General features: G+C 38.2%; 1 protein-coding gene and 1 non-coding gene across 2 annotated transcripts; both read right to left on the bottom strand.

Moving 5' to 3' along the window:
* Nucleotides 1-45683: 45683 nt before the first annotated feature.
* Nucleotides 45684-48032, bottom strand: LOC131161584 (zinc finger protein ZAT10). Its single transcript, XM_058117430.1, has one exon. It carries the CDS (start codon nucleotides 46625-46627, stop codon nucleotides 45914-45916), a length of 714 nt encoding a protein of 237 aa, XP_057973413.1. The 5' UTR covers nucleotides 46628-48032; the 3' UTR covers nucleotides 45684-45913.
* Nucleotides 48033-67779: 19747 nt separating this feature from the next.
* LOC131163266 (small nucleolar RNA R71) lies at nucleotides 67780-67886 on the bottom strand. The gene has a single exon (XR_009139037.1). It is a non-coding gene; the product is annotated as a small nucleolar RNA R71 (small nucleolar RNA).
* Nucleotides 67887-72089: the final 4203 nt, after the last annotated feature.

The following is a 72089-nucleotide window of genomic DNA, read 5'->3' as shown; positions in this document are numbered from 1 at the left end:
TATTATTAGTTTTCTTATTCTTATTGTTATTTATTATTTAGTATTATTATTAGCATTATTATTATTATTTAGTATTATGAAAAGAAAAAACAATAAAAAAAAAACAAAAAGGGGCTCTCTAGGGTTTTGGATTTTTTTTTATATAAAAAGAGCCGGGGGGGCGCAGGCCAAGAGAGCCAAAGCGCAGAACAGCCATACACCTTTCTCCCATCGCCGGCAGACACCAGCGTCCTCACCAACTCCGGCCACCCTTTGCGCCTCTGCCTTTGCTTCCTACACTCTCCTACGGCCGCGACGAACCAGCAGGCACTACAACACGCCAGAACCACTGCCATAGCTGCTCCATCTCCACGGCACCCCCAACTTAGCCTCCGACCACCGCCGGCATCTCTACCATCAAGCATCCACCTTTCACCCACGCTCCGTGCGGCCAACCATGCTGTGATCTCGCAGCCCCGTCGTCCTCGCTGTGAGCCACCTAACAGCAGCAAACGACAGACCCAACCCATCCTCCAACCTTTGCTGCCAACCTCCAGCCGCCAACCTGCTTCCATCCAAAAAGAACAGCCGAGAAGACCAGTCCCTGCTGAACTCTCTGCTCCGGCCGGCTGTGCTCGCTGCCGCGGCAACACTCGGCCATCCATCACCGCCGCTCCCTGCAGATCCAAGACCTCCCAGTTCCCCCTGCTCTATTCTCCGGCAAGCCCCCTTGGTAAGCCTCCCTGCTCTCACACACACACACGCACTCACTCACACACACTCGCACACACACACTGACCTTTATTTATTATTATTTAGTTAAGTTTTTTTTATATTATTATTTATTCTTGTTATTTTACTTGTTATTATTATACTTGTTATATAATATATTACTATTATCTTTACTGTTTAATACCTTTTTTTTTTTATTCTTATAATGGTAAATATTAATAGATTTATTTTTCTTAGGTGCAGGATTTTGGTTCATATTTATGTTTTTATTATTTTTGTTTAGGCATATTAAATATTAATTGATTTATTCTTTTTAGGTGCAGGATTTTTGTTCATATTTTAATTTTTATTGTTTTATTAAATACTAAATGATTTATTTTTCTTGGGCATATTAAATACTAATTGGTTTATGTTTCTTTGGTGCAGGATTTTTGTTCATATTGGATGTTTGCTTGATGTTTAAAGATTATTATTGAATTTGTATTATTAAGTCATAGCTCTTAATGCTATGTTGCAATATTATTGTTTATTGGTATTTTTGTCATGTATGTATTTAGGTAATGTGGTAATATATTATTTCATACTATTTTTATTATTATGGTCTATTAGGTTATAAGGTTGTTATGCACATATAATTTAGGTATATTAAGGTTTATTATATTGTTTCTATTATCATGTATATGATATAATTCATTATTTTGTATTGTATGTAATGTAAATTATCATGTTAACTATTTAGGGTTGTATATCGAATTTGATTTGATTTATTACTATAAGTCTAGAAGTTACCATACTCATTGTTTATATATTGGTAATGGCTTGCATAGGTTTCCATAAGTTCTTTATTTGTTTGTCTTTAATTTGATTTGTTTCATTAATTAATTGCCAATATACGTGTGTATTGAATCTTTAACCGGGTGTCAATATTAAAGAAAATAAAATATGTATATTATTATTACCATAAATATTGTTATTATTCCTATCATTATTTATTATTATCCTTATCATTTATTACTTACTATTATTATCATATTTATTATTCACTATTATTATTTATTCGTTGTTATTACTATTATATTTACTATGTATATTAGTATGGTATTATTATTATACTATATACTACTATTATAGTGTAGCGTCGCAACATTAATATAATATTATTAGTATAGGACTATTATAGTAATATGTTTTTATTATTGTCAATACTGTCATCACTTCTAATTAGTACTAATGTTAAATATTTTTGGTATTTTTATTCCTTGGGTATATTTATATTTTGTATCACGTATTATGATATTTATTTTTATTATTTTATAGTATTATTTATTTTCATGTATATTTATCCCTATGATTTTATTGCGGGGGTATGAGCCTTCGGGCATCACTTACCTTAAGCTCTGAGGGAATATATATGTATATATTATATTTATTTATTTATTTATTTATTTATTTTTCATGTGTATTTATAAATTCATAAAAGGAGTAATTTAAAGACTTATTAGATTAATTTAGGGACAATTTCAAATTAATTAGGTACCGTTCGTAAGAACGGGCGCGTAGGGGGTGCTTGTACCTTCCCCTCACGTAACTGAACTCCCGAACCTAACTCTGGTAACGTAGACTGATTCTACCCCTAACGGGGTAGTAATCATGTGTTCTAATCACACTAAAAGGTTAGTGGTGACTCCGATATTCCGTATTTTTCTTGAAAATTAAAATTGATTTTTAATTTCGCCGCCCAGGGCACATGCGCTTTCGGGACGTCACGACAATAGCTATTTTAAACAAGATCATTATTTGATTTAAGTGTGTGTTTTCTAAAAGATTTATATTTTAGATATATTAAAGCTTGATTAAATATCCTTGGTACTTATAACCGTACAATTAATTGAAGGATAATTTCCGAAAATTAATATACTCAAATTGTGATTGAATACATCAACTAAAACTTTGTGATTTTGATTGAGTTTGTATTCAAGACAATGTTTTTTTTTTTGTTAACTAGCTCACATCAAACATACTTGTGCATCTTTACAAAGTGAATCAAGAACCCTAATTGACTCTAAGGCATTTCAAATATCTCTTTACTTGGAAGTTGTGGTTAAATAGGGATTTGTGTGTTGAAGCATATCATACATAAAACGATTGTATCGTTTTTCATACATTCAAGAGCTTCAAGTTATATCATATGTTAATGTGCTAGGAAATTGAATTGTACTCACAAGCTTTTGTTAGAAGCATTGTTTTGAGTGTTGTTTTCGAGATTCTATTGTATACACGGTTCGGTGTGTGAACCGGTGTGTGAGGAGAGAGCTATATCTTTTGTAAGCAATGGAGTAGGAGGAAGTTGTGTCTCTTGTAAGCAATGGATTGTAAGGGAAGCTCCGTCCCACTTTAAGGAGCAAGGTTTTAGTGAATCCTTGAGTGGTTGCTCAAGGTGAGGACGTAGGCCAAGTCGGCTGAACCTCGTAAAACTGCGTTTGTCCTCTCTCTTCCCTTCACTCTTTATTTTCAACATTGCATTAAAGTTGTGTATATTGCATGCATAGATTGATTAGCCATACACATACATAATTGAGTAAAAAGAAGTTGTTGGTAAATTTATAAGAAGAGTTTAAAAGGTAACTAAGTGCCTTAGAATTTTTTAAATACCCAATTCAGCCCCCCCCCCCCCTTCTTGGGATTACACCTAATTCAACAAATATGATTTCAAAATAGATTATATGTTTTACCAAAATTTTATTTAGAACATGATTTTATACAGATTATAGATTTTGTTTAGTATGTTTTAAATTACTGTGTGGCATGAGAATGTGAATTTAGAACAGAATCATGATTTATAGTATGAAAACAGAAACAAGTTTACAGTATTTTCAGGATCATGTCTTCAGAATATAAAGATAAGGAAATGTAATTACAGTTTACTTAATACCATGACTATATAGTTTTCCAGTACCATGATATACAGATTTACAATTTAGCTCAAAAAATACAGTGATACAGTTACAGTTTATTTCAGCGTCATGGTTAATACATTTGTTACAAAATCATGGTAAAAACAGTATTTTAGAGATAACAGTTATTTATATAGTATCAGACCTTGATGGACCATATTCAGATAGTAGAGCTTGGTACCGTAACTATATTCAGTTCAAAGTGCAACCACACTATTAAGATAATATGTGGCATTTAGAAGTCGATTATGCCTATGTTGTGGACAAGCTCCCCATTAGATATGGGTTGAGGGGGCCGATCTGACTATCAGAGTTCAGTTGACTTACCCTGGTCGACCAGCCAGGTTAGGTCTCGCCTTCGGGCCGCACAACCCTGTCATGAGGGGTTAATTTATGACTTCAATTATCCATCTAGGGAATTTTCACAGTTATTATTATTATATATATATATATATATATATATATTATGATCAGATTTACAGAAAACAGATATATTTATGGATATTAGAAGTATTATGAATAGAACACCTTGAAAAATCAGTTTATGTTAAGCTACGTAAGCATATTTTATATGATAGCAAGTATATAGGTTTTCTCAGCTTTTGTTATTTATGGTATTTTCTAAATTAGATTTTACAAGCATATGACTCATTTGTCACACACTAGTAATAACATATTTCGTCTTACTAAGCGTCGTCTCGTCCCATTTTAATTAATATTTTTCAGGTGATCCAACTAGGCGAGCAGATCTAGCTCGCAGGTAGAGGGGCTACAGTACTGCCCTGTCAATAGAGTGAGTATTTTTGGGAGGTTACTTTTGTATAGCCCTAGTTTCAGTTGAAGGTGTTGAGGAACAGCTTTACATGGATATTTTGGGAGCTTTTTAGCACTCTAGTATTGTATTGTATATGTATATGGTTGTGGATATATGATTTCAGCTTCTCGTTGCTTAGGTTGATAGTAGAATTAATAATAAAAGGTATCAGAGCAGTGTAAATTTTAGTGTGTTTAAATTTATATATATATGGAAAGTATAGCAGGTTGTTACAAAAAGTCAAAGATATTCCAGTAGTGAGGGAATTCTTGGATGTTTTTCCAGAGGATTTACCTGGGTTGCCTCCCAACTGTGAAATTGAATTTGCTATCGACTTATTTCCAGGAATGGCACCAATCTCTAAGGCTCTTTATAGAATGGCTCTGGCAGAGTCACAGGAATTAAAAGAGTAATTACAGGAATTACTAGATAAGGGGTTCATTAGACCCAGTGTGTCACCTTGGGGCGCAACAGTTTTTTTTGTTAAAAAGAAGGATAGGTCGATGAGGATGTGTATCGACTATCAGGAAATAAATAAAGTGACAATTAAAAATAAATACCTGCTACCCCGAATTGAAGATCTGTTTGACCAACCCCAAGGAACACAGGTCTATTCTAAGATCCATCTTCGATTTGGGTATCATCAAGTGAAAGTCAAATCAGAGGATGTTCCAAAGACTGCTTTCCGAACCAAGCATGACCACTATGATTTTTTGGTAATGCTATTCGGATTAACTAATGCTCCTGCTACATTTATGGACCTGATGAACAAGGTCTTCCATGAATATTTGGATCAATTTGTGGTAGTATTCATAAATGATATTCTGGTTTATTCGAGGAGTCCCAAGGAGCACGAAAATCATTTAAGGTTGGTACTGCAGTTGCTAAGGGAAAAGAAGTTTTGTACTAAATTCAGAAAATATGAATTCTGGTTGGAGAAAGTTGCATTCCTTGGACACGTGATATCCAGGGACGGTGTTTCTGTAGACCTGAGTAAGATAGAGGCGGTAATGGAGTGGGCAAGACCGAAGACTGTTCAGGAGGTTAGGAGTTTCTTGGGTTTGGTAGGATACTATAGTCGGTTTGTGGAAGGATTTTCTAAACTAGCGGGTCCTCTGACACGGTTGACAAGGAAAAATGTATAGTATGAGTGGACAGATGATTATGAGCAGAGTTTTCAATAATTGAAGCAATGACTCGTCACTGCTCTGGTTTTGACTATCCCATCAGGAGATGATGTGTTTGTGATTTATAGTGATGTGTCTCAGAAAGGGCTTGGGTGTGTTATGATGCAATAGGGAAAAGTGGTGGCTTATGCTTCTTGGAAACTCAAGGAGTGCGAGAAGAACTACCCCATGCATGATTTGGAGTTGGCGGAAGTGGTATATGCGTTGAAAATCTGGAGGCACTACCTACACGGTGGAAAGTGCAAAATCTTTACAGACCAAAAAAGACTGAAGTACTTTTTCACATAGAAGGAACTGAATATGAGGCAGAGGAGATGGTTGGAATTGATAAAGGATTACGATTGTACCATCAGTTACCACCCAGGGAAAGCTAATGTGGTAGCCGATGCCTTGAGGCGAAAGTTAGGGAGTGCATCAGTGTCAGCAATGGTAACCCAACATCTGATCATGATGGATCTAGAAAGGCTTAGTGTGGAACTAGTAGAGGGAAGTCATCAAGCATTCATTGCGAGTCTAGTAATTCAGCCCACTTTACTAGAGAGGATTAAGACTGCTCAGATGAAAGACGCAGAATTGGTAAAAATTATGGGTACGGTACGAAGTGGATTGAGGGCAGATTTTAATATCTCAAATGATGGAGTTTTTGAGGTTTCGTACTATATTTTGTCTACCCAATGATGCTGAGATTAAAAGAACCATTTTGGAAGAGGCACATCGCTCCCTTTACACAGTACACTTAGGAAGAGATCTACGAGAATCCTTCTCATGGAGTAATATGAAAAGAGAAATTACCCGATACGTAGAGCAGTGTTTGACATGTTAGTAGGTAAAGGCTGAGCATCAGAGACCGACAGGACTATTGTAACCACTTCACATTCCCAAATTGAAGTGAGAGCACATTTCCATGGACTTCGTCATGGGGTTGCCACCAGCACTACATGGGCAAAATGCCATTTGGGTAGTAGTAGTGTAATGCCCCGAAAATCTTGCTATATGTATATATTTATAATAATAGTAATTCTTCTTTGATACCATACAACATTATCAAAGTCAACCCGGGCCCAAAGGGGTACCAGGGATTAACCTGTCTGTACGTACATACCAACTATGTAGCGGAAACCATGATGTACTTAACCTTATATACAATACCAAAGTTTTACTGTAACCAAAATACATATACATCCCAAAAAGGACCATAAATATCCTAGGGCCATACCCCAAAAATCCATCCTAATCTCAACCCAATTACTTACCCTTCAGCCAGGGTAGCACTAACAGCCTCCTCTATCTCGGAGCTCACCCTGCTTGTCTATCTGGATTTTCTAAAATATTTGTATTGCTGGGGTGAGACACCTCTCAGTAAGGGAGATAGACTAATATCAGTGTGTGACAACATGAGTATTATTGTGTTATAAACATATAATGTACATGATAAACTGTATCTGATAAGTGAGGAAAATATGTACATAATTTAACTACATTTGACAAGTTAGGTAAAACTGTTCTGCATAAATTTGAATAAATCGTAATCAACATAACATACTGTATCATACTAAATTTTTGTATACATATAAATCATCTATTATATCTGTATATTACTGAAATTATACCCTGGATGGAAGGCTAAATCATGAATTAACCCCACATGATTCAGGTTGTGTGGCTCGAGGGCTGGACTTAACCATGGCTGGCCTACCAGGCTAAGTCAAACATGACATAACTACACACAATTGCCCACCCAACCTAGTCCGCCGAACATACTCTCTGCAACACTTTTCGGGTTGGCACACAGTGGGTATCCTGCTCTCCACAACACTTCGAGCCTAATCGACCTTCAACCCAACACTTTCTGAATAGTGTGGTTGCACTATCGGCTATCACCAAGCTGGTCCATCCATCCTACTCTCCGCAACACTTCTTGGGTCGACACACAGGGGTTACACTGTCTGATCTAACTAGCTAGCTACGGTACCGTGCTCATAACATACTTAGTCCATCAGGGTTTTACTACAATATAATATATTTCATTAATAACTGTAATAATACTGTTTCATGATTCTACGTAAAATCTATCATAATAATAATATTTCTAAATATCTGTTACAAATATATCTAGTCACGGAATCTGCACCAACTGAATATCACAGCATCTGCGCTGGCTGAATATCATAATATACTGAAAATATAATATTTGTACTATTTATAATTTTTCTAAAAATTGGTGTCAAATCATGCTTATACCGTGAATTCATAAAATATTCTAACATACTATTATTTACAGTAAAATTTATATTCATGCCACACACAAGTGAGTACTACTCTGTAATACATTATCTAACCTGGGAAAACATATTTTGCTGTCAAAATAATATTAAATCTATTTTCAAAGTTTCCTCAGTTCAATATATGTATTCCCAAAAACTATACTAATTCATATATATACATTTCTAAATCAAATACTGTATATTCAATGATTAATTTACTGAAAATACCTGACTTAATTTATCCCCTTACCTGTTACCTGAGAAGCCTACTGAAACCCTAAATCCACGCCCACGGTGTTTAGAACTCCAAGGCCAAAAATCGCATTATTCTCAGTCCAATCAACTCAGCCCCAGTATAATTATCATCTAACACATTTCCTGGATCCACATGTTCGAAATAATCATTTAAACCCTAAAATAGCTCACTTACCTTGATTTTGGAGTGGTACCCAAGGACCCCAAATCAACAATCCATTCCAGTCAACTTGTAAAGAATCACCCCTAGATCATCATGTTGATTTCTGATTGTTGAAACAGGCTAAAACGGAGCTGCAATTGAAGAGAGAAGGGGAAGGAGTCGTGACCAAGAGAGAGAGAGAATGAAGGAGAGTGAAAATTCTCTCTAAAAATCTAATTTTAACATAAATATAGATAGTTATCCACGTGTTCTCGTCGACGAGACACGTATACTTGTCGTCGAGTCACAGAAGGGTGTCCGTCGATGAAAATAATGGGTTCGTCGTTGAACCCTTAATGGCCTAAAATTATCTGTTCTTGATATCTCCTCATCGATGAGACACGTGTACTCGTCAACGAGACCAAGAAAGACATTCGTCGATAAATACAATGGGTTTGTCAACGAGTCCCTGCTAATGCCCCTTTTTAAATTTCTTTTCCCCTTATTTTTATTTTTCTTTCTCTTTCCTTTCCTTTTTCCTTTTTCCTTTATTATTTTCATAATTTAAATTTTTTGGGTCTCTACAAGTAGACCGATCGACAAATGCTGCCCATTTTCTTCCAATTAATGCTAACTACTCCATGAATAGGTTGGCAAAATTGTATATTCAGGAGATAGTTAGACTTCATGGTGTGCCAGTGTCCATCGTATCAGATCAAGACCCATGGTTCACATCCTAGTTTTGGAAGAGCTTGTAGAGGGCTTTGGGATCCCAGCTAACATTTAGCATAACATTTCACCCCCCAAGCTAATGGATAGCCAGAAAGGACTATTCAGATACTAGAGGATATGTTGCGAGCTTGTGTGCTGAATTTTAGGGGAAATTGGATTCAATGCCTGTCACTGGAGGAATTTGCTTATAATAATAGTTATCAGACCAATATTGGGATGGTACCGTATGAAGCATTATACGGTCAGAGATACCAAACTCCACTATATTGGATGAAGTTGGTGCAATGCAAATTTTGGGACCAGAAATTGTACAAAAGACTTATAAGAAAATCAAACTTATGGAGGAAAGAATTAAAATAGCTTAGAGTCGACAGAAAAGTTATGCAGATAGCCGCCGACGGAGTTGGAGTTTGGTGTAGGAGATAATGTATTCTTTAGAATTGCACCAATGAAGGGAGTTATGAGATTTGGGAAGAAGGGTAAGTTAAGCCCTAGGTATATTGGGTCATTCAAAATACTAGAAAGAATTAGTCCAATTGCCTACAGGTTATCATTACCTCCAACACTGTCTAGGATCCATGACGTGTTTCATGTATCCATGCCGAAGAAGTGCATTCCAAATCTGTTGTATGTGATAAAGTATGAGTCACTTGAACTTGGAGATACCTTATCATATGAAGAGGTTCCAATTCGGATCCTAGGCCAAAAAGAGCAATAACTACGCACCAAGAAAATCCCATTAGTGAAAGTACTCAGGCGTAATCATGCAGTTGAGGAAACTTCATGTGAACTAGAGGAGGAAATAAGCCAAAGGCCACACCTTTTCAGGGAGGCCCAATATTAATCAAATAATTGTGATGATTCAAGTAAATATTTGATTAGTGTAGGTTGCATAGTTAACTTGTTTAGTTGTAACCTCTTTGTTTTTGGTTTTTAATCTTGGGTGTATTTGGGAGAGTTTTGATTTGGCTATTTGTAATCTCCCAGAGTCGTTTATGTAACCACGGTATTCCTCCACCATAAGTGAGGGTTATTAATAAAATTTGGGATAGGACTGCTATGTGGGTGGCCGCTGGCTCTTCCTAGAGTCAAGTAAACATTTCAGTGATTCCCAGAAGAGGTTATGATAAGTGTAAGTTAGCAAATTTCGAGGACAAAATTTTTATAGAGGGGAGGATGTAGTGATCCTAAAAAAAAGAATTATATTAAAATAAATAAATAAATAAATAAAATAATTAATGATATAAAACTTATTTGTGTATATGTGTGTGTGTGTCTATATATACATACATATATATATATATATATATATATATATATATATATATATATATATATATATAGGTAAGAAGCATTTAGATGCTTATAGAAGAAATTTTGGATTCAATTGGAAATTTAACATTTCATTCCAATTGCCATGGTTGTACGGTTCTCACTTTCTCTCTCCTCAAACTCACTTTCTCTCTCTAGATTTTCTCTCCGTCTATAAGCTAAATCGAAAAATGAACATCATATCCAGGTCCCAGCTTCACTCATGAACATTTTAACTAGAGTGGATTCGTCGTTGGGACGTCGTAGGCACTACTCTAAGGCTAAGGTAAGGGGAATAGATTATATCAGTTATTTTCAGAAAAATTTAACCAATTAAATTATAGTATTTGATTACAAGAATAATATATATGATTTTCTGAATATTTAGGCATATGGGAATGGTAATTTTGAATTATTATATGTATGTTTTGGGAGAAAAACCTGTAATTTGAGTCAGAGTAAACCCTGGAGAGGATTATACCATTATTTACAATAGAATAATATACTTTTCCCAAGAAGATTATTATATTATGAAATATTTGCTCAAATTGTGTGGCATGAGAAATGAAATTATTACTGTATAAATAAACTTGGTAGTATATTTTAGAAGGATATAAAACATAATATAGATTTATACGTAATTCATGATATGACAAAATCATACAGATCATGATATGACAGAATTACACAGATCATGATATGACAGATTCATACAAATCATGATAAGATACTATTATTCAAAATTATGAACATGACAGGTTTTGTATGGATTATGAATATGACCAGATTTATATGAAACTGTGAAAATGAAAACATGCTATTGTTTATCCTCTAAATAGCACTATATGGTATAAGAACCCTAATGGACCAATTATGTTTAGAGTATGGTACCATAGCTATTATGTTATATCAATGCAACCACACTATAGCAAGAATATCGGTCAATGGATAATCGATTGAGTCCAGAGGAGTGTAAAGTACCCCCTTGGCAGTCCGGATTAGGTTGGGTAGGCCATTTGTACTTACAGACACGTATAGTTTGACTTAACTTGGTAGGTCAACCAATGTTAAGTCCCACCTTCGGGCCGCACAACTCGATCATGTGGGGTTATTACACGATATTATATGGTTATCCATTTAGGGAAATTCTCTTACCTATATATTTATATGATAATTTACGTACAAAGAGAAATTTATTATGATAGAACTTGCTTTGAGAAAAATATGTATTTTCTAAATATATAGGTGTGAGTATAAATTTACATGATTTCTCAGTCAAAGTTGATAAATTGATAGATATGTATATTACACTAAAACTCATGTTGCCACACACTGATAATAATCTATTCCGTCTTACTAAGAAGTGTCTCACTCCAATAACTTTAATATTTCAGGAAATCCAGGAAGTCGAGCTTAGTGAGCTTTGAGAGAGAGGAGGCTTAGATAATGCAGTTCAGGGTAAGTATTTGTGAGACAGGGTTATGCTTTGTGTATCTTGGGATATATTATGGATCTTTGGGGGAGTATGTATGTATTTATGGTGATATTGGAACTCTGATATTGTATATGGGGATTATGTATATTATGCTTCCGCAATTTGGTTTATAGTTTGGATCATGGATAGGTGTACCCGGTATCCTACTTGGGGGACGGGTGGTTTTTGTTATGGTGTCAGAGCATATTTATATAGTGAAAAATTTACGGGTCATTACACAAACCCACATTCCATCACAACATCACACCATGCATATACTTATCCATTTATCCATAACATTCATTTGAAAAGCTTTTCCACAAGTAAAACATACATACAACAATTATTCATATTTACAAGTAGAACATCATGGAGTAATCTAAGAGACCATTAAATTCATATTTGGGATAATTCAAAATAACTTAATGACTTGACTTTCTAGTGCCCCAATGGAGTCGCCAAATTGTTGCAACATCTCGGAGAAGAGTCTGAAATGGCAAGGAGGGATAATAATAATGGTGGTTCGATCGAGTAAACACTAACCTATTATTTTCCTAGATATGGTTAGTTCACCTAATTGCTACACATTGATTAATCTCTAGACTAATTCTAAGGTCAAGGAACCAGTAGTCTCGGCTTATTTTTACCAAAGCTGGGATATGGGGTACAATTATGTGTGGGAAAGGTATTAGCACCCCCTACACATATGTTCTATGTGACCTAATTAACTATGAATTATCTCAACTTGAATCATATGGTCCTTAATTAACTCCTTAATAAACCAATAAACATTAAAATTTCAAAATAAAATGTGAAATTAAGCGTAATTTAGGAATGTCTAATAAGACCTCTAAAGGAAGGGATCTTATTAGATAAACTCCCTTAGAACCGATGCAGATGAGGTCTAAAACACCTCTTTATCCTTTGTTTTATCATCAGGACACGCACACACAAAAAATAAGATATATAAAGATAAAATTATCATATAAATTCATCAAATTTAAGAAAAAAGGATCTTCAAAACATTACCAAATTTTAGAAATTTTTGCAAGAATTTTCTAGAAATTTCTATAATTTTTCTATAATTTTCTGGGATTTTTAAAGAATTTTTTCATTTTATTTATTTTTCCATTTTTTTGGGTTCCCTGAGTCAAAAATGATTTAGATAATTTTATTTATTTTTTAAAAAAAAAATTTAATATAATTTTTCCTAATTTGTTCTAACTTTTCATTTGTTGTGAAACAATTCTTCATAAGTCATTGAAATAGGTTAAATCTCTATCCTCCTTATCTCCTTTGGAAAGCTTCTTTCCAAGGTCTGAACATTCTGTTACCTAGAAGTTGACAATGAACCCAAAGAGACCATCAGTTACCATGCATTCTGCTGAACTACACTGTTTACTGTGGGGTTGAATGCTGTGCTATCATTTGTCCATTTGGTACTATTTTCTCTATAGGGTGATCCTAAATTACTTGCACTTCTCCATCCTTCTCTTTGCCTATTCCTTTCTTCGCAACCCCCTGTTCAGTACTAGAGTTGCCCATCCTTCCCATCTTGAATACTCCTTCAATTCTTTCCCCAGTAATTACCAAGTTTGAAAATCTTTGGGGAGTACTTCCAACGAGATAATTAAAATATGGATCCTTGATTGTGTTGACAAATAAAGAGATCGTCCTTTATCCCCACGGATGATACACTTGTGTTGTTGTTTCCCTTCATCGATAGACGTACTCTTTGAATAACTCGCTTGTTTTCTTCTTTATGTTTTGTAAAGTTAACTAATTCAGTTATGTTGTGGATTTATAATGGTTCGAATCCGATAATCTATGACGGATGGTGGATAATCCAACTCATTTCCATCTGTAATATATATATATATATATATATCTTATCATATGATGAACAATTTATTTTGTAAGATAATTATCAAAGTTATTTTTAAAATTATAATTTGGTAATTGTTAAACATTTTATAATTAACAAATCACAAAATTTTATATTTTTTTTAAAAATTTTCAAACATGGACTTAGAAGCTTTTGTTTTTATCATGAGAAAAGTGAGTGTTTATTCTTGAGTTTTTGAATGTGGGCATGGAGGTAGACTTAGAGGCACAAACAATAGTGCAAGAGTTGGTAGTGTAGGATTAGGCCTTGATCAATAGAACTTATGCTAATTGAATTGATGTCTAATAAGCATGGGCATATGATTTTATCAATGAATTTAAGCATTAGTTATTAGTGGATAGACAAATATCCATTAGATAAAATCCTAAATCCGCCAACCAATTCATTTAGAGGCGGATAAAATGTTTAAACAATACTCGACTTATTTAATGTGTGGATCGATTTTGAATTGATTTAAGCAGATCAGATTTGGTTTAGATTAATAGATTTTTTTTTTTTTTGCCCCCATTTTTCCAGGTCTATGGGAGATTAAGGAGATGACAAGAGGTGGTTAAAGTACGTAGGGAGGGTGATTGGTGACTAAGAAAGGTCGTGAGGAAGGTTGTCACCGGAGAAAATGGTGGAAATGGGTGATCCGAAGTGGTGTCACATAGACAAGGGGAAAGAAGATCAAGAAACATGCCAAAATGACTCTATTTTGACTTGTTTACCTTTTTTTTTTTAACTTTTTTTTTTTAAACCACTCAAGATGGCACCGTTTGGTTTAATGAGACATGCATGTGCATGTATACGCATGCACTCCTCATGTGTGTGTTAATGACCAATTTATTTTAATTTTTTAATTAATTAATTTTTTGAATAAAATTTGACCAAATAGAATATTCAAAAATTTAAAAAAAGTCAAGAAAGGGGAAAAAATGGAGGAAAAAGGGAAAAAATTTCCATTTTTATTTGATACGATTTATCTTGATTTTTGTGCCTAAATCCCAGAATTTTTTTAGATCACTTTTAATAGTTTTTTTTTTTTTTTTTTGATGTAAAAGTCCCTTATTTGCACAGCGTAATATATATTTGTATGCAAAGGATCAAACACATGATGCAACACTTTAATGATGAAAATATAAAATAATCCACAACCACATCAAATTAATGAAAATAATAACAATCACAAAAATACAAGTAATTACGTGGTTCAACAATGCCTATATCCACGGGAGCAAACGACAAGGATTTACTATCTTTTTGCCCAAATTACAAGAGAAATACAAGAACCTTCTCAACTCTTACAATCATTATCAACCAACACTCTAAATATATCATATATGATATATATATATATATATAGAGTTCTCGGAAGTTTTCCCTCCAAACCCCAACAAAGTTAACATTCATTATTCAAAATTTGAAATCTGCGCTGAATTTCCTGAGCAAAACCATCAACGGCTTCCCCTACTAAATCCAGCATTTTTGATTTCCTGCCATGTTTTCTTTCTTGTACGTGTATACCACTTAGTATATGAGTCACATATCATTACAATCTCCACCTTGGTGAATATACTCCCTTTAGGAGAAACTGAAAACATAAACCTGCTGCTCCACCTTGAACTTGGGACATTAGGCTGGGACCGCCTCCCGTCTATCAACTAGAAATAAACACCAAGTCCAAGAAATGCCGCTTAAACTTTTTGATGGCAGCTTTGACTTCTACCATCAACCCCTGATTCAATTGTAGATGCAACAACCTGAAACTACGCCCTAGCCTTCCAACAAGGCCTTCTCACAACAATAAACACAAAACCTGCTGTAAGCCTTCTATCACCAAAGCCCCTTGCATAGTCTTCAACAAATCTCACAACTGACAGTCCACTCTATAGCCTGCTGAAACACTTTATTGCACAATCATGGGGTACCTTTGACATATCCTGGACATCATAGTCCGTCTTTAGGTACTGAGCGGTAGACATTTCACATTGATTCTCCACAGAACCTGTTTGAGGTGGCAAACAAAGTCTCCCTACGGTTCCATCCACAAAGCCACTCTAAAATAACACCAATCTCCCCAGAGCTTTGTTCACAAAGCCACCCTGAGATAACACTAATCTCCTTACAACTTTGTCTATGCGAATCTTCAAACCAAGACCCTTCTTGGTCATACCCAACACATTCATGCCAAAACCTTTCAACAAAGTTCCCAATTAATCAACCTCAGTCAAAGCCTTCCCACCCAATAACATGTCAATCACACACAACAGATACATCACTCCCTTACATTCTATTACCCTCTTCCACACTGGAAGCCTCACAAACTCCCACACCTAGTTCATATGCAATACCTCCATTTCCTCCACCATAATACTTATCCATTTATTTTTTCCTTTGCTATGCACAACAACTTGAAAAATAGTAGGAACTTTGCTGCTGGTAGTAGTAAATGCATAAAACACCAGAATTCCAAATTCATACTGTAGTGGTGGTCTGATAGTACACCTAGGCCCACTGTGATCCTACTGGTCTCCTGAGCTGAAACTCCCTACAATATGAACAATGTCATCTCTGCTCCGAGTATGTAGCTTCTCCTACATCACATGCCCATTTATAATGTGATACTATTGGCTCGAGATAGAACTCCTTGCATTTCTGCCCTGAGTTTCTAACTCCACTTTAATTACATGTTTGCTGCCGCCACAATTTTCTGGCATTTGTTTCTCTTCCTTTGCTTGAGTACGCTGCCCATAGCTTTATCACCAAAAGTCATGTCCTCGATCACCCCTTCGTTTGTCACAGGATTACCCAACTTGCACCGACCTTTCTTATACCCTAGAAAGATGTACTGTCCGAACATAACACCAAGCTTAGATCCTCCATCACTAGAATAGTGTACCAGTGGACATCCACTCACACACGAGTAGTCTATCGCAAACCCTCAATTCACCTACAACTTTTCCATCTAGCGATACCTTTGACAATCGATCACACGAGAAACGCGCCATACTCACTAGCTTCACCAAGAAGTGTTGAATTTTTGAGTTTGATCCCTATTTTGATGCTGACAAAGCACAGATATCTTATGTAAGAACCCGAACCGTGATATACGGAATAATTAATAAAGAGAAGGGTAAAATGGTAATTGAGCAAGCTTCATTGATGAAGCCAGAATTTGTCAACAAAGGCCTTATGTTGTTTAACGATGAAATGTAGGAGCTCATCGATGAGGAGAAGTTGAGAGGTTTCAGGAATCCGAAAATCTCAAGCTTGTCGACGAAGCTACCGTCTCATCGACGAATTGTCTTTAGTGACTCGTTGACGAAGATGCCATCTCGTCGACGAGGTTGTCCGAGTCAAAGGGCTATAAATATCCATTTCTCATTACTTCTCAACTAAGAAATCTAAATCCTCTCTCTCTCTCTCTCTAGGAACTCAAAAATCACTCTCTCTCTTTAGATTCCTTCACCGTACGTTGCGGGAATCGACGATCTGACGTTACTACAAGGATCAGGGAAGGATTTTCTTCAAGATTTGTGGAACGGATCTTCGTTCCGAGCATTTTTGGGTTTTGGTTCGAAATCGAGGCAAGGCTCGATTTTCAATTCTACTTTGGTAATTTAGTAGAGAATGGAATTGTGAGTATATTGTGTACTGTGGTTTATAGGTTTTGGGAACTCGATTCACTATTTAGGGGCCGTAGAGTTCGGGATTAATTGTTTGGGGAAAGGTAAGGGGATTCTGTTTATGTCGGTTTTTTTTGAAATCGAACTCGATAGAACTATGATTCATGGTACTGTGTGTGTTTTGGTCACTCATTTGGAGAAATCTAACAAGTAAAATTATGGGTTTTTCATGTTACAGTTTTGGGAAAAAGGGGGCATTGGGTTGCATCTCTAGTTTTGTTGGAAAACCGTAAATATATTGTGATATATATTATGTTATAGGGATGGTCGTGCCTTGACTTGTTTAAACTGTATATTTTTGAAAAATCATGATTTTAGATTACCAAATGGGTGTGGATTGTTTGGTTATATGTACATGTATGAGTTGAGTTTTGCTTAAATGAGATATAGAAACAGGGTTCTGAATTGCTTCACATTGTGAAAGAGTGCCCGACTCTATATCCGAGGGTGTAAAATATCACCTGCTATGTTTGGCAAGAGTGTCCAGCTCTATACCTGAGGGCGTGAGCCTTACCAGCTAATCACTGAAGGGTGTGGATCCACCAGTTGTATCGGTACGATGCCATGGGAGCCGGGGCTATGCCATATGCCAGGGATGCCATGTAATTTGGGTCGACTTTGGGTCGAAGGGTGTGACGACACCGGGTTACTTGACCATGTGTGTGTGCGTGAATGCACTATACTGGAACTGTTTGTGAAATATTGGAATTGTATTGTACTATGCATGTTTTATGTCATGATAACACTCATATGCCACACACCGATATAACCTGGATCTGCCTTACTGAGAGATGTCTTACCCTTATCGTACGTACATATTTTTTTTTCAGGTCCTTTGAGTAACCGGAACTAGCGTCCTTGTGTTGGGAGCATAGTGGTCGGTGTACTGCGGGAAGTACCTGGGTAAGCATTAGGATTCTGTTGGGTTGTCAATTTGGGATATCTAGCTGACTACCGAGTTTATGTTTTGTGTTATGGAGCCTAGACTCCTTTTATATAGACTCTAGTATGGTACAAGGTATGTATTGAAAGAGTATTTTCCGCTATGTATCTATTTTGTATGTGAATGTGTATAGGGTGCTTGTGAACCCCATGGGGTCAAACCCTCATTCATAGGTGTATCATTGGTATTTTGTATGATATAGGGATAGGTTAAATTACTCATTCACCCCTGGGTCCCAATACCGGGTTCGGGGCATGACATCTTGGTATCAGAGTTAACCAGGTTGTTAGGTCTTGTATACTTGGTTAGGTGTAGCTGTGTGTACATACCAGAGTATAGGATGTAGGAAATGGGTAGAGTAGGTCCAGGGTTGTTTTGTTGCTAGACAGGGACTCGTTGGCAGTGTTCTGTTTTTTTCCTAGAATGACAATTTTAGTAAAATCACGGCAAACCATTGATAATTTTCGTGTTGGTGTGATAGGACAAACCTGGACCCGTGAGGTGGTAGTTAATGTGATTAGTTGTAGATAATTGTGTTAATTGTACATGTTGTAGGAGTATTAATAGATTCCTATTGTGTTTTTATAATGGAGCCCAAGGATAACAACCTGGGAAGTGGCTCTGAGGAGACAACAAGTGATGAGTCTCCTACTGTGCCTCAAAGATTGACGAGGCAAGTCATGCGGGAGATCAGGCGGAGTGTTAGGAGATATGAACGTTCTCCTACAGCTGTGGGGTGCACCATCGAGAGGTTCACACGCATGCACTCTCCGACGTTCACAGGAGGACATGACCCGATGATAGGAGAGGACTAAATTGAGAAGACTAAGAGGATCTTGGAGGTCTTACACTGCACAGATAGGTAGAGAGTCCTCTACGCTACCTTTCAGCTGTCTAAGGAGGCAGGGCAATGGTAGACTATGGTGAGTCTGCTGGAGAATCAGAGAGCAGGTCCTATGGAGATGACATGGAGCCATTTCAAGGAGGTGTTCTTTGAAAAAAACTTCCCATCTTCTACATGTAATGCTAAAGCAGATGAGTTTTCTGCTCAGTCTCAGGGAAGTATAATGGTGCAGGGGTATGCTGCTCGATATATAGAGCTATCTTGTTTCGCGCCGTGCTTTAGATCTAAGAATTTTCGATTTTGGTGGATAAGGTCACTGTGATCAAGATCGGTATCTAGGAGGATGAGGTGTATCAGGAGCCGAAGAAGAGGCCAGTATGTAATAACCCAAGAGAAATTAATCAGGGCCTCATCGACGAACACACGGGATTCGTCGACGAGGGTACAAGAGGATCTCGTCGAGGAGGTGCATTTCGTCAACGAGAAGATACCGAAGGACTGTTTTCCAAGTTTTGAATTTTTTCGACGAGGAGAAGACATTCATCGACGAAACCCCTTCTTGACCTCATCGACGAGATGACGTGGCTCGTCGACGAAGCCCATGGTATAAATAGTGTGGAACTTGGATTTTTTATGCAGAAAAATCGACAGAAATACTCTCTCTCTCTCTCTCTCTCCCTCTCTCTCTCTCTCTCTCTCTGTCCTCCCTACGGTTTCCCTCTCCTCTTTCTTTGATTTTGGCTCCGTCATTCACCGGATCGACGATCTGAGGCCACCACGACACTCCTGGGGAAGTTCTCTCCAAATCTACCGGAGCGGGTCGTTGGTGGGATTGAGTTGAAATTCATCCCTAAGTTAAGGTAAGGCTTTTAATGCAAAATTTCGTCTTTCTGTAGTTATAGGAAATATTGTACACAAGAAAATACTTAAGTTTAGTTCTGGGAATTGTTGGATTTAGGGTGTTGAACGGGGAACCCTACGGGTGCAAGACGAACTTATTTTAGGGGGTTTCTTTTTAGTATCAGGTAAAGGAATAAACTAAAGCAGTTATTTTCCATGCAAATTATTATTATTGATCAGCAAATTAATTTTCAAGAAAGCATGTATTATATTCGAATATTATTGAGAAAATGCATATTGGGAAAAATACTGCTGTTATAAAGGAAATACGATTTTAGAATGAAATGTATGATTTTACTCAGCATTGTGTGGCATGAATACTATTTTATGTGGTAAGTATTATGTTATGGCAATTTTATGAATGAAGTATGTTTTTCAGAAGTTATGAAATATTGCAGTACATTATAGTTTTAAAATACATGATAAATGAATTATTTATTTAGAATGATATGTATGAAATATTCGGCGCAAGACCATGATTCATAGCCGGTGCAAGGCCGTGTATGATGTATGATTTCAACGCAAAGCCGTATATATGTATGATTTCGATGCAAGGTTGTAGATATGAAAGTAAACGGTGTAAGTATATATTTATTAAATTATAAAAAATGCTATCAATCCATTTATGTTAAACGCTATATTATCATGTATTATATGTTATAAGAACCCAGATGTTAGTTTAGTTTAGTTTCATGAGCACGGTACCGTAGCTATACAGATTAGATGATTATGTTCAGATTTGTACTAACCGCCCCTACAAGTAGAGGCGGTAAGAGATGGATAGTTGATGTGGCTTTTAGTGTAGAGTTGTAGACGTCCACCTGGCAGTCTGGACCAAGGTGTGGCGGACCCATTGTACTTACAGACATTTTTGACTCGATAGTGGTCGGCCAGCCATTGTCGAGTCCTGCCTTACGGCTGCACAACCCGTCATGGGGGGTAATACATGACATCAGTTAGCTATTCATTCTATGTAAATTTTCAGTATTATTAGCTATACCAGATAGTTTATGAACAGTATGATTTACTAGAAAATATGAAAGTATATGACTATTCAGTATGTTATGATGAATGTTTCCAAGTATATGAAATGTACTATATATGTATAATTGCATTAAATATTCATGTTGCCACACAACTGTATTTAGTTTATTTTTTCTTACTGAAAAGTGTCTTACCCTCGAACATTAAATAATTTTCAGGAAACCCAGAAAGACTTGTGGATCGAGGCTACCGTTGAGTTAGTTTGTGCTACCCCATTAGGAGGGTAAGTTTTGTACTAGAATCAGGGGATTTTTGTTGTGGGATCCTAGGTATATTTTTGATACTTTGAGGTTGTATATGAGTACAGTATCACTGTAGATTGTAGTTGGCTCTGGTATTATGTATTTTTATGGTTATGAGAATGATGATTTACATTTATTGCTACCTAGGTTCCGCTGTGTATGACAGGTGTCCCCGTTACCCACGATTTCGGGTTAATTATTTTACTTATAATGTTTTATTATATGATTAAATAAGTAGGTTGTTACACAATATTTTCTGGTTCTCAATCTGGATCGCGCCATAGATCATGGAAGAAGAAGAACAAGGGCTCGGGTTACTACCAGAATACCGAGCATCAGAGTTCTCAGATGAGTCAGTTGAGTGATCATTGTATCAGGTGCCACAGATGGCATAGCAGTGAATGTCAGCCATTTGGGGGTAACTGCTACAACTATGGCTAGTCAGGTCACATGGCTAGGGATTGTCATGCACCAAAGAGGGGTACGCCTTCTTCGAGTCAGAATCGAGGAGGTAATTAGGTATCCCAGGGAACCTATTAGGTGAACACAGCTCCGACAAGGGTGTACTCACTTACTCCAGCAGATGCTGAGTATGCAAGGAATGTGGTGACAGGTACTATGATGTTGTTTTTAAATAGAGCTGTGGTTTTATTTAATTCGGGTGCTACCCACTCCTTTATAACTGCTAATTTTGTAAAACTGTATGGTGTGGAAACCCAGGTCATGAAAGAAGAGTTGTCTGTAGCTACACCATCTGGGAGTGCATCATTTTGTAGGAGAATGTTAGGAAACTGTCCAGTGGTAATTCAGGGAAAGTTGCTACCAACGAATCTTGTGGTATACGATATGTCGGGGTTTGATTTCAAACTAGGGATGGATTGGTTATTCTCCAGTTATGTTGTGATCAACTATCGTAGAAAGGTGGTAGTGTTCAGACCTCCTAGGGAGCAGGAGTGTGAGTTTGTAGGATCATGTGTGCGTTCAACGCCACAGGTTCTATCAGCACTACAAGCGAGGAGGTTACTTTTGGACATATGTCAGGGGTACTTGATTCGTGTGAGGGAACCGCCGTGGGATGAGTTGAGGCTCGAGGATATTTGAGTGGTTAGTGAGTTCTCGGATGTGTTTCCAGAAGATTTACTCAGTTTACCTCCGGAACGTAAGGTGGAGTTTGCGATAGAGTTGCTGCCTAACAAGGCACCAATTTTTAACGTTTTGTACCGGATGGCTCTAATAAAACTTCAGGAGTTGAAGGAGCAATTGTAGGAATTACTAGACAGGGGCTTCATTCAACCTAGTGTTTCACCTTGGGGAGCTTCAGTTTTGTTTGTGAAGAAGAAGGAAGGGTCGATGCACATGTGCATTGATTACTGTGAGATCAACAAGGTGACTATGAAGAATCGTTACCCATTGCCTCGTATTAATGATCTCTTTGACCAGTTACATGAGACGCAGGTCTTTTTGAAGATTGACCTATGGTCAAGGTATCATCAGGTGAGGGTCAGATCCGAGGATGTGGCAAAGACTTCTTTCCGAACTAGATACGGCCACTATGAGTTCTTGGTCATGCCTTTTGGGTTGACAAATGCTTTGGCGGTGTTCATGGATCTTATGAACAGGGTTTTCCCTGAGTACTTGAGCCAGTTTGTAGTGGTGTTTATCGATGATATTCTGGTATACTCAAGGAGTTCGAAAAAGCATGAAAATCATCTAAGGTTGGTGCTACAGATCCTGCGGGAGAAGAAGTTGTATGCTAAATTGAAGAAATGTGAGTTCTGGTTGAATCAAGTTACATTCTTAGGTCATGTGGTGTCTAGGGACAGTATCTAAGTTGATCCTAGCAAGATCGAAGCTGTGGTCGACTAGGTGAGGCCGAAGAGTGTGCAAGAGGTTCGGAGTTTTCTAGGACTAGCGGGTTATTATCATCGGTTCGTAGAGGGATTCTCTAAGTTTTCTGGGCCTCTGACTCAATTGAACAGGAAGGGGGTGAAGTTTAAATGGGCCAGTGATTGTGAGCGGTGTCTTCAAGAGTTAAAGTATCGGCTGGTTACTGCTCCAGTTTTGACCATTCCTTTTGGGGATGGCAGTTTTGTGATCTATAGCGACGCGTCTCTGAAAGGTTTGGGGTGTGTTCATATGCATTAAAGTAAGGTAATAGTGTATGCTTCTCGGAAACTCAAGGAATACGAGAAGAATTACCCTACGCATGATTTGGAATTAGCTGCTATTGTATATGCATTGAAGATCTAGCAACACTACTTGTATGGTGTGCAGTGCAAGATTTTCACTGATCACAAAGCCTCAGGTACTTTTTTACGTAGAAGGAGTTGAACATGAGGCAGAGATGGTGGCTTGAGTTGAGTCGGAAGTCGGAACATGTAGTTGTATCTGCAGTTGTGGCTCAGTATCACATCATACGGGATCTGGAGAGCCTAGGTATAGAGTTGGTTGCCAGTGACCATTAGGCTTTCATTGCTAGCTTGGTGATCCAACCGACTTTGTTTGAGCGTATTAAAGTCGCGTAGGCTAGTGATACGGAGTTAATTGAGATTGTGGAGAAGGCACGGCGGGGGTTGACTACAGAATTTAACATCTCTGAGAGAGGTGTGTTAAGGTTTGGAACCAGGCTATGTGTTCCAAACAAAGACGAGATCAAAAGGAAGATTCTGGAGGAAGTGCGTCGTTCTTTGTATACGGTACATCTGGGTAGTATGAAAATGTATCGGGATTTGCGCGAGACCTTTTGGTGGAGTGGTATGAAAAGGCAAATTACTCAGTTCGTGGAGTAGTGTCTGACGTGTCAGCACGTGAAAGATGAACATCAGAGGCCGGTAGGGCCATTATAGCCCTTAGCTATTCTGAAATAGAAATGGAAGCATATTCCCATGGACTTTTTGATCGGATTGCCGATAGAACTTCACGGGCAGAATGCTATCTGGGTGATCATGGATAGGTTGATGAAATATGCTCACTTTTTACCGATGAATGTTAGCTACCCTTTGGGTAAGCTAGCAGACTTGTACGTGCATGAGATAGTTAGAATGCACGAGGTACCGGTGTCCATTGTGTCAAATTGAGACCCGAGGTTTACCTCTCGATTCTAGATGAGCTTGCAAGAAGCACTAGGGATGAAGCTTACTTTTAGTACAACATTTCACGCCCAGACTGATGGACAGTAGGAGAGAATAATACAGATCTTGGAGGATATGTTGCGGGCTTGTATATTCGACTTCGGTGGTAGCTGGATACAGTTTATGCCACTAGTAGAGTTTGACTATAACAATAACTTCTAGGCTAGTATCAAGATGGCACCGTTCGAGGCTCTATATGGTTGGAGGTGTCAATCTCCTCTGTATTGGGATGAGGTCAGTGAACGTCAAGTGTTAGGATCTGAACTTGTGTAGCAGGCATCTGAGAAGGTGGGTTTGATCTGGGATATGATTAAAGTAGCTCAGAGTCGGCAGAAGAGTTACGCATATGTTCACCGTCGTGACTTAGAGTTTGAAGTGGGGGGTAAGATATTTTTAAGGATCACTCTGATGAAAGGAGTGATGAGATTCAGAAAAAAGGGCAAGCTGAGCCCGAGGTTTATCGGACCATTCGAGGTTCTTGAGTGAGTGGGTCTAATAGCCTATAGGATTGCACTACCCCCAGCACTCTCAAGGATCCACGATGTGTTTCACGTATCCATGTTGAGGAGGTATGAATTGGATCCATCACATATTATTAGTTATGAGGACTTAGAGATTGGGGATACTTTAGCGTACGAGGAGGTACCCATTTAGATTCTGGACCATAAAGTTCAGAAGCTACGTAGCAAGGACATACCATTAGTGAAGGTATTTTGATAGAATCACAAGGTTGGGGAAGCTTCTTGGGAACTAGAAGCAAAGATATGCCAGAAGTATCCATAGTTGTTCTGAGTATGCGTGTGTTACCCTACTTTGTACTAAAATAGGTGGTTAGTCGTAGGGAGTGTGTATTACAGAGAACTCCTGAGACGGTTTATGTATGTAACCACGGTATTCCTCCACTATAAGTGAGGGTATGTATAAATTGTGACGGGGCTGTGTAAATATATTGTGATATATATTATGTTATATGGATGGTCGTGCCTTGACTTGTTTAAACTGTATATTTTTGGAAAATCATGATTTTAGATTACCAAATGGGTGTGGATTGTTTGGTTATATGTACATGTATGAGTTGTGTTTTGTTGAAATGAGATATAGGAATGGGGTTCCGAATTGTTTCAGGTTGTGAAAGAGTGTCCAACTTTATATCCGAGGGTGTGAAATATCACCTGCCATGTTTGGCAAGAGTGTCCAACTCTATATTCGAGGGTGTGAGGCTTACCAGCTGATCACCGAAGGGTGTGGATCCACAAGTTGTACCGGTACGATGTCATGGGAGCCTGGGGCTACGCCATGTGCTGGGGAGGCTGTGTAATGCAGGCCAACTTCAGGCTGAAGGGTGTGACGACACCGGGTTACTTGATCATGTGTGTGTGTGTGTGAATGCACTATACTGGAACTGTTTTGTGAAATACTAGAATTGTATTGTACTATGCATGTTTTATGTCATGATAACACTCATATGCCACACACCGATATAACCTGGATCTGCCTTACTGAGAGGCGTCTCACCCCTATCGTACGTATATGTGTTTTTTTAGGTCCTTCGAGTAATCGGAACTAGTGTCCTTATATTAGGAGCATAGTGGTCGGTGTACTGCGAGAAGTACCTGGGTAAGTATTAGGATTTTTTGGGGTTGTCAATTTGGGATATTTGGCTGACTCCCGAGTTTATGTTTTCTGTTATGGAGCCTAAACTCTTTTTGTATAGACTCTGGTATGGTATAAGGTATATACTGAAAGAGTATTTTCCGTTGTGTATCTATTTTGTATGTGAATGTGTATAGGGTGCTTGTGAACCCCATGGGGTCGGACCCTTATTCATAGGTGTATCATTGGTATTTTGTATGATACAGGGATAGCTAAATTACTAATTCATCCCTAGGTCCCATTACTGGGTTCGGGGCATGACATCTTATGTATGCATTTAGCATTTGAATAAGTTTTTTAATCAACACACACATAAGGTGGCTGAAAATAGAAGCCTGAAGGACTTAAAGAACGTATCGTCCGGCGTATTCCACTAGAAGATCAAAGAGCAAAAAAGAAAAGACATGTATTTCAATTTGTAATGCATTTAGGTTTTTAGGTCTATAATAATGCATGTTCTGCATGATGTGGTTTAATGCTCAGAATGACTGTAGATAGACCTTAGGGACCAACATCTCTAAAAACCTTTTTTCATAAAAATTAAAATCATTGAAGGTTTTGGAATAACTTTAGGGTCAAAATCAGGGCAAAACTTAGGTGTTCAAAGATCTCGGTTAACCGACCCTTACTAGTTCAAATTAGCTCAGTCAATCGACCATGCCTAAAGGCCAAAAATGTATTTTAACTAAGCTCGGCTGACCAACCATTTCAAAGCATAAAGCCCTGATGTAACGACCTGCCTAATTTACCATATTTTTTTTTAATAATAAATACTTAAAGTAACTCTAACACCTACTAAATTGATATAATCATGATCAACCTGGACCTATGGGTACCAAGGATAAACCTATTGTATAAGGCCTTCACCATGCCTTGCTGCATTAAAAGATTTTTGACCCTTTTCTACCTCAAATTGAAATTCCCGATTCCATCAAACTTGATACCGTCAAATTTCGTAGATGAAGATCCAGAGGCCAGTATAACAATCCTTTGATACCAATTTGTTGTGCAAAACCCCCTTATTTGCACAGCAAAATATATATATTTGTATGTAAAGGATCAAACACACAATGCAGCACTTTAATGATGAAAATATAGAACAATCCACAACCACAACAAATTAATGAAAGCAATAACAATCACAAGAACACAATGAATTACGTGGTTTGGCAATGCCTACATTCACAGGAGCAAATGGCAAGGATGCACTATCTTTTTTGCCCAAATTATAAGAGAAATACAAAAACTCTCTCAACTCCTACAACCATTATCAACCAACACTCTAAATATATCATATATGACATATATATAGAGTTTCCAAAGGTTTTCCCTCCAAACCCCAACCAACTTAACATCCATTATTCAAAATTTGAAAACTGCGCTGAGTGTCTCGAGGCAAACTGTCGACGATTTCAGACAGAATGTAATTGTCTGAAATACTGCTCCAAACCATTGTAGCTTCCGTCGACTTACTGGCCAAACCATCGACGATTACTGCCAAACCATAGACAATTTCCCCTACTGCATCCAATATCTTTGATTTCGTACCATATTTTCTTCCTTATACATGTATACCACTCATTATATAAGCCACATATTACAACACTTTTGAATCATTCTGAGTCACATGAAGTGATCAAAATTGACTAAAGGAATTATCACGAATTGACAAAAATATATAGAGAGAAAAAAAAGGAGAATCAAGATTTTATCTTGATTATTTAATTAAAAATGATCGACTATCAATACACATATCACAAGACCATCAAAATCCCAAATTGTAAATTCGTGTAAACTATTAGTCAAAGGAATGGATGCAGGTTTAGCGCGTCTTTTTTCTTTTTTTTCCATTATGCTTAAAAAAATATCTTTTGGACTACAAGTTTTTTCTAGCAATAGGATGTCTTGAATTTGATTTCGCATAAAGACAAATTCTTCATTCATCAAGAGAAAGTTATCGGGTCAGTCACTTTCTCAATACTATCTAGCATGGTTCGAAATACTTGTTTAGATTAGAATTCTAAGTGATAAAAAGATATATCTTCTTGTGTTTATAAACTTTTATTGAAAATAAAAGTTCGCATGGATAATTTAGCAAAAAAAAAAAAAATTCGTGTACGTTTCACATTTATTGTCTCAAATGCATTTTTGTTTTGTCATGCTTTATTTTTAACCAAGATCAAAAGCCGTGACGCTATTGGAGAAGTTTCTAGCCAAATGAATTATTTGAGGGTTAAAAAAAAAAAATTCCCAAAAAAGAGACAGCCACACATGGTGATACACATTTTGTGATGAACAAAGAGCCACGTGGCATGCACTTGGACGCAAGTGGGCCGACAAAAGACGGCCCATTACTTCACTGGCCCATTGCTGCTGTTGCGGCTGCTGCCATCATCACAGCCCAGTTCACAGTGGTCCAGGTCGGCTGTACCCCGTTTAATGGTATCACCTCCACTAAAACTCACAAAGCCAATTTATAAAATTTCACAAAATATATTGTAATTAAATTTATATTACATTTTGTATATAATTTTCAGGATTTAAACTTAAAATTTATGTTCAAATATAAAATTTCACATAATATATTGTAATTAAATTTATATAATTAGGAGAAATTATACAGGGAATCCTCCCTTCATCTATCTTTGTGTCTGTATTTTAAATGTTAAACATATGACAAATTAGTTCTATATTCATTAATATCGGACATATAAAGAGAGGGATCTATTTTCAATAGTTTTTAATTTAGGAAACAAACGCACGGGCCAACGGACGGAAAGGTTTCTTGTAAAATTTTCCCATAATTAGAAAAAAAAAAAAAACACATTAAATGGGACAAACGAGATGGTCAAATCATAATCAAATTAGTTGCGGATAAAATATTTAAAATTGAAATCTAAGTTAGATTAAATATTGTGATGTATTTTTTCTAAATTCATAAAATTTTAAATTTTAAATATAAAATTAAAACTTTAAAACATGATTAGAGTTTAATTTCAGCTTTGATAAGATCCTTGAATAAGGTTCTCTTATGAGATATAGTGTTAAAAAATGCATCCTAAAATTAAAAGAAAAAATAAAAGAGAGTAAGAACAATAATTTACGTGGTTTGCCCATATATCTATGTTCATAGAATTTTTGTATAGTTTCTATTGTCTTTGTGAATGTAAGATGTGTTAGGGCTTCAACAGAGGATATAATGTCACATTTGTCTTATAGAATATGATTGGGGTGAGAATGGACTGAAATGAAATTATGAATAAAAAATATATGATATAATCAAGTGATAAATTCAAACGAAACATACTGAAGTGTATATATATGATCTCATGTGAAAATTCAAAATACCCTTATACAACAATATATAATTATTCACCAATACACCGACCTCCCCCTTCTCCTTAGCACGAAACCTCTTGCTATAAACAAGTTTCAAGTTGATAATTGTACTGAACATGAGTCAAGTTCAACATTTAAAAATTATAAGTTCATACCAAAATGCCTTTTAAGCCTACCATATAGGGCAACATTATGTTAAAGTTTACCTCTTGTCAAAACAAGTGAACCTGTAAGAAATCCCAAAAATCTTCGATTGAGAACTTAAACGATTAATTTGAGTACTAAACCCTAAAAAATCAAATGGTTGTCGTAGAACTTTCAAGAAATAAAATAAATTAGGGTAAAAGATATTGGCCTCCCCTAAGATTTGGTAAAAAGACATTGACCTTCTCTTGAGCTAGGTTCCAAAAATTTCAAGGACATCCCTTGAAATTTCAAGAATTTTAAGGATCTTCCCTAAGATTTTCAAAAAAAAAAAATTTTTTAGAAGAGATTTATGTTATTTTGACAGATCTTAGGAAAGGTCAGTGACATTTATGAAAAATCTCAGGAGAGATAGATGTCTTTTTATCAAATTTCAGGTGAGATTAGTGTGTTTTATCCAATAAACTGTTTTGTGATATAAAAATTTGTTTAATAGAAGGACATAATGTTGACATAAGAGATTAAACCAAACCCCCCAAAGCACCGAATCTCCCATTGCAAGAGAGAGGGATGGATGGATCCACTCGCATAAAATTCGTCATGCATGACCACCTCCACCTCCACCCCCACGACCGCTTTTATCCAAACCATATCAAATATTTTGACCAGACCCCTTCCTCAGTCCTTTCCTCTTGGCCTACCTACTTAGACCGCCCCAACGCCCACAGTTGGTCCAACCGGTTGGAATGGTCCAAATTTTCTTCTTCTTCTTCTACTTCTTCTCCTTCTCTGTATAGGAAAAGTTTGGTTCTGGCAGCAAATGAAATGCAAGGAAAGTGTAGGACCAAAATCATTGCAATTTCCCCACTATTACCTAATCTTGTAAATTTAGACTCTTTCGTTGACCTTCTAATTTGTGCGAAACGACGTCGAATTGCTTCCTATAATAGCACAGACCTTAGGTTCTAGCTAGTGGGGAGATTTGGGAGAGATGTGGTTAGAAAGAAGACTGCGTGAACCATGATACGATATGTGGCCATTAGGTTAATTAGGTGTATTCATTGTTAGGAGTGGGTTTGCCCACCAACTATTAAAACGGGTGCCACTCCTCATCTTCAAGAGTTTTAAATAGGTAAGTCCACCTCAATTTTAGGTGCCTAATTTTAATTTTTGTGACTTTTTTTAAATGATAATTTACCTTCTATCCCAAACCCCTTTTCGTCTCTCGCCAAAATTAGAACATGAGGCATATTACGACAGAGTTATTGGTGCAATCTTTGAAAAAAAAATATATTAAAGGATATTGATCTCTCCTAAGATTTGATAATATATATATATATATATATATATATAGATTGAGATTTCAAAAATCACGGGGACTTCTTTTTGAGGTTTCAAGAAGTTCAAAGACCTCCTCTAGGATTTATCAAAAAGATACAAAAATTCTCTTATATTTTGTAAAAAAATAAGTCTTTTGAGGGGAGATTTGTATCTTCTTGACAAATTGCACAAAGGGTTTGTTGTAATTTTTAAATCTCAGGAGAGATTAGTAAGACTTTTGAAACCTCGAGGAAGATTTTATTGTTTTACTAACACTTAGGGAAGATCAGTGTTTTTTACCCAGAAAAAAAAAAAAAAAAAAGAAATTCATGCTTTGACTTTTGTAATTCGTAATCGAGTATTTACCAGTAGTGTGACAAGGAAGAAGAATTCAAATAAGGGAGATTAGAAACTATATATAAATGTTTGCTTGAAAATGCAAAGCATTTTGGAAGCTCAATATTACTTCAGATTATTAGGAAATTTTTTCGTCTTAGTTTAGTTTGTTTGTGTAAACCATAGAATAGCAAATAAAGTGACACATTAGTAAACATCCAACATTTATTGTTAGTTATTGATTTTAGAGAATTTCTTTTATTGACTTTTCATAAGCTTAGGTGAAAATAACACTATAACAATTTTTTTTTTTTTAATTTGGTTAATAAAATTTGTTCTTGTACCCTTTAGAAAAATGTAGCTACCCTTTCACCTAGACTATTTAAAAAATTATTTTCTTAGACTTTAGCAAGCAACACAAGGAACTATAATCTTTAGCTTTTTAGCCCAAACGTATATATTCCATTGCAAATAATATGATTATAGGTGTAAAGTAGCTATAAAAGACTTTTAATTTAGGCTTGTGTTATACAATATTTTATTGAATTTACTAAAAGAACAATAATAAAAATAGGTATACCACAAGACGAAATGACCAACAACCCTCTAAACTTCGATAAGTGGATGCATAACACGTGTTCATTAAATAAATTTATGATTAGAAAATATATCACTTACAACCTCACTAAATGGTATATATTTACTTAATAAATGTAACGAATCATGATAAATGCACTTTTTAATATGATATATTCTATGTTAAAACGAAAATTTAGCTGTTTTGATCATGATTCATTGAATTTATCAAAAAGGCATATACTTCTTAACTTAGTCAAAAAATAAGGATGATTGTTCTTTACGGTATAATGGAAAGTAACCAAATCCTAATTTAAATCGTCAACCGTAAGAAAACATTGTCCTAATCAGTAGATTGTTAGAACCATTTATAATTACATTTGATTTTCCCGTTAGTTGACTTTAATTTTTTTTTTTTCCTAAGTTTTTCTCCTTCAAAAAGCTTCTTACCATGTTTTAATTTTTTTTAAAAAGGGTAGTGATGAAAGCATGAGCAAAGCAAATGCTCTTTTTTGTTTTCAAGAATTTTCAAATTATAATTGTGAACAAATTGTTCTTTTGTTTCTTTCTTGTTTTAGTTTATTTCTTTTTAATAATAAATCCTATTTGATGATATTCAAACTTCCCCTCACACGCAAATTCCTCTTCTGCAAGGTGTTGAGCCACGTTCGTTCTGGAAGATGCTAGAAGATAAGTCGCGGGGCACTTCTGTCCATTCATTTTTTAAAATATTTCAATTAAGGAGAATATATTGTATATGGTGACTTTATAAAAGTAAAAAATGTTAATAATATTTTTGAAGCGCCAATAATATTTTCTTTTAATTTTTAATTTTGAAATCTTATTGTAATTTTTTAATTTAAGAAAGATGTGAAAAATAAAAATAAGATTTCAAAAACTTTAAGGATCACTTTTAAGATTTTAAGAATTTTAGGGACCTCTCATGAGATTTTCTAAAAAGACGGAAATCTTTACTTATATTTTACCAAAAGATAAGGTTTTTTTTAAAAAAAAATATTTTGTATCTTTTTAACAAATCTCAAGAAAAGTTTTGAAATTTAGAAAAAATTTGTGATATTTTGAAACTTATTTGTCTTTTTACTAAATTTCAAGAGTCAAGCATCTTTTCTCCTAAATTTTAGCAAATTCATTATTAACAAATGGAGTTTGATTAATTTTTGAAAATAATATTTTCTATAAAATATGTTGACTTTACTGTAATCCCATGAGCGAGGAGGGTGAATTGTATTTTTAAAGTTTTTCTCTCTTAGGTCAAATAGTCAGCAACAATATTTCAAGGTCAATCTAAAGCATGTATAAAATAAACTAATAAATACAATTGAATTAAATTTGTACAAGTAAATCAACTAAGCATGCATAGTATAGTAAAACGAGTAAGGTAGAGATAACACCAGATATGTTATCGAGGTTATCGAGGTTCGACAAATGTGCCTACGTCTCTGCCTCAGCTTGCAAGCCCAAGGATTTCATTACGACTCACTTAACGGGTGGAACGGCAACATATCAAATTATTAGGGCTAACCTCAACCGTTATAACGTGATATGCCTATAATAATCTAGCTAATGAGGGCAGGTCAACACCTATCTCGCACTTTCTCCGGATCTGACATTCTAACGAGTGATTAGCTCCGACCCAATAAAGATGAGAAGAGTTCCACGCCAACGCCCTTAATAACCGAGTAATAGGCGCACGCACTTATTGCAGGAGAGCGATTCACGCCCCCATGCAATAAATCCGAGCCAACCAGTGGTCAACTCAAGCCTCTATAAGAAGGGATTTGGAGAAAAGGCAAAGGCAAGTCATTCAACACAACTATACTGTTGCATTCAGCCTCTCTAGAAGTATTCCTCTCACTTAGGCATCGGAGTGATCCCCCGAAGTACACCCCGGGTCCTCCAAGCCTTTCTTTTCCTCCTCTTTCAGGTCAACGGGAGTCGAAGGAGCATCCCTATTATTTTTACCCCGCAACAGTTGGCGCCGTCTATGGGAATTTGCTTTTAGGAGGCAATATTATCTTACTCTCGACTTTCGACATTCCAGCAATGCCGACCTCACGCAATTCTATCTCCTTCCCTGCTACAAAAGAACCATCTCAATCCATCCAGTCCACGCCCGCAAAGCCATCTGGTGTTAGTAAGGAGGAGTTCCTTACTTTCCAGAAGGAAATGAAGGACATGTTCAACCAACTCTTACAACAAAAGAGTCAAGAAAGACACATCCTCCCCCAACCGCAAGAGAATCCCAGCGCAGACAAGCAAGTTAACAAACCAGTGGAGAAAGAGGAGAAAACTCACCCCAACAAGAAGGTAGAAGATGCAAATAGCGTGGACGTCAACCAACAAAGATCCACGGAGCTTGAAGAAAGAATCAAGAAGATAGATCATATAGAGAAGATGATGAAAGAGGGCAGAACCAAGCCCTACTATGGGGAAGCATCCCTAACAAAGAAATCATGGAAGCTCCATTGCCCAGTAGATTCAAGATGCCCACCTTTGAAAGATACGAAGGTTTGTCTGACCCAATTGATCACTTGGATAATTTTAAAATGTTGATGCAATTACAAGGGGCTCCGGACGCCATCATGTGTCGAGCTTTTGTAACCACCCTTAAGGGTACGGCCAGAGACTGGTATTGAACTCTTCGACCAGGATCCATTGGTTCCTTCCAAGAGATGGAGTAAATGTTTACCGGCCATTCCTTAGTAGTCGGAGAGTTGCAAAAACAACAGGCCATCTTATAAGTATGGTGCAAGGGGAACGGGAGACTTTAAAAAACTTCATGCATCGATTCAACACAGCGACCCTAGAAATCCGCAACTTAGACATGAGGGTAGCTTTGGCCGCCTTAACAACGGCTCTCCAATCGAGAAGCTTTTTATACTCCTTAGGGAAAAAACCGTCGGTGGATATGGGGGAGTTAATGATCCGAGTAGAGAAATACATAAACTTGGAGAAAATGATGGATACAAGAGGAAGTCGTATATAGCGGAAAAGGAGAAACAATAGCAGAGAATCTGGAGACTCCTATAAATCCGTAAAAAGACATGAGACTAGTGTGCTGCAAACGGACCCAAAGATTAGAGGACAGCACAACAAGTTCTCCACCTACACACCCTTAAATGTACCACGCTCAGAGTTACTGATGCAGATCAAAAAGAAGGACTACATCTCGTGGCCTGAACCTATGCGAACACCTCTACATAAGCGGAACATGTCCAAATTCTGCGCATTCCATAGGGATCACGGCCACGACATAGAAGAATGCATTCTGTTGAAGAAAGAAATCGAAGTCCTAATAAGAAGAGGACATCTATCAAAGTTTATAAAGAAAGAAAATCCACAAAGGGAACCACTCGAGCAGAGGAGGCATGGCGCAAAAGAGAAGGAAGAGCAGGTCATAGGGGAAATTGGGGTGATCTTTAGAGGATCCGCTAGTGGAGGAGATAGCGGGAGTGCATGCAAAAGATATGCTAAACAGGTGCAGACGATGGAGAAGGGGGAAACCAGTAGTAAACGAAACAGAAGAGATGACATCATAACCTTTGATAGCGGAGACGAAGAAGGGGTGCAGCAACCACATAATGACGCACTAGTGCTCTCCCTACTCGTGGCCAATTACATGGTCAGGCGCATACTGATAGATAATGGGAGCTCGGCCAACATCATGTTCTAGTCGGTCCTGGTGGGAATGAAGATCGGAAAGGAACAACTCAAGCCGGTCTCGACCCCCTTGGTAGGATTTGGGGGAGACACTGTTCACCCCTTGGGTACAATCACTTTACTAGTGACAATAAGGACGACCCCGCAGAAGGTAACGACGTTGACAGAATTTCGGTGGTCGACCGACCTTTAGTATACAATGTCATCTTGGGTGGCCCTTTCCTTAATGCAGTTCGGGCTGTAACGTCAACGTACCATCTCAAAATCAAATTCCCTACACCACAAGGGATAGGGTTTGCCAAGAGAGATCAGGCCGTTGCTCGGAGTTGCTATGTAATGGCCCTGAAAGGGAAGATGGAGGCTAGAGAAGCTCTAACGGTGGAAGATCTAGAAGTAAGGGGAGAGTATCCTCAGATCAGTACAGTAGATGAAGATATCAAGCACATACCACTGAAGGGCCACCAGGAGAGGAGTATACAGATAGGGAATCACTCGCCCGAAACCTTGAAAGCAGAGCTGAGCGAACTGTTGAACGAATTCACTGATTTGTTCGCATGGTTGGCTGTAGACATGCCCGGCATCGACCCTACAGTCATAGAGCACAGGCTGCAGGTCGACCCCAACCACCGACCTGTGAGGCAAAAAAAAAAGGAGCTTTGCAATAGAGCGGATCAGAATAATAGATGAGGAAGTGACGAAGCTGGTACAAGCCAACTTCATCAGGGAGGTAGACTACCTGGAGTGGTTGAGCAACGTGGTTCTAGTAAGAAAGCCGAACGGAAAATGGCGCACTTGCATAGGCTTCACTGACTTGAATAAGGCGTGCCCAAAAGACAGCTTCCCCCTTCCCCGAATCGACCAGCTAGTGGATTCAACCTCAGGGCACGAGCTCCTCAGCTTCATGGATGCCTACTCAAGATACAACCAAATCCCCATGAGTTGAACAGACGAAGAAAAAACATCTTTCATCACCAAAAGGGGTCTGTATTGTTATCGGGTGATGCCCTTCGGGCTAAAAAATGCAGGAGCCACATATCAGAGATTGGTGAATAGGATTTTTAAAGATCAGCTCGGAAAAACAATGAAGGCGTACGTGGACGATATGCTGGTGAAAAGCTTGGTAGTAGGGCAATATTGTAAAGACTTAAGAGAAACATTCGAACTCCTTCGACGGTACCACATGAAACTGAACCCATCGAAGTGTGTGTTCGGTGTTTCTGCAGGAAAGTTCCTGGGCTTTATGGTGACTCGTAGAGGTATAAAAGCAAACCCAGATAAAATAAGAGCGCTGCTGGAGATGGAGGCCCCACGGACAAAAAAGGAGATCCAAGTTTTGACAAGGAGGATAGCCTCCCTCAGTAGGTTTGTCTCCTACTCAGGGGACAAAGGCTTACCTTTCTTCAAAGCACTACGGAAGAAGGGAGGATTCAAATGGGGGGAGGAGCAGGCCAAAGCCTTCGAATTGCTCAAGCAGTACCTCAGATCCCCTCCTATTTTAACGAAGGCGAAGAATGGGGAAGACCTCTACCAGTATATAGCATCGACAAAAAATGCCGTCAGCTCTGTCCTGGTTCGGGAAGAAGGCGGGAAGCATCAACTAATTTATTACACTAGCAAGGTGCTCAGTGGAGCAGAAAATAACTATTGCAAGACGGAAAAAGCCGCTTTCTCCATCATTTGTGCAACGCGAAAATTAAGGCCCTACTTTCAGGCCCACAAGGTAGTTGTGTTAATAAACCTACCGATGAGACAAATTCTACAGTGGCCAGAGAGTTCAGGAAGGATAACAAAATGGTCAATCGAATTAAGTGAGTTCAACATACAATATCGACCAAGGCCCGCTGTCAAGGCCCAGGTGCTCGCTGATTTTATAGCAGAAAGGTTCTCCGACTCATCCACTAAGCCAGACGTATGGACACTACATGTTGATGGATCATCTAACGCTGCTGGAGGGGGAGTTGGATTCATCCTTTCGGCCCCAGATGGCAGCGAAACTCTTTTCGCACTGAAGCTTGAGTTTACAGCAGCCAACAATGATGCAGAATATGAAGCTTTGTTAGCAGGTCTACACTTGGCAAATGCATTAGGGGTGGCACAGATCAAGGTATTGAGTGATTCTCAACTGATGGTAGAGCAGCTGAAAGGAGAATTTGAAGCTAGGGATCCAAGAATGAAGAAATATCTCCTTAAGGCCTAAGAATACGAGAAAGCATTTGTTCAGTTCGATGTAGAACACGTACCAAGGGCAGAAAAAAAAAAAAGCCGATGCACTCACAAAATTGGCCTCAGCGACCGGTGCGGAATGTAAAGATGCTATTTATCTAGAGCGAATAGGGAAACCCTCATACGAGGAAGAAAAAGTTAACTCAGTAGAGTCCGAAATCAACAAGAATGATTGGAGGGCCCCTTTGTTCCTATTTCTCCAGGACGGATCCTTACCAGAAGACAACAAGGAAGCTCGGAGAGTGAGAAGGAAAGCAGCAAGGTATACGTTGATAGGTTGGGAGCTATACAGACGATCTCTAACACTGCCCTACCTTCGTTGTCTAAACGATGAAGAAGGGATGTACGTACTAAGGGAAATCCACGAAGGAGTATGCGGAAACCACCTGGCCAGTAGGGCCCTAGCCCACAAAGTCATGCGGCAAGGGTTTTACTGGCTTACAAAGAAGAAAGACGTGGTTGAGCTCGTCAAGAGATGCGACAGATGTCAACAATGTGCGGCTGTACCACATGTACCCTCTAATCTACTTTTCCCTCTAACCAGTCCCTGCCCCTTCGCATAGTGGGGAATAGACATCCTCAGACCTCTACCGCAGACGACTGGTCAAAGAAAGTTTTTGTTGGTAGCAATAGATTATTTCACTAAGTGGGTAGAGACTGAACCTCTAGCCACGATAACAGAGTGGAACATTACGCGCTTCGTCTGGACATCATTGGTTTACCGTTATGGCATCCCCTGGGCGATAGTTACAGACCACGGGAGGCAGTTTGACAACGAATGCTTCAAAAAGTTCTGTTCGGACCTGTCTATTAAGCTCCTATTCGCGTCAGTGGCCCACCCCCAGAGTAATGGACAGGTAGAGAACATGAATCGGACGATACTACACGGACTGAGGACGCGACTCGAGTCCATGCAAGGTAGATGGGTAGAGGAACTCCCTTCATTAATATGGGCGTACCACACCACCAAGAGAGCAGCAATAGGGGAAACCCCTTTTATGCTTGTCTTTGGTGCAGAGGTGGTCATCCCAGCAGAGGTAAGGATGCTCTCTTGGTGAAGGCAATACTTCAACGAGCAGACCAACGATGAAGAAGTCAGATCAGAAATAGTCCTGCTGAAAGAGAGACAGGATCATGCGAGTTTAAAAGTTGCAGCGTACCGGCAGAAGGTAGCAAAGTATTACAACAATCGTGTCAAAGTACAGAATTTTCGGCCAGGAGAATTAGTCCTGAGGAAGACGCGAAATAACCCATTGGATTCAGGGTCGCACAAGTTAAATCCAAATTGGGAGGGTCCATATAGAGTCACAAACGAGATAAAGCCAGGGACATACAAGTTGGAAGATGTAGGGGGGAAAGAGATTAAGAACACATGGAACTCGGATATGTTAAAAAAATACTATTCCTAAAAAGTGCTTCTTACATTGCAGTAATAAAAGTACCAATTACAATAGTTGTACTATGTCAATAAAGTTGAAAAATTCATATTACAAGTTTGGTTCCTGCAGACTAGTTAGCTTTACTCCCCTCTCCAACTTCCTCCTCCCCTTCCTCATCCTCCTCCAGATCTTCCATGGACTCATGACTTTCATTGCCATAACCATGAGAGTTCACACCGTCCAGCGGAAGCTCAGGATGTTTGGTCTTGACTTAATCCCGGCACCTCTTGAATCCCACCCGGTAAGCTTTAGAGGTATCAATGATGAACTGGTTGGAGTCCTTATACTCCTTTACTGTAGTTCGGGATGCAGTAGCAGCAGCAGTAGCTTCTGTGCCAGGTAGTTCCTCCCTACGAAGGCACTTCGACCTCAGCTTGTAGAGCCCGCTCACAGACCTCAGCCTCGCGCAGTTCATTCTGAGCAACAACATACTTCTGCTGGGCATCGAGGGTCTGCCGATACATCTCGGCAACCTTTTCCTCCTGGGCTAGAGCCATCGTTGCCAACTGCGGAAGAATACAAAGTAGGGAACAGTCAACAAGACTATGTATAAGGCGAGAAGAATAAAGCCACCTAAAAAATAGATACCTGGTATGAGGTGTGGCAGATCTTCGCTGAAAGAGCGTCAGGAAGGGTGCACTGGGCTTACACAAAATCCTCAGCGTGTACAACCCGACGGAGAGTAGAGGCAGAGTGGGTCGGTTTGTGAAAAATCGCCTCAATATGAGCCTACGGGGTCGGAGGAGGAGCAGCATTGACTTCATCAGTAAGGGTGCCCGAATCACCTACGGCAGGTGCTTCCCTTTGTGAGGACTCTCCTTCGATCTCCCTCCTCTTCTTCCTGGCTTCTCCCATGAGAGATTCATGCCTTGTGAAGTCCATATCTGCAAGGATAAAAGAGAAAAGGAGTAAAAACACCAACAATAGGGACAATATCCAAACACACACACACACACACACACACACACACACACACACACATATATATATATATATATATATATATATATATATATATATACGAAATCAGGGGTGAGGAAAGACTTGAGGAAACGGGGCTGATCCCCCACTACACGAGGACACGCTTTTGGAGCAGCTCCTCATGAGGGATAATACCCTGTTTACCAAGGACACGAAGTTCTTTCAAGATGGCCTGCTCTTCGGGAGAAAGTCTGGGAAGAAGGTGGTGTACCCGAACTACAAAGGAAAAAGGGTGAGAGGAGAAAAGATGAGTCAGCGGATAACCTACTAAGTAAACCCTGCAAAAGAAGGGGGAAAAGGGATAGACAACGTTACCATCAAGAGGAGAAGACCAGACCATAGAGCCCCTGTAATTCAACTCTCCCGAGGCGAAGAAGTAACGAGACTTCCAGTTATGGATGGAAGAACTGCCTGGTGAAAAAAGTTTATACCCGGCTAGAGAGTTGAAATAATATAGCTCCTTCTCAGCAGAATGGGATCGCATCTGGAAACAACTTCTAAAAAGAGGAACCGTAGGCTGGTAGCCCAAGCGGAGCAAAAGGACGGAAAAATAGGTGAGCGAAAGATAAGAGTTCGGGACAAGTTAGGAAGGTGCTATGCAGTAAAAATGTAATACGCTAGAGACGAAAGGGGGAACAGGGAGCCTAAGACCCAAATCTAGATAATCTGTATAGAGACAGAGCTCCTTGGAGCCTGGATCAAAAGCTGACTTGGAAGCAAATGGCAACCTAACAGTAATACTCGATGGTATGGAAAAAAAGTAACAAACATTCTGCAAGTCGGAGGAGGTGAGGTCACAACGAGCGCTCCGAACTGTAGTAAGAACCCTCAAAGGCTGTGAGAAAGACTCCATAGGAAAAACAAGGCGTGAACAAAACAATACCTATACCTAAGGATCAAACAGGCAAGCAACAGCAAAAACAAAGAAGAAAAGATGCCAAGACAGATCAAGACAGTAAAATTCTACACACAAACAGTAAGGCCATCTTACAAGAAAAGATCAAACATACACAGTTAATGCAAAAACAACGAAGAACATGAAGAACAACAAAACAAAAATGCAGTAGAGAGGGAGAACGTACCTAACACCAAAAGGGGGCCCATCGAATGAAGAAGAGACGAGAAGGAAGGAGTCCCCACTCAAACTGAAGATGAGTGCAGAATGAAGGAGTCCCCTGGCCTTTATAAAGAGAGGAGGGCACGAATCCCTGTGGAGGGAATCTCAAGCATTTCCATCTACAAAAAGGATTGCGTCTCAAGGGAGAAAAAGGACATAGAAAATCTCTGACAAATGCACAGCCACGGCTTCCCAAGGACAAACGGTGCCTCGGAAAGACCACATTGCCTCGGACACAACGTTAGACGGATGACCATAAATGAGAACGTTTCCTCCAACCACTTCCCGAGGTAGAATGCATTTAAAACCTTCTTTTATCTATCTTTTGCAGGACAGAAGCGTGCGACGACACCTCGGAAAGGTGAAACAAGCAAAAGGCGAGCACGACTCGTGAGGCCAGAACAGCCTAGCAGATGAGCAGGACTCATCAGGTGGAAAGGCTAAACTGACGAGCACGACTCGTGAGGCCAGAACAGCCTAACAGATGAGCACGATTCATCAGGCGGATAGGCCAAATTGACGAGAGCACAACTCGTGAGGTCAGAACAGCCCAGCAGATGAGCACAACTCATTAGGCGGAAAGGCCAAACTGACGAGCACGACTCATGAGGCCAGAATAGCCCAACAGATGAGCACGACTCATCAGGCGGATTGGGCAAACTGACGAGCACAACTCGTGAGGCCACAATAGCCCAGTCGATGAGCACACCTTAATAGACACAAAGGCCCAAATAAAGAGCATGACTGATAAGGCCAAAACAGCCAAGCAGATAAGCTCGGTGGTAAAATTTCCCTCCATGGGACAGGTCGACCAAATCCACTTCATAGAGCAAGTCGAACGGGTCGGTATATCTACTCTCATGGCACAGGTCAGATAACTCGACCAATTTCCCTCCGTGGGACAGGTCGAAAAAATTCCCTCTATGTGACAGGTCGTCCAAGCTTCACTCTAAGGAAAAGGTCGGACAACTCGGTCAATTTCCCTCCATGCGCCAGCTCGGCCCGAACAACTCTTCAAAGAGCTCGGACGAAATAGCTTGGCCCGGGCAACTCTTCAAAGATCTCGAACGAAGCAGCTCGGCACAAACGGCTCAGCAAGACAGCTCGACAAAACAGCTCGACCCGAGTAACTCTTCGAAGAGGTCGGATAAAAAGCTTTGCACAAACAGCTCGTCCTGAGCAACTCTTCAAAGAGCTCGGACGAAACAGCTCGGCTTGGGCAACTCTTCAAAGATCTCGGACGAAGTAGCTCGGCACAAACAGCTCGGCTCGGGAAACTCATCAAAGAGCTCGGATGAAGCAGCTCAGCACAAACACCTCGGCAAGACAGCTCGGCAAAACAGCTCGGCCCGAGCAACTCTTCAAAGAGCTCGGATAAAAAAGCTTGGCACGAGCAGCTCGGCAAAACAGTTCGGCACGAGGAGCTCGGCTAACAGCTCAGCACGAACAACTCGGCATAAGCACCTCGGCACGAACAGCTAGGTACGAGCTGCTCAGCTATTCTGCCAAAAAGAGAGGGGAACACAATGAAGTGTTAAACCCTCTAAAGGGAAAGATGCGGACAAAACCATTATTCAAAATTCTATCCAGAAATTTGAAACTGAGGGGAGGACAACTGATATGCCCATAATAATCTAGCTAATGAGGGCAGGTCAACACCTATCTCGTACTTTCTCCGGATCTGACATTCTGACGAGTGATTAGCTCCGACCCAATAAAGAGGAGGAGAGATTCATGCCAATGCCCTTAATAACCGAGTAATAGGCGCACGCACTTATTGTAGGAGAGCGATTCACGCCCCCGTGCAATAAATCTGAGCCAACCGGCGGTCAACTCAAGCCTCTATAAGAAGGGATTTGGAGAAAAGGCAAAGGTAAGTCATTTAACACAACTATACTGTTGCATTCAGCCTCTCTAGAAGTATTCCTCTTACTTAGGTATCGGAGTGATCCCCCGGAGTACACCCCGGGTCCTCCAAGCCTTTCTTTTCTTCCTCTTTCAGGTCAACAGGAGTCGAAGGAGCATCCCTACTATTTTTATCCCGCAATATAACCAATGCACTTCAAAATGATAAGATCTATAAGCTTAGTGAAAACAATATTACAACTCTCAAGATAATCTCAGTGTGGCAATCAAAGTGTAAAAGTGTGCTAAGATAATATCTTTGAAACAATATATATAAATATATCAATCACTCATAAGATTTCAAAGATTTCAAAAGTATAATCAAATATCTCAAAAAGATTTCTAGAAACTCAAGCACAAGAGATATTTAGAACACAAGTTTGTCAAAAATATTTTCTTCAAAGAAAAACACAAGACAAGTTCAAGAGTCTTGCAATAAAAATGCGAAGACTTACAAGCTTATAAAAGTTTTCTTACAAAATAAATTTATGGATTAAATCAATGGGGAAAAACTTTTGCGCTTAAACCTCTTTAAAATCAACAAATAATCACAAACAAGAGAGTATAAGCTTGCAATAGAAATGTAGGTAATCTCAAAATACTCTCACTCAATATGATTTTGCAGTGAGGTATGTAGGCTTGTATAAGGATGTATAGCTTAAAGAATTTTAGAGAGAAATTTTCTTAATCAAAGAACTAATTAAATCTTAATCTTTGTAAATTAGAGTATATATATAGCCTCTACCAAAAAATTTACCATTAAGACATAGAGGAAATTGTTAAAATTGTTTAATAAGCTTTTAATCCAATTTACTCTTAATTAACCTCAGTTACTGTGGTTAAAAAATATGACAACTTGAAAGTTTCGATCAACTGTATTTTAAGTTTGGTCGGCTATATTGATAAGTACAGTTGATCGATGCACTTTCGAACTATAGATATAGTCGACTCAATTAAGGAGATTTTGAAACCATTTAAGGTTCGGTCGACTATATTTGAAATTCAGTCTACTATTTATATGGTTCGGTCGACTCAATCATAAATGAACTGAACATTCGGTCGGCTAAATCGTTGGAGGCCAGATACATGCCAGTTCGGTCGACTGTGGAAGATATATTAAAAAACATTCGGTCGACTAAACTTTAGTCAAACTATTGACCCTGAATGGTTCGATCGATTGAGTTGAATATACACAGCTGAGTTCAGTCGATTAAGTGACTTTCAATTATTATTTTTAGGTCCTGATTTTGAGTATAGTTTGCCTCTATTTGCATAATTATAATTTGTAAAATAGAGGGGGTTTGTGCAAGTGATGTGTAGGGACTTAGGGTCGATCTAAGGTTATTGAGTTTAAAGTCCTATCATGCATGCAGCGTATTAATTATTATAACTCTTTGATTATTACAGACTCAAATTAATTTAAACATAAAATACAAATATAAACAATTTGGTCTTTATTTCCTCAAAGTCACCTTATGCCACCAAGTGATATGATTCTTTTTCATTTCATGTGTAGAGTGATCCTGTACACAAACTCAGGGCATAGATTAAATACGAAGATATTTGTAATTATCAAAACGAGATATGATCAATAAGATCAACAAAATATAGTTGTCTCTCATTGATTTCCATTTTAAAAAATATTGCTTTTCTTTTGGAAGAATACGCCAAGTTTCCTAGGTTTACACACGAAATTAATCCCACGCCTACACTAGCCGGGCCTATAGTCAACACGTAAAAAAAAAAAAAATGTTTTTGGTGAATTTGATTGATTTATTGCACGTTATTATTATTTGTTAATATTATTATCAGCATTATTTTTTATTAATTAATATTATATAATAATTTAGATGTACTTGTTTTATCTTAATGATGGCATAAACCTTATAATAAAAGCCAAACAGTCCTACCCACACTCAGCATGCAAGGCGTGGTACCCGAAACGTGATTAAATCCAGGACACCCAAGTTGAGCTGCCCATTGTTAATGACATTTTTTAATAAATAAATAAATAAAATAAAATAAAGTCACATGCAACACGTGCATGTGAATACGTGTCAGCCTAACCAATCCCACGTAGCGAACGCGTGGCATGCCTACCTTCTTATCCACCTACACCAACTAACCAAGATAATTAAAATTTGTTTAAAAATAAATATTAAATGTGATTATTAATTAATTAATTAGTTGATGAATTAGTTGGGCTGGCCATGGCTGCTAACGTGCACATGGGCGTGCACAGTTAAGACAGCGTCACTTACTCCACCATCAGAGCAAGCGGAGCTGGGTCCCACCCAACTCAACGCCAACGCCTGCACGCGGCAACTGCAATATTCGCGGCACCGATACCTGTGGCCGATCGGTGTGCAGTTTAAGCTTTTCACAGTCCACGCGGCGCACTTTAGATGTCGGCCTATGATTATTTCTGGCTCTTTGAATTCTTCAAATTATGAAATTCAATCGAATATATTGAATCGAATATAATTAAAATAATATCATCACATCTGAGAAAAAAGAGTTCTGAATTTGTATTTACAGAACCAAGAAATCAAAAAAAAAAAAGGAAATTAAAAAAATAATAATAAAGAACGAGAGATGAGATCGCAAGTCTCAAATCTCAATTATATTTTTCCTAAAAGTCCGACAAATTCCTAATTAAGATGATATGTTGATATTGTTATTGAGATGTCTCGATTTTCGGCGCCGCCGAAAGCACGAGGCGGGGCTTCTTGGTGGGCAGGGGGCTCTCGACTTCATCGTCACCGGAGAAGTGGGTTCTCGGCCAGAAGTCTGGGAAGGCGGGGAGGTTGAGGTCGAAGTTGCGGTGGCTGTTGGAGGAGCCGACGTCTTCGGAGGAGGTGACGCCGGACCTGGTGGCGGCCGTGGCTGTGGTTCCGCCGCCAACGACGCCTTCGTAGTGGCAGCGCTTGTGACCGCCGAGGGCTTGACCGGTGGGGAAGGACTTGTGGCAGATGGAGCACTCGTGGGTCCTGAGGGAGCCGGCGGAGTTGGCGGTGGTGGTGGTGGCGGTGGAGGTGGATTGGTCGTCGAGGGCGGCTAGTTTGCGGTGGCTGGCCTTGTGTCCGCCGAGAGCCTGGTAGGAGGCGAAGGCCTTATGGCAGACAGAACACTTGTACGCGAGCTTCGGAGGGGATGTATTGCGTTGGGATTCGACGGGAGTAGCGGGGGCGGGGACGGAGGAAGCAGCGCTGCCACGAGCTAGCATGATGAGGCAGAGGGCAAGGTACTCCTCCTCGGTGGGGGGAGGTTGGGGGCGCTTGGAGCGCTTGCGCTTGGCCCATGGCTCTTGGAGGCAGTAGTGGAGGTTGGCGTCGTCGTAGTGGAAAGAAGGGGCTGTTGCGGTAGGAGAGTTGAGAGCTTCCAGAGCCATTTCTGATTCTTCTTCTTCTTTTAATTCTACGTACTCAAGAACTGAAGATAGTTGATGATCAGAGAGAGAGAGCGAGAGAGGTGTTAATTGTGAAGATGGGGAGTAGTGAGAGTGAGGGGGTTGTGCTTATAAAAGGGAGGAGGGTGGGTGGAGGTGGAGGTGGGAAGTTGCGTGACAAGTAGAAGGAAAGTGAGGGCGTGTACTGAGGGTGATAGGAAAGAGCTTGGAGGAAGAGAAGGGGGTAGGGGGGTCGTACGTAGAGGTTTTTGGTTGGGCGTTGAATATTCTTTCTTGGTATTTTATTTATTTGTTTTATTTTTGTTATAATAGAGTGCCAAGTTGAAGGGGAGAGGGAGGGGGGTGAGTCAAAGTGGGGGTAGGCATATATGAGAGAGAGAGAGAGAGAGAGAGAGAGAGAGAGAGAGATGGGGAAGAACCAAAGAATTGAAGTAGGGTATACCAAGTAAGTGGAAGAGTAGTGGTACTTCTTTTCTCTCTCTCTCACACACACAGACAAGGTCACTGGTGACGTGGGGGGGGGGGGGGGTTGATGCGACTTTCGGTGCATTTGGGGAAAGACAGTCAGGACTGATCAACTAACTATTTAGGAGAATTATATTTAAGATTTAAGATTTTACATATATATATATATATAATTAATATACTGTTGCTGTAAAATGGAAAAGGAAAGGAAAGAAAAAGACTAATTCAAAGTCAATAGGGGAGTACGTTCCACTTTGGAAGTCTGAAACAGCAACCTAGTCGGCCAGACCCAGCTACGCGCTTCGTGGGTAAAACATAAAGAAGGTTCGAGGGAAGTCCAGGGCGGCGCGGCCCTCTGCTGCAGCCACCGCTACCGCCTCCACCCCGCCAATTTAATTAATTACCAATTAAAAAATGAATGCACATATAATGGATCGACCTGTTTGATCAATAGTGTATGGCGTGGGGAGGGGTATGTGGTGACAGGAAGGCGGCAGCGTGCATGCACCTTGGAGATACGAGATGAGATGCGCCGAACCCAGGGGCATCCATGCATATACAACGCACGTATCTCCTTCTTCCATCAGTTCCATAGATTTATAGATATAAATATATTTATATATATATATATTTATATATATTTACCTTTGGCGCGTTTTGGGGATGGAAAGAGCAGAACGTAAAGGAAAGATGTTTGTACACATGGCAGTTGGCATGGGCCGCTGTAGATTTCGCTTACCCACTTGTCAAACGCCTCAACCCTTTTCACTCCCACGTGCCCTTTGCTTAGAGAGAGAGAGAGAGAGAGAGAGAGAGAGAGAGGGATTATAATTTAGTGTTATAATTTTATTCTTATCCCTTTTGTCAATTGTGAGAAGTTTCATCTTTAATGTAGAAGTTATCTAGCTTATAATTATAATATTTATAAATCATGAATGCATATAAGTAATTTAAATTTTTTTATTTCAAAATTTTTAATCAAGTGTTTTTACACTTTCATTATATGTTTAATCAATCATTTCTTTTTTTTTTTTCTAAAAATTAATCAAATTAAAAAATTAAAGTAATAAATTCAAAAATAATAATAAAGTATGCATGTAGCATGTGCTCATAGTTAGTATAGTAGATAAAAGAAATTTACACAATTTTTAATATTTTTAAATTATTTTTTTTATAAAAAACTTATCAGTGTCTAATTTGCTTTAATTTTTTTTTATATTTTATATTAATTAATTGTTAAATAAATCATTTAACGAAATAATCATAATTTGAAATTTTTAAATTTAATTTATTTACATAAATTTTCTATTATTTATTAAAAATAACAAAACTTCACTTATTACTTGTCAAAGTATAACAACTTTATTAAGGATTGTGCACATGGTCGCCATGTGCTCAACTTTATTAATAATATTTTGTATTAAGACAAAATGTAAGCATATTTTGAGAAATAGTTTATCTAAATAGGTAGAGAAATACTTACAAAGAATGATATGTACATTTACCATTTCCTTAACATTTAATAATAGAATGGAATGAAATAGAATTGATTTTTAAAATTTGACACTTTTTTGCATAAGTTCTTGTTCCATTTTGCTCCTAATCTATACATTTTATTACTGCATATCAAACATTAAATTAAGATTCAAAACCTACTAAGTCAGCGAGGATCGTAGATGGTGAGAGTTCTCTATGAGTTAGCGGGAACCGTAGATGGTAATAGAGATGTGTCCCGGAGGTTGGGTTGGGCGAACATCCAACTGATGCACAGAAGCCGTATCTACATCTGGATTTTACCTTAATCAGCGAGACCTGGGGGCGGAGGACACTGATCCGTAAGTTTGGTGCCGCACCAAGGGGTCCAAATGGCTCGTTGATAGCTGAAATTCTTATGTAATAAAAAAAAATTCAAAACCTACTAAATATTGTAAAATGTTATATGAATATTTAGATCTCCAAAAGTATTATGGACAGTAAATTAAATCATGCTTTGACTTTGTGTAGATACAACTATTACTGTAACATATTTTAATATGCAATTTTTAAATCAATGGTGTAAAATGCCTCCTTGTACTAAATTTTGTAACAAAAAATCAAAGCAAACAAAATTCTCTCTCTCTTTTTCTCTTTCCAACTCCTTATTAAAATTTTCTTGATCTCTCTGCCCTCCATCCTATATCTGTAACAAAACCCTAATCTACATTTTTAAAAAAGTTTTCAAAATTAATTAACCGTATTCAAAGTTGCACATGGTGCAACTGAGAATGTTGAAATTTAAGCTATTGAATTGGATAGAATGAAACAGGGTGCCATTCACTACAAAAAACAAGATTATTAGTGACGATTTTAAACTGTCACTAAATATCCAAAATCGTCAATAATATTTATTAGTGAATGTTTTGTCATTATTAGTGACGATTTCCAATTTGTCACTAAATATGCTGTGACAAATACTTATTAGTGACGAATTATACAAATCTTTTTTAATAGTGGAGTATTAGTGACGGAAGAAAGCCGTCACTAATAGCCTACGACCGTTACTATAAATTCTACATTTTCTCAGTTCAAAATTGTCACTAAAACCTAAGTATTAGTAACGGTTTTCAAACCGTCACTAATAGGCCATTATTAGTGACAGTTACTTAACTGTCACTAATGCTCACGGGAGAGCTATTAGTGACGGTGTAAAAATTGTTACTAATAATGGACTCTTAGTGATGGTTTGAAAACCGTTTCTAATACTTGAGCTTTAATAACGATTTTTAAATCGTCACTAATACTTTGTAGTGGTGTTATTAGTGATGCTTGAAAACCCTCACTAATACTTTGTAGTGGTGTTATTAGTGACGAATTTTAAACCATCACTAATACTTTAAAATAAATAATTCTATGCCAAAAACTATCACCTTGTTGAGTAGCGTGGCGGCTTTGGATCGTCGAACCGGCGAAAAACTATGCCAAAAACCTAGAGAGAAGGCAGAGAGGGACAGATTTAGAGAGAGAGAGAGAGAGAGAGAGAGAGAGAGAGAGAGAGAGAGAGAGAGAGAGAGAGAGAGAGAGAAATCTTGCATGTTCCTCGCAGGAAAAATGAATTCTTGCCCTTTTATAGAATGCTTGTCCACGTGGCCTCGTCGACAAACACCTTCTCCTCCTTAACGAGTTTAAGCCTCTGAAAACAGTCATCTCAGTAATTTCTTGTCAATGAGACACACGTCCCCGTCAATGAGCTCGAGAACCCTGCTCGTTGATGAGCACTTCTACACGCGTCGACGAGACCCTGCTAAAAACCCCTTAGAATTTCTTTTTCTCTTATTATTTAATTACCAAAATTCCTCAGGTCTCTACATTCTCCCCTCCTTATGAAATTTCATCCTCAAAATTTATTATCTGAACTATACAACATCCCTTAAAGAAAATTAGCTATTTATTTTATTACTTACCCTCACTTGTAGTGGAGGAATACCGTAGTTACATACAGGGTCCTAGGACATTACAATATATACATAAAAGAAAAATTCTCCCAAAACCAAAATATTATTTATTCTATAACCTACAATACTACTCACACATATATCATCTTGCTTTTCATAAAATTAAACCATAGTACATTTACTTTACTCGTACACCTAGTGCTGATCTCCACTGAATAAGTGCGGTTATTTCCGTCATATTTCTTCTTCCAACTCCCAAGAGGATTCTTCCATCGCGTGATTTCTCCACAAGAATTTTACTAAAGGAACTTTTCTACTGCGCAATTCCTATTCTTTTCTGTCTAAAACTTGCGTCGGTATCTCCTCATAAGCTAGTGAATCTTTGAACTCTAACTCTACATAACTGATCACGTGAGAGGAATCTGGGATGTATTTCCTCAACATGGAAACATGAAATACGTCATGCATTCTGAAAAAATCTGGTGGTAAAGTTAACCGGTAGACAACTGACTCCACTCTTTCAAGTATCTCAAAAGGGCCAATGAACTTAGGGCTCAACTTACCTTCCTTCCAAACCTTATAACTCCCTTCAATGGTGTTATCTTCAAAAACACACGGTCCCCAACTTCAAATTCCAACTTTCGGCAGTGAGTATCGGCATAGCTCTTCTACCGACTCTGAGCTGCACAGATTCTTTCTTTAATGAACCGAACTTTGTCATAGGCTTGCTACACTAGTTTTGGTCCCAACACTCGTCTCTCAACTATCTTATCCCAATATAGAGGAGAACAACATCTCTTACCATAGAGCGCCTCATAAGGTGCCCTGTTGATGCTAGCCTGGTAGCTGTTATTGTATACAAACTATACTAGTGGCATATACTAGGTCCAACTACCCCCAAAATCCAGCATGCACACCCGCAACATATCTTCTAATATATGAATCCCCCTCTCAGTCTGGCCATTCGTCTGAGGATGAAACGTCGTACTGAAAGATAACTAAGACCCCAGAGCCTCCTGCAAGCTCCTCCAAAATTGTGACATGAGACGTGGGTCTCGGTCTGATACTATAGACATTGACACACCATGTGATCGTATTATCTCCTAAATATATAATTTCATCAATTTGTCCATGGAGTAGTTGACTTTACTAGGAATGAAGTGAGTGGTCTTTGTCAATCTATCAACGACCACCCAAATAGCATTCTGACCATGCGGTGCCGGCGGTAAACCCATCACGAAGTCCATAGATACATGATCCCAATTCCACTGTGGAATATAAAGTAGCTACAACTGGCCCGACGACCTCTGTTGCTCAGCTTTTACCCGCTGGCACGTCAGAAACTGCTGCACAAACTCAAAAATTTCCCTCTTTATGACGCTCCACTAGTAAGACTCTTGCAAATCCCTATACATTTTAGTATTACCTAGATAAACCGTGTACAAGGACCTATGAGCCTCTTCTAAGATCATCCTCCTGATGTCTATATCTGTAGGCACACATAACTTGGAATAGAACCTCAAGGCCCCATCATCAGAAATATTGAATTTCTCTTCTTGTCTGTCTTGGACCTTAGTTATCAGCTCTGCTAATTCTACCTCACCCCTTTGAGCGGTCTTAATCCTTTCCTATAGAGTAGGCTACACTACCAGGTTAGAAATAAATGCCCGAGGATCTCTTTTTACCAGTTCTACACCGATTCTCTCCAAATCCATCTAGATCGAATGCTGAACCTCAAGAGCTACCAGTGTTGGTCCCACTGATTTCCTGCTCAGAGCATTAGCTACCACGTTTGCTTTCCCTGAGTGGTAACTGATAGTACAGTCATAATATTTAATAAGTTCCAACAATCTTATTTTCCATATATTTAACTCCTTTTGCATGAAGAAGTACTTTAAACTTTTGTGATCGGAGAATATCTTGCATCTCTCACTGTACAAGTAATGCCTCCTAATCTTTAACGTGTGTACCACTGTAGCTAATTCTAGATCGTGGGTAGGGTAGTTCTTTTCATACTCTTTCAACTGTCTGGAGGCATAAGCTATAACCCTACCAAGCTGCATTAATACACACCTGAGCCCTTTCAAAGACGCGTCACTATAAATAACATAACCATCACCCCCTAATGGAATTATCAACACTAGTGCAGTGACAAGCCTCTGTTTCAGTTCTTGGAAGCTTTGCTCGCAATCATTATCCCATTCAAACTTGACATTCTTTCAAGTCAGACAAGTGAGAGGCCCTGATAATACTGAAAACCCATATACAAACTGATGGTAATACCCTGCCAATCCCAAGAAACTCCTAATTTCATGAACATTCTTCGGCATGGCCCAATTCAACACTGCCTCAATCTTGCTATGATCCACTAAAATACCATCCCTTGAAATAACATGCCCCAAAATGACACTTTCTCTAACTAAAATTCACATTTGCTAAACTTGGCATACAATTTCTTTTCCCTAAGCATCTGAAGTACTAGCTGTAAATGCATCTCATGCTCCTCAAAGCTCCTCGAGTAGACCAGTATGTCATCAATAAAAACTATAACAAACTGGTCTAAATGCTGATGAAAGATTCTATTCATCAAATCCATGAATACAACAAGAGCATTCGTCGAACTCAATGGCATAACTAGAAATTCATAATGCCCGTACTTAGTCCTGAAAGTTGTCTTCGATACATCTTCTGCTTTTACTTTCACTAGAACATCGATCTTGTAATAGACCCGTGTGCCCTAAAACTGATCAAATAAGTCATATATGCGGGGTAGAGGATACATGTTCTTAATAGTTACCTTGTTTATCTCCCTGTAATCAATATACATTCTCATAGACTCATTTTTATTTTTTACGAATAACACTGGTGCTCCCCAAGGCGAAACACTAGGTCTAATAAACCCTTTATTCAATAAATCCTACAATTGATCCTTTAATTTTTCTAATTCCGCTGGAGCCATTCGATAAAGGGCTTTATAAATTGATGTCGTCCTAGGAAGTAGATCAATAGCAAAATCTACCTTGTAGTTGGTAGGAAACCCAGGTAGAATTTCTAGAAACACATCTAAAAATTCCTTCACCACTAGTGTACTGCCAAGCTTCAACTCATTTTCTGACACCCCCTTTACAAAAGCCATAAACCCCTGACAATCGTCTAGGAGTAATCTTCTCGCCTGTATGGCTGACATTAACAGTGACGAGGAACTCACCTACGATCCCACAAACCTGAATTCTTGCTTTCCCAGTGGTATTAATATCACCTCTCTCATATGACAGTCAATATTAGCATAGTTAGCTTCCAGCCAATCCATACCTAGTATTACATCAATTCCATGCATATTGAGCACAATAAGGTCAGCTGGTAGTACTTTTTTTTGAATTTCTATTAGATAACCCGTGAGAACCCTACAACATTGCACCACTGACCCTATTGGAGTAGCAATTGACAACTCTACATCTAATAACTGAGTCTCATTTCCAGACAATTTAATATAGGTCATGGACACAAAGGAGTGGGTGGCACCTGAATCAAATAAAAAAATTACTTGATATGATAAAACATTAAAGGTATCTATCACGACATCTCATGCGGTCTCGGCATCTCTAGGCATCAAAGCATAGACCCTCGCCAGAGCTACATTCCTCTGTTAGCCTCCACGGGGCACTTGATAGCCTCCCTGGTATGGTCTAGGAGCAGGAGCAGTACCAAGTGGTGTAGGGAAATCTCACACCAAGTGTGCTTGCCTACTGTAGCAATAATAGATGGCTCTCCCCACTTGACACTCTCCTAAGAGCCTCTTTCCATAAGTCTGACAAATAGGGAAACTGCACCGCCTGAAACTCATGACCTCCAGTATCTTGCCTTTATCCTCTACCATAGTTTCCTCTTCTCCACTGACCCAGCCTAGATCCCTACTGGAAGCCTAAAGGCATAGATCTTTTCTTCTATCCCTACTCCTCTACATCCATCCGCTCACTAGCCTCAGCCAAATCTACTCCATCGACCAACTCAAAATCCTATATCTTCAACACTACTACCTACTTGTATATTTCATGCCTCAATCCTCTTTCAAACTATCTCGCTTTCTTTATTTCATCAGGAACAACATACGGGGCAAAGTGGGACAGCTCTATGAACCTCACCGCATATTGCTGGACTAACTGTTGTCCCTGTTTCAGATTTAGGAACTCTTCCACTTTAACCTCTCTAATAGTGGCTAGAAAATATCTATCAAAGAATAATTCTTTAAACGGTCCCATGACATAGCTATCGACGTCGTCCTTTGCTGCTCTAGGAGTTTCACAGCAGTCCACCACCTCTCAGCCTCCCCTGTCAATTTATAGGTGGCGAAGAGGACCCCCTGCTCCTCCGTACACAACAATACTGCAACCTTTTCAATCTCCTACATCTAATTTTTGGCAACTGCGAAATTAGCACCTCCTGAAAATGCTGGAGGATTCATCCTGGTGAATTTCTCTATTGTACACCCATGGCCTGCAGACGGGCCTCCCTGCTCTTTGGAGCTCCAAGCGATCTCTGCCATAACCTACTAAACTATACTGCGTAATACTACATCTGAATCAGTCTCGCTTGCACTCGAGGGCCCTGCACCATCACTACCGCTCGCATAGGCACTACCTCCTCTAGGGTCCATCCTGAAAAGAGAATAAACATGGTTCAAGAACCCTATTCTTATAATCTACACATCTAACCAAAATCCCCTATCTTGACATCCTTTTCTTAATTCAAGATTCAGTCCTACACTTTAAAACATAACCCGAAAATAGTTTACTATGACTTTCCTGAAATCGTCACCCCAAGATAGACACAGAAACCACTACGGAAGTCCTACCTCCAAACTGCAAAACAAAACCTTAAATCCTTTTCCTATACTCTAGTATTGTTTTCAGCACTCTATAGTCTACGGAACCTAGCAACCTAGGCTCTGATACCAAACTGTAACGACCTACCTATCTAATCAAATAAAAAAAATTCCATTAAGTTGATAATAATCCTAATATCCTATTAAGTTGATAAAACATGATCAACCTGGACCCATGTGTACTAGGGATATACCTGTCATACAACTCTGATACCTAAGCAGCGGAAAACATAAAATCATATAAATGCCATAATACACTAGAAACCATACCAGAGTTATATTAAATCCACAATATACATCCATATACAATCATCCACAAAAGGCCAAAAAGTGCTCCTAGGGTCTAAACCCAAAATCCATCTGACCCTAGCTCGTCCACTTACTGTACTGATAGAGTAGCTCATTCCACTCCTACTGCTACGAGGCTCTATCTGCCCTCCTGCCTGGATTTCCTAAAATTGTTTGTCATGCTGAGGTGAGACACCTCTCAGTAAGGGAAATAAACTAACATCAGTGTGCGGTAACATGAGTATCATGTTATACATGTAACAATTCATCAATCATATATGATAAAAATGTCTGTATCATATCCGAATAAAACATAATTTATCATAATATGGTATAACATACTGAGTTTCTATACATGAAAATCATCTTATATAATTGTACATGAAATAACACCCTAGATGGATAGCTAGCCGTATCATGTCTTACCCCACATGACTAAGTTGTGTGGCCCGAAGGCGGAACCTAGCAATGGTTGGTCGACCACGCTAGATCAACATAAGTTTGTAAGTATGATGGGTCTGCCCCTCGTGGTCTGGACTGTTAGAGGGACGCCTGCACTACCATGAAATCACATCGACTGCTGTTCTCCTACATTCCCTTACAATATGTGGTAGCACTAACATATACATGATCATGAACATATAGTTACGGTACCGTGCATCGTGAAAGCCTAAATCAAACCATCCGGGTTTTGATAACATATAGTAAGTTTCATATAATGATATATGGTCGTTTCATAATAATATCTGTCATGATAATATTTTCATAAATTTTTGCATAACATATCATGTAAATCACGGCCCTTGCGTCGGCATATTATAATATGTAAAACCATGTGTACGTCGACATAGTATATTATGTAAAACCACGGGCCTTACGCCGGTATAATATATCATATAAAACCACGGCCCTTATGCCTGCATATTTTAACATACATAGTTTTCAAATCCCTATATTGTTTAAATACCATACTTTAAACATAGTTCCCGTACTGTTTTCATGGTTTTCCTGAAAACTAAGAAAACATGTTTATTTTGAGAAATTCACAATATTCTGGTATAATATAATTTCTTGAAAATTATACTCGTGCCACACAAATATGAATAATGTTTTAAACATAAAACATGATCTGAAATCATATTTCCTGATAAATAACATTAAAATTCATTTTCCTGATCAATTGCAGTATTCCCAAACACTGTACTAATACATACATAATTTCTAAAAATAAATGTTGCAATATGGTAAATAATTTCATGAAAAATACTCACTTAGTTTATTCCCTTACCCAGCTTACTGAAAAACCCACAAATTAACCTATCCTGCATCCATGGTGTTCTCAACTCAACACCTTGAAATTACATTTTCCCTAACAAAACTTCAGTATAAACCCATCTAATACCTTTCTTTGGTCCAGAAATTTCAAATAACTTAATAAATATTATAATAACTAACTTACCAAAATTTTGGCATGGTGACCAAGTTGGCCTTACCAACAATCTACTCCTACAGATATGAAGAGAAACTTCCCAGTAGTAGCATGGTAGTAATAACCCAAGAAATTTAAACAAGAACTCGTCGACGAACGTAGGGGATTTGTTGATGAGGGTTCTTCAAGATCTTGTCAAAGAAGACCAGTCTCGTCGACGAGAAGATACCGAGACAGGGTTTAAGGCAGACTTAAACTCGTCAACGAGAGTGCAAGTTCATCGATGAACTTTGTACAGGACTCGTCGACGAGGTGATGTGTCTCGTTAACGAATCCGGCTCTATAAATAGTGAAAATTTGGATTTTTGACATAATTTTAGCGCAAATTACCCTCTCTCTCTCTCTCTCTCTCTCTCTCTCTCTCTCTCTCTTTCTCTCTCAAACGCACCCCTCTCCTTCTCTCTTCGATCTCGGCTCCATTTCTCGTCAGATCAAAAATCTGAGATCACTCTGGCGAAGTTCTCTACAAAACTACTGGAGTTGATCGTTGGTGGAAGTGGTTTGAAATTCATCCCAAATCCAAGGTAAGGTGTTTTATTCAGAATAAGCTTTCCCTACAGATATAGGAAATGTTGTATGCAGAAAAATACTGATGTTTTGATTTGGGTGATGTCATTTTCAGGGTGTTAAGTGGAGAACCGTGTGGGTGTAGGGTCAAAGTTCAGTGAGAGGTTTTTCAGATTTAAGGTAAGGGAAATATGCTATGCTAGGAGATTTGATTATGTTAATAGAAATTTTATAGTTGCATGTATACCAATTATTATGTAGTGTTTTTTTACAGAATATAAGATTTTAAAGTAAGTGTGGCTTGAGTAGATATTATTTGACGTAGAATTTTATACAGTTTTCCAATATATTATGTTATACAGAACATATAGATATAGCCAGATATTCATTGATATTTTGCTAACAAACACACATACACATACAATTTTATTTACATAGTTTTACAGGTATATATATATATATACACACACACACACACACAAATGTTTATTCATATTAGTATATATGGTATTTACAGAATGTTATGTTTTCCTAAATGCCATAACACTCAGATTATACAAAAAGAAAGTACAGACAGATTATACAGTGATAGCATCAAGATGCTACAGACATTACAATATATATACTACAGATTAATAGTGTTATGGTTATTTTGGAAACATAATGAAAACAGTAAAAATAGTGTATATATATATATATATATATATATATATATATATATATATAGTATCAGATCTCTATAGAAAGATTACAAACAGATACAGTATAGATACAAAATATAGAGCACGGTACCATTGCTAATACCGATAGAGTGCAACCACATATCTCAGATAGTGTGTGGGTACCGTCAACTGTGCTCGGAGAGGATGCAACTCCCCAGTTCGCTGGGTTGAGGGGGCCAGTTTGACGAGGTAGTCAATCCTAAGCCTAAGAGTGGATGCAGTTTGGCTGGGCTAAGGTAGTGTAGAGTATAGTGACTTACCTGGAGGGCCGACCAGGTGAAGTCCCGCCTATGGGCCACACAACCCTCTCATGAGGGGTCAAATCATGACATACAAAGCCCCAGAGAAAAAGCATAGTTATGTATATGTATATGTATACAGTTTTACAGCTTTTATTGTATATAGTATGATATTAGTAGTCTGAATGATAAAAAGTTCAGATGATACATATATTTTAAGCTACTATACACGTGATATATGTGTTTTACAGATGTGTCAGATTATGTAGTTTTAAATACTATTATTATAGTTATACGAATCTGTCGCCACACACTAATAATAGTATATTTCCACTTACTGAGCGTCATCTCACCCTATTACTTTAACATTTTTTAGGTGAGCCAGCTAGGCCAAGTAGATCAAGCTCACAGATAGAGTGATTTCTTAGTAGCCCTGTTGATAGGGTAAGTTTGTACAGGGCGTTATATTTTGGGGTAGATGGTACTAAAAAGAGAAGTATTATGTATCTATGTTCTAGACATACTGAATTTGGTATTGTACGTATATATGTGGTTCTATGATTTATGTTTTTCCGCTGCATAGGGGTGCCCATTACTTACAGAAATACTTCAGTGCCTATCTGAGGTCTGAGATTTTATAGAAAAGACATTTAAGTAAAAAAAAAATTATATAAATTTTGAGGTCGTTACAGTGGCAACTTCGAATTGTCCAACCGGCGAAGAATAGAGCCAAAAACCTAGAGAGAAGACAGAGGGGGACGGGTTTAGAGAAAGAGAGAGAGAGAGAGAGAGAGAGAGAGAGAGAGAGAGAGAGAGAGAGAGAGAGAGAGAGAGAGAGAGAAATCTTGCATGTTCCTCGCGGGAAAAATGAATTCTTGCCCTTTTATAGAATTCTTGTCCACATCGCCTCGTCGACGAGCCACATCTCCTCGTCAGTCAATGAAGGAGTTTCGTTGATGTACACCTTCTCCTCGTTGATGTGTTTCGGGCGTTGAAAATAGTCCTCACAGTAATTTCTCTTCGACAAGACACGCGTCCCCGTCGACGAGCCCAAGAGCCCTGCTCATCGACAAGCACTTCTACACTCGTCAACAAGACCCTACTGAAAACCACTTCAAATTTCCTTTTCTCTTATTATTTAATTACCAAAATTCCTTGGGTCTCTACACACATGCACAAACACACTCACACACACACACACACACATGAACACACACACACATCCAATTGCAGAAGAAGAAGAAAGAAGAAAAATTTGGAGGGAGGATTGAGGATTTGGAGTAGATTTTACACATGCACACACAGCCAATTGTAGAAGAAGAAGAAGAAGAAGAAGAAGAAAGAAAAAGAACCTGCAAGGAGGAGGGTGGCAGCGCCTATCGGCTTCGGGGGTGGCTGAAGACAATGGGCGTAGGGAGGAGGAGGAGGAAGGAGGAGGAAAGAAGGGAGAGGAGAGAAAAGAGACTTGGGGAAAAAAATGAGGGAAATCAACACGGGGTTAGGGTTTTAAGATCTTAGGGTATTAGTGACGGTTTAAAAGCATCACTAATACTCTAATGAACCATCACTAATAGTTATTAAAATTGTTTATATATATTTTTTGATAAATAAAATACTATTAGTGATGGTTATTCGAAATCGTTACTAATAATAAACTATTAGTGACGATGTAGTAATCCTAAAAAAAAATTAATTAAATAAAAATAATGATAAAGAGTTTTATTATTATTAAAATTAAATTTTTTTTAAAAAAATTAATTAATTATTATTAATTAAATAATAATAATAATAATAATATAATGTTATAAAAGTATATATATATATACTTACCTTTCTTGAAGGATCTTTATCCTTTAGGAATCTCGCAGGTTCAAACAACCCCCCCTTCCTTCAGCTCCTCCGTTCCTCTCTCGCACTCTCCTCCATCTCATCTCTGTTATTCGACCAATCAAAAATCCAAAAATATCGTTGGGTTCTGCTCGCCACCACTGACATTTCTACTGTAGCAAATCTGTCGTGGGAGCGGTGTAGGCATATCTCCTTGGGTAAGGTCAAATCTAAAACTTACCACAATTTCTCTTAAACTATAAGCCCTATTAACGAACAGAAATTGCCAAGAGACTCGTGGGGAGATTCTCTAAAATCTATCCAGAGCGAGTTTTCGAATTAGAGCTACGGAGTACCAATTCTAAATTGGGGGTAAGTTTAATAATTTAGACTTTTATTAGGCTATTTAGGGTATTCAGAAACTACGAAAATTTTAGGAAAAGTTGCTCTAGAAATTGTGATGAATAATGTAGTGAAATTTGTATTTCAGGATTTTAGAGATTTTTGAACGCATGGGGCGTAGGTCGAGGTGTTATTGGGTTTTTCAAGAATTAGGTAAGGGGATTTAGTTAAGTCAGTAATTTTATGAAATTTGAACCAATTTAATTGTTATGTTTATATAATCATATTTATTTATTTATCTAGGAATTTAAATGTTATTTTGAAAACCAACCGTTCAAAATGGATTTTACAAACTTAGGATATATGGTACCGTATTTTTGAATAAAATGAACGGTGGAAAGTTTGTTTATTTATATGGATATGTTAAAATGTGAAAAATTGTGTGGTAGATGATTTAATTTGTATGGATTATTGTATATCTAGATTTGGGATTTTGAAATACTGAATTTTTTGAGAAATACAGGAATTGTTGTGAAAAATACTGGAATGCTTGTGAAAATACTAGAATTGTTTATGAAATGCAAAAGTTTGAACTAACGGTCAGTGGTCGGGTATTGTTTGATTGTCCAAGGGCCAGGATTATTATTTGAAGGCCGAGGGCCGAGTTTTAATTTATGGCTATATGCCGGATTGTATTTTGTGGCCGGAGGCCAGATTTTTGGAATAACAAGAAATATATGTGAATTAACGTTTTAAATGGTAATTTCTATTATCTAAATTGCATGATATGCTTTAGAAACCCTGGGGATCAATGTAGTGTGAGCATGGTACCATTGCTAGTGATTTGTTATGTGGTCGTGTGCGCCCACACCTGTGTTGAGAGGTGTAGGGTGGCCTTGTCCAATTTGCCTACGTGAGGTGAATGCATCCCTTAGGTGAGGGAAATCGGACCAGCAGTTGGAGCTGCGTGTACCCGCAGAGTATGTTAGTGAAGAGTATGGATGACTACTGTCTGGGTGGATCCCCCAGGACATTAGTCCAACCTTCAGGTCACACAACCTGTGCCATGGGGATGTAAATGGCGTGTTTGTCACAGGGAGTGTCTTATATGCATATCTGTTAATTTATGTGAATATGGTTAATTAATAAGATAACTTTGAGGGCTTACTGAGGAAGGTGAGTGCCCTGGTAGCAGTAATGGTACTAGAATAGAGGGAAGCTACTTGTATGGGTGGGTAATCTTTCCTATCCTCGGCTAATTATGTGTGTGAGTGTAAATTAAGAATGTTTTCATAAATGTGTTTATCTATTTAGTGAACTGGTTATTTTCTGTATACTAAATGCATGTTAGCCACACACTGACATTAACTTAGTCTTTCCCTTACTGAGTTGTGCCTAACCCCTACTTTACAAACTATCTTTTTAGGGAATCCTAGAGATCGGGTCTAGTAGGCTAGAGGAGTCAGGCTTGTGGTGTAAATTTTATGTAGGTAGTGTGTAGATAAAGATTTTATTTTTGTTTAGTTTTATGAGATGTAATTATGTGAAAATGGATATATTTGTGTATAAAGTTAGTTAGAACTTTGGTAATGTAATTTGAGGATTTTATATTTTATTTTCGCTGCGTATGTGTGTTTTATATTTGATGAATAAGGTATTAGGTACACTGACGTCACTAAAGTAGCACTCTGGGCCCAAGTGGCGGGTTGAGGTTGTTACAGGTGGTATTCAGAGCCTGGTTTGTTAGGTTATGCAGACTTCGAGGATTGATAATTACCAGAGTATGGTTAAGATAAGATAGGGATAGGAGTGGGTAGGTTAAGATGGGTTTTGGTCTGGAAACTTGGAGGCAAAAATCTATTGACGGACTTCTGTGATTTTCTGAATCAGTCACGAGTTTCAGAAAACCATGATAAATCCATCGACAGTTTTGTTTCTAGGTTGAGGGACTTGAACTCAGAAAATTTAAGTTGGAATATTAGGATGAGTGGGTATATGTGTAACATCCTCAAAATTCTGTTTTTTTTTTTATATATGTATATCTACATCCAAACCTAAGCAGCAGAAACACATATCATGCAACCATTCACATATTTACTGTACAATACCAGAATCTAGTATATACAGACCATAACCATACAAAAATACCTCTCCAGCTTCATCTACTCAAAAATATACACAACTCTGTCAAAACTCACCCTATAACTAAGGTAATTAGATGACACTTTATCCATGAGCCTGATCTGCTCGCCTAACTGGCTCACCTGAAAAATGTTAAAGTAATAAGGTGAGTCGACGCTCAGTAAGTGGAAATATGCTATTACTAGTGTGTGGCGATTAAGTTAAGAGAACTTTAAAGTAGTAACTTAACTATAATGTAAATAATCTGTAAAGCATATCTTTCTTTCACAATTTAAAATATATTATATCGTCTGTATTTTCTACTTTTCATACTAATAATACCATACTATACTTATCATATACTGTAAAACTGTATACATATACATAACTGTGCTTTATCCCTGGGACTCTATACGTCATGATTTGACCCCTCATGACAGGGTTGTGCGGCCCATAGGCGGGACTTAACCTGGTCGGCCCTCCAGGTAAGTCATCATACTCTACACTACCTCAGCCCAGCCAAACTGCATCCTCTCCTAAGCGCAGGACTGGCTACTTCCTCGTCTAACCGGCCCCCTCTAACCAGTGTACTGGGGAGCTGCATTCTCTCTGAGCACGGTTAGACGGTACCCACACACTATCTAAGATATGTGGTTGCACTCTATCTGTATATAGCAACGGTATCGTGCTCTATAAATTGTATTTGTCTGTAATATTTCCACAAGGATTTGATACTATATACATATATACATATATATTATTTTACTATTTTCATCATGTTCCCCAAAATTACCATAACGTTATCTTTATGTACTGTAAATATTGTATCTGTAGCATCTTGATGCTACCTCTGTATATCTATCTATATACTCTATATATTATGGTAATAAGAAAACATGGCATGCCAAAACACTATACATAATGTTCTGTATAAAACTGTAATATATATACTAATATGAGTACAACTGTATACATGTATATGTATATATTTATATATCTATTTCATGAAACTATTCATATAAAAACTGCATATGCATGTAAATTTCTCTGTATAATCTTTGTGAATATATATATCTATATCTGTGTATTCAGTATAGTATGATACATCATAGAAACTGTATAAATTCTTCATCACATGAAAATCTACTCAGGCTACACAAGCATTTAAACTCATATTCTGTAAATACTGTATAATAAACTAGTATAAATATGTGTCTATGAAATCGATAATAGCATTATGAAAACTTCTAGCATAGCATATTTCCTTTACCTTAACTTTGAAAAGCCCCTATAAAATTTTGGCTCTATACCCGTAGGGTTTCTAGTTCAACATCCTGAAAACACAATCCCTCAGAACAAAACATCAGTATTTTCTTACCTATAACATTTCTTATAACTGAGGGAAAGGCAAATACTGAATAAAATGCCTTACCCTGAGATTGGGACGAAATCCAACCCAACTTTTCCAGCGATCAGCTCCAGCAGACTTGCAGAGAATCTCGCCAGGAGCCTCGTGGTAGCATTAGATCTTCGATCCAACGAGAAACAGGCCCGAAAACGAAGAGAGAAGTGAAAAAGAGTCATAGAGAGAGAGAGAGAGAGAGAGAGAGAGAGGGGCACAAATAATTGATAAAAATTTGAGTTTTCCACTTTTATACTGCGGCCTTCGTCGACGAGACACATTATCTCGTCGATGAAATTTAGGCTGCCCCATAACTCCTCTCGATATTTTCTCGTCGACGAGGCCCTATATTCGTCGACAAATTTCCTTATGTACTCGTTGACGAAGCCTTGTGTTCGTTAACGAATTCTGGAAATTCCTTGAAATTATTATTATCGTTATTATCTCCAAAATGCGATTTCATCAACGAACGCAGACTTCTTCTGTTTCTGTTTCCATTTTCCTCTCTCTTTAATATTTAAATATCAATATTTTCTGGGTCGTTACAATATGTGTGAAGTTAATGTTAGGATGGAGATTTTTACCTCAATGGTTTGTGATAGAATTGGAATATAAATATTATTTAATTAGAACATGTATATTATATCAATTCCATCATTTCATATTTGCATTAATTATGTTAAATGCAAAATTTCTAAGTCAGGGTATGTCCTATTTACAGCATGGATTCCAGGGAAAAAGATTTTGTGATTGGAGGAGATACCTCTAGCGAGGATGATGCTGATGCTTTAGCAGTGCTTTGAAATATAGCGTGGCAAGCTAGGAAGGAAAACAGGAGGAACTCTAGAGAGCAGGATCAGCCAGTGGCTGATAGGGGTTGCACATTTCAGGAGTTCACCCAGGTGAACTGATTACGCGCTTAAATTGCGTAATTAGGTGCTTTAATTCATGCATTGGGAATCCTATTTTGTATTTAAATGCCTACTTACTCTCAATATTTTAACATTATGTTCTATTTATAATATTTGAGTTTTATTAAGTAATTTATGAAATTTTGGTATTTTTTCTTGAAGGGCAACTGTCGGAAGCCAAAAATCGACGACACTTTTTAATCTGTACCTAACTCTCTCATCCAACCTTTTTTTCAAATGATTCAGGGTGCCATAGAAAGATAAGAAAATGTTGTACAATTTTCATGTTTTGAATTTTGCGAAATAATGGATGAATCAAGATCGAAATCAGACGTGAAGTTAGCATACGCCGTTTTATGGATTATTTTGACAATTTTTTGTAATCTTGGCGTAACTTTCTCATCCGAGATCCGATCGAACTGATTCAAAATTCTAGAAAAATTTGAAAAATAGTTCTACATCTTTTGTGTTTTAAGCTTTGAGATTTACGAGCTGTAAGAGGGTCGAAAGTGGGCTTGAAAGAGGAGGGCAGTTCATGTACCTTTGAAAAAAAGAAAAAAATAAAATAAAAAAATAAAAAATGAGATGTGACCCGGCCATGCAGCTGGGTCATCTCAGAAGGGTGAGGCACTGGGTACATAGAAAGGAAAGACAAAAGAATGGAAAGACAAAAGAAAGGAAAGAAAAGCAAAGAAAGGAAAGACAAAAGGAAAGGAATGAAAAAAGTCAAAGGGGAGGGTTTCTTTGGAGAGAGCCATTTGCAAGAAGGGAGGAGTGGGGGCAGCATGCGCTGGGATAGAGAGGAAGGCTGCATCTTATAGAAAAAAAGAAAAAATTGATTTTTCTTGGTGAGACACACAAGGGAGGCACAACACACAGAAAGTTTCTTAGGAGAAATTATTTTTTTGGGAGCTTTCTTGTGGTTTTCTTTTGGGGGTACTGCGAAGATACACACAAAGCCAGCAAAGGAGAGTTGGAAGCATGCAAAAATAATATCTTTTCAGAATCGGAAGGCGGTGAACAACGGCGGTGTTCGGGGTGTTTGTGAAGCGCGACGGCGGTACGGCGAGTGCTGATCTTTCCCGTACGCTCCAAATTGAAGAAAATATGGTGAAATCTGTTATGTTAAATTTAATTTTCAGAATGAACTAAAATTTTGAATTCTAGGAAAACGATGTAGCCAGTTTTGAACTATGCTTGCTCATTGATGCTAATTTGAAGTAGTTTTCATTAATGTTTGTTTGAGTTATTCTGTGCCTGATGCTTTTAATTAACTGACCATTAATTAAATGATTTTAGTCTTGTGATTTGCTACTAAAAGGGGGGATTATAGGATAGATCTTGGATAATTCAGCGTAGGTAAATATAGAAATCGAAAGACTTGTATGAACCTACGTAGCATTAAAAATCGAGGGTCTTACTGCGTTCTTGCGTTATTAATTTGCATATTCTTATGTTAAATAATAAACAAGAATAGGTTCTGATTGACCATCGATAGAGGCTTTTGGAAAAATTGGCGATTTGCTAACAAACAGAGAAAACGAAGTTGAATTAGCTAAATGAGTAAAGCATAGTGAGGAACTAGGTGAAATCGGTTTCCTATAAGTTTTCATCACCATCATTAATTTGACACGCAGTATCTAGTTTTAAATTCTTCTGAATAGTTTATTTAAAGTAGCTTTGTTTAAATTTCGCAGTCTAAAATTATTAATTTTTCTAAATAAAATCAAGGTTAGTAAAATTTCGGTACTTGGTAAAATTAAGACATCAATCCCTGAGGACGATACTCTATACATCATTATATTATAAAACTACAATACTGTGCACTTGCAGTTTGCACCGGTCAAGTTTTTTGCACCGTTGCCAGGGATTGAGTTTATCTTATTTTTGTCAATATCGATACAAAGTAATCTTGGTTTTAATTTAGAATTCTCTATTTATATTTTTATTTATTTATTTTCTTTATTTTATTATTATTATTATTATTATTATTTTGTATTTCTGGTGTGTTTTTTTTTATGTTGGATGCGCAGGGCTAGAACACGTGACATTATTCCTTTTGATCCAGAGATTAAAAGAACGCTCAGAGCACTAAGGAAAAAAAGGGTATTAGCCATGGAGAATGGACAAGATAATGCGCAGCCATGCGCCTTGAAGGATTACATGCGACTAGTTGTGAATGACAATTATTCAGGTATCAGACACCAGCCCATTAATGCCAACAATTTTGAGCTCAAACCCGCATTAATCAGCATGGTGCAGCAGGCCCAATTCAATGGATCGCCATTTGATGATCCCAATATCCATCTAGCGATGTTTTTGGAGATTTGTGATACTGTGAAGATCAATGGTGTTACTGAAAACACCATTAGACTGAGATTATTCCCTTTCTCTTTGAGGGACAAAGCAAGAGGTTGACTACAGTCGCTACAACCTAGGAGTATTACTAGTTGGCAGGACATGACAGAAAAATTTCTAGCTAAATTCTTTCCACCTGCAAAAACAGCTCAACTCAGGAGTGAGATTGGTCAATTCAAGCAGCATGATTTTGAATCACTCTATGAAGCATGGGAAAGGTATAAAGATTTGATTTGACGCTGCCCACAACATGGATTGTCGGATTGGTTGCAAATTCAAATGTTCTATAATGGGTTAAATGGGCAAATGTGGACTTTAGTTGATGCTGCATCTGGGGGAACTTTGATGTCTAAGACACCTGAGGGTGCTACTACTCTTTTGGAAGAAATGGCCTCAAATAACTATCAATGGCCAACTGAAAGAACTATGGCTAAGAAAGTTGCTGGAATTCATGAATTGGAGTCGTTTGCTGCACTTTCAGCTCAAGTCACTTCTCTATCCCATCAGATTTCAGCTTTGACAACCTAGAGGATACCACAAGGTGCCAAATATGTGGCAGCTACAAGTAGGATAGATTCGAGTATTGGAGCGAGTCAAGAACAGGTTCAATACATCAATAATCGGAACTACAATTATCGTGGTGATCCTTTGCCAGAATATTACCATTCAGGGCTTTGAAATCATGAGAATTTGTCTCATGGAAATACAAGGAATGTGTTGCAACCTCCTGCAGGATTTGAGAGTCATCAAGGTGAGAAGAAGATGTCACTTGAGGATGCCATGATATCTTTTGTTGAGGAGACAAAAGCAAGGTTTAAAAAGACAGATGCACAACTAGACAACATTGAGACTCAATGCAACAATATGGGAGCCACTATGAAGAACCTTGAAATGCAAATTGGGCAACTGGCCACGACTATAAATACCCAACAGAGAGGAACTTTTCCTAGCAACACAGAAGTGAATCCTAAGGAACAATGCAATGTCATCACACTTAGGAGTGGAAGAGAAATTGAGAAATCACCAGCAAAGGAAACCATGTCCACACCTACACCTGAAAAGAATGGCCGAAGCAAGAATAAAGGGGAAGAATAGGAGATTGTGGATGACACACCAAGAGAGACGAACATGCTTCTAGCAATTTCATTTCCTGACAATCCTCCTATTCTCTCTACTCCACTTCCTTATCCTCAACGCTTTCAAAAGCAAAAATTAGATAAGCAATTTTCAAAATTTTTGGATATTTTTAAGAAAAATCACATAAATATTCCATTTGCAGATGCCTTGGAACAAACGCCAAATTATGTCAAATTTCTGAAGGAGATCATTTCAAAGAAAAGAAGGTTGGAGGAGTTCGAAACAGTGAAGCTTACCGAGGAGTGTAGTGCTATTCTTCAAAAGAAATTGCCTCAAAAATTAAAAGATCGAGGGAGTTTTACTTTGCCTTGCACTATTGGAAATTTATTTTTTGATAAAGTTTTATGTGATCTTGGTGCTAGTATTAATCTTATGCCACTTTCTGTTTGCAGGAAATTGGGACTTGGAGAGATGAAACAAACAACCATTTCATTGCAACTAGCAGACCGATCCATCAAGTATCCACGTGGAATCATAGAAGATGTATTGGTAAAAGTGGATAAATTTATTTTTCCTGCTGATTTTGTGGTGTTAGATATGGAGGAAGACCAAGAAGTCCCGCTAATTCTTGGCTGACCATTCTTGGCCACTGGAAGGGCTTTAATTGATGTTCAAAAGGGTGAGTTAACATTGAGAGTGGATAAGGAAGAGGTTATGTTCAACATCTACCAAGACATGAGATTCTCAGAAGATCCAAGCACTTGTTTTCGAGTAGATGTCATTTAGCAAGGTGTAGAAAAAGGCTTTCAAAAAGATGTACAAGCTAATCACCTAGAACGATCCTTGCAGCAAATTACAACACAGCAGCGTGTGGGGAGGCTAGAACCTAGGGTAGTAAAGATAGATTCTGTAATCTCTAAAGAAATATGCAACAACCTATATCTCTAAAGTTGAAACAATTCCCTGAGCATCTTCGCTATGCATTCTCGGGTGATGCGTATGAAAATGCAAAAATCTACAAAGAGCAGACGAAGAAGTGGCATGAAAAACATATTATCAGACGTGAGTTTGCTCTAGGACAATAGGTTTTACTATTCAACTCATGATTAAGACTCTTCCTAGGGAATATATTCAGAGTTAATGGTCAAAGATTGAAGCACTATTATGGAGAACAAATGGAGAGGAACTGTGCATTTATTCCTCTTAGAGATCCTGGTTGATGAAGATTGAAACGTCTAGCTGGAGACGTTAAAACAAGCGCTTATGGGAGGAAACCCAAAGAGTTTTTCTTTAGTTTATTTATTTTATCTTTATTACTTTATTAATTTATCTATGCACTTTTGAATAAATTAGATTTTTGATGCATATTTATTTGGCACAAGTACAGAGCTGAAAACTTAATTCCTCTACGGATTCACCAATAAGTCAAGGAAGTTTCTTTCTTTTCTTCAATCTTTCTCATTTTTGAATAAAATTGAAAAAAAAAATGTGTGAATATGGATGATTGGGCCATGCATGACACTACTTATGCCCTTTATATACTTGCATATAACCTAGGAGTACACACTGGGTCATTTATGTGTAGTTTCTATTTATATGGCTAATCTAGGAATCGTAACTCATTGAAAGTTGATTAGTAGTGCAATTGTGTTAATCTGGCTATATAAACTCTTGTATCTACATGGTATCTCTTGAGGTTAAAAAAAAAAAATACACGTTCATGTGACTTGTAGCACTTAGGGTTCCTTGTGAACACTGAGAGAGCGCCCGTGGAGACTTTAACACCTTGTGAGGTACTGTTGAGCCATTTTATCGCTCTTTTGAGTTTTGACGTCAACTTAGAGTTCGTGAAACTCAACTTTTCCTATTTTTTCTAGATACTCTTTATACACTAGTCTTGGTTTTTGAATTGCTAGCCTAGAGGTGACATCTAGTGGGGAGATAAAAACTTAAGTCTTGTAGCTTACTCAAGATGTGAAGGCCGAACCACCCCTAGAAATAGACTTATTTCATGGACTCTTGTTCGAGCTTAATGCACATGGGTGGTATGAAAACAATAAAAGAAGTGTTATGATTGTCCTAATTGACCATGAAAAGAAAGAAATTGAAAAATGAGCAGAAGAAAGAAAAGAGAAAGAAATACCTTAGAAGAGGTGAAAGATTAATACCTGCTCCACACAACTACAACAAAAGTCAAGGACAAGACGCATGTTATCCACATAGGAAGACTTTTCACCTGCCTAATGCCTCAGATGTATTCACGCCTAGTTTGTGAATAAGTTGATCTAGGGTGGTCTCGGTTGGACATGGCGAGTAGGTGAGAAGATGCTAGGGTGAAGGACCCGACACCTCCTAAATAGGCTTGATTCTTTTCAGACTAGTCCACCCTATACATTTAGCGTTTGTTCCTTACAGTATGTGGGATGTTTGATCATGACACTCCTCCTCACATACGATGAGTGAACCCATCCTTTTTGAGTGTTTTTGAGGGTATACCAGTTAGGCCGAGTCAAAGCGACAGTTCTTTAGGTGTCCACGGATATCCTGGGTGTAACGAGTCACACACATTACACGTGCTTCAAGATCTCGCCTATTTATACTTGAATTTATATGGCTACATTAACTCTGAATTGTGCTCGCTGGTTAATTTTACGTGAGTTTACCATTCTTAATGGCTATATAATGATGAGATTTGCGTGAATGACTTACTTCGGAGTTGCGTGAATTGGGTATGAATGAGTTTGTGTGTAATTTGGTGATATTCCTGTATGTGAAAGGGTATGGTTGTGTTACCTGTGTATTCATTCATTGAAATTGGTATGACACCACCCTGAATTGCATTCACGTTATTTGCTAGAGACTAGCAAAACTTTAGTTGGGGGGGGGGTGACCCACCGACATTTGTAGATGGACCGAACCCAATCGTAGCTGAAGATTGGATTTAGGAAATAGAGGAGCTGCTGGGGGTGTTGGAGTGTACTAAGGAGCAAAAGGTGAAGTATGCGACTTAAAAACTAATGGGGGAAGCAAAGAGATGGTGGCGATCAGCGAAAATGGTCGAAGAGCAGTGCCCAGGCCCGGCGGCTATCACTTGGAGCCGGTTCAGGGAGGTATTCTTTGATAGGTATTTCCCTGTTGTCACCCGCACAGCTAAGTTGGAGGAATTCCTGCAGTTGACTCGGGGACCTATGACTGTGCAATAGTATGTAGCCAAGTTTGTGGAGTTGTCTCGTTTTGCTCCACACATTGTTCCGAACAAGCCGTTGAAGGCACGGATGTTTGAGAGGGGACTGAGACAGAGCGTATGCGCATAGGTGGTGGCGTTGTTGACTTAGAGCTTTTTTGAGTTGGTAGATCGGGCCATGGCAGTTGAGGCCAGCATT

The sequence above is a fragment of the Malania oleifera genome, chromosome 8 (genome assembly GCF_029873635.1).
Source record: "Malania oleifera isolate guangnan ecotype guangnan chromosome 8, ASM2987363v1, whole genome shotgun sequence".
In the NCBI taxonomy this organism is placed as follows: Eukaryota; Viridiplantae; Streptophyta; class Magnoliopsida; order Santalales; family Ximeniaceae; genus Malania; species Malania oleifera.
This window is presented reverse-complemented; position numbering and strand designations above follow the sequence as displayed.

Bases quoted from the DNA above. Each gene is read 5' to 3' on its own strand.
- LOC131161584 (XM_058117430.1), bottom strand. From the start codon at position 46,627: ATGGCTCTGGAAGCTCTCAACTCTCCTACCGCAACAGCCCCTTCTTTC.